The 68,304-nt window shown below is 43.4% G+C and overlaps 8 protein-coding genes across 11 annotated transcripts in view; 4 read left to right on the top strand and 4 right to left on the bottom strand.

The window, feature by feature from the left end:
* LOC311256207 (uncharacterized protein) overlaps positions 1–4,332 on the bottom strand; it is a 20,582-nt gene extending 16,250 nt beyond the window's left edge. Inside the window, exons 1-6 of the mRNA XM_084351057.1 lie at positions 4,296–4,332; positions 3,269–4,061; positions 2,042–2,258; positions 1,256–1,553; positions 421–722; positions 1–107 (exon numbers count right to left, since the gene is read on the bottom strand). The exon at positions 1–107 is cut by the window's left edge and continues 68 nt beyond it. Of these exons, the coding sequence (XP_084207183.1) occupies positions 1–107; positions 421–722; positions 1,256–1,553; positions 2,042–2,258; positions 3,269–3,915 (1,571 nt within the window). The 5' untranslated portion in view covers positions 3,916–4,061; positions 4,296–4,332. The remainder of the gene's footprint in view (positions 108–420; positions 723–1,255; positions 1,554–2,041; positions 2,259–3,268; positions 4,062–4,295) is intronic.
* Positions 4,333–20,643: 16,311 nt separating this feature from the next.
* LOC311255978 (TRPM8 channel-associated factor homolog) lies at positions 20,644–28,034 on the bottom strand. 3 transcript variants are annotated; one of them, XM_084350696.1, is made up of 12 exons: positions 27,945–28,034; positions 26,005–26,758; positions 25,666–25,882; positions 25,166–25,457; positions 24,137–24,438; positions 23,843–24,017; positions 23,590–23,684; positions 23,203–23,413; positions 22,766–23,002; positions 21,878–22,101; positions 21,583–21,696; positions 20,644–21,472 (listed from the first exon to the last, which is right to left on the bottom strand). In XM_084350696.1, exons 2-12 carry the CDS (start codon positions 26,649–26,651, stop codon positions 21,230–21,232), a joined length of 2,757 nt encoding a protein of 918 aa, XP_084206822.1. In that variant the 5' UTR covers positions 26,652–26,758; positions 27,945–28,034; the 3' UTR covers positions 20,644–21,229. The 3 variants fall into 3 exon arrangements, with proteins under 3 accessions (XP_084206822.1, XP_084206820.1, XP_084206821.1); XM_084350694.1 differs by lacking the exon at positions 27,945–28,034 and adding an exon at positions 27,610–27,677; XM_084350695.1 differs by lacking the exon at positions 27,945–28,034 and adding an exon at positions 27,402–27,472.
* pnkp (polynucleotide kinase 3'-phosphatase) lies at positions 27,749–37,684 on the top strand. Its single transcript, XM_084350701.1, has 17 exons — positions 27,749–28,123; positions 30,187–30,233; positions 30,514–30,792; positions 30,955–31,260; positions 32,412–32,491; positions 32,646–32,703; positions 32,848–32,955; positions 33,043–33,114; positions 33,305–33,353; positions 33,845–33,915; positions 34,203–34,295; positions 34,395–34,491; positions 34,582–34,643; positions 34,916–35,025; positions 35,838–35,925; positions 36,034–36,101; positions 37,037–37,684. The coding sequence occupies exons 1-17, from the start codon at positions 28,003–28,005 to the stop codon at positions 37,155–37,157; spliced, it is 1,830 nt and encodes a 609-aa protein (XP_084206827.1). The 5' UTR covers positions 27,749–28,002; the 3' UTR covers positions 37,158–37,684.
* A 48-nt stretch (positions 37,685–37,732) lies between these two features.
* LOC311255983 (complement C2) lies at positions 37,733–44,859 on the bottom strand. Its single transcript, XM_084350700.1, has 19 exons — positions 44,745–44,859; positions 44,479–44,591; positions 43,694–43,841; positions 42,921–43,106; positions 42,215–42,388; positions 41,956–42,054; positions 41,644–41,786; positions 41,400–41,541; positions 41,062–41,196; positions 40,799–40,903; positions 40,543–40,680; positions 40,265–40,377; positions 40,066–40,177; positions 39,534–39,681; positions 38,665–38,738; positions 38,408–38,505; positions 38,151–38,283; positions 38,015–38,064; positions 37,733–37,930 (listed from the first exon to the last, which is right to left on the bottom strand). Exons 1-19 carry the CDS (start codon positions 44,794–44,796, stop codon positions 37,748–37,750), a joined length of 2,346 nt encoding a protein of 781 aa, XP_084206826.1. The 5' UTR covers positions 44,797–44,859; the 3' UTR covers positions 37,733–37,747.
* Positions 44,860–45,912: 1,053 nt separating this feature from the next.
* Positions 45,913–52,428, top strand: mfrp (membrane frizzled-related protein). Its single transcript, XM_084350660.1, has 13 exons — positions 45,913–45,977; positions 47,161–47,269; positions 48,003–48,137; positions 48,457–48,624; positions 48,739–48,958; positions 49,605–49,735; positions 49,842–49,967; positions 50,407–50,483; positions 50,582–50,730; positions 50,848–50,978; positions 51,249–51,383; positions 51,634–51,761; positions 51,956–52,428. The coding sequence occupies exons 1-13, from the start codon at positions 45,924–45,926 to the stop codon at positions 52,178–52,180; spliced, it is 1,788 nt and encodes a 595-aa protein (XP_084206786.1). The 5' UTR covers positions 45,913–45,923; the 3' UTR covers positions 52,181–52,428.
* Positions 52,429–52,620: 192 nt separating this feature from the next.
* nudt8 (nudix hydrolase 8) lies at positions 52,621–56,434 on the bottom strand. Of its 2 annotated transcripts, none has more exons than XM_084351168.1 (5): positions 56,330–56,434; positions 54,724–55,617; positions 54,505–54,637; positions 53,874–53,951; positions 52,621–53,559 (listed from the first exon to the last, which is right to left on the bottom strand). In XM_084351168.1, exons 1-5 carry the CDS (start codon positions 56,335–56,337, stop codon positions 53,374–53,376), a joined length of 1,299 nt encoding a protein of 432 aa, XP_084207294.1. In that variant the 5' UTR covers positions 56,338–56,434; the 3' UTR covers positions 52,621–53,373. The 2 variants fall into 2 exon arrangements, with proteins under 2 accessions (XP_084207294.1, XP_084207295.1); XM_084351169.1 differs by lacking the exon at positions 56,330–56,434 and adding an exon at positions 55,736–56,284.
* Positions 56,435–56,450: 16 nt separating this feature from the next.
* ftr86 (finTRIM family, member 86) lies at positions 56,451–60,781 on the top strand. The gene is made up of 12 exons (XM_084351167.1): positions 56,451–56,514; positions 56,973–57,575; positions 57,916–58,011; positions 58,107–58,340; positions 58,446–58,608; positions 58,680–58,778; positions 58,900–58,950; positions 59,032–59,082; positions 59,195–59,233; positions 59,315–59,380; positions 59,477–59,679; positions 60,197–60,781. Exons 2-12 carry the CDS (start codon positions 57,066–57,068, stop codon positions 60,530–60,532), a joined length of 1,848 nt encoding a protein of 615 aa, XP_084207293.1. The 5' UTR covers positions 56,451–56,514; positions 56,973–57,065; the 3' UTR covers positions 60,533–60,781.
* A 1,730-nt stretch (positions 60,782–62,511) lies between these two features.
* On the top strand, positions 62,512–63,912 carry cbln20 (cerebellin 20). Its single transcript, XM_084350807.1, has 4 exons — positions 62,512–62,559; positions 62,660–62,761; positions 62,856–62,996; positions 63,127–63,912. The coding sequence occupies exons 1-4, from the start codon at positions 62,553–62,555 to the stop codon at positions 63,558–63,560; spliced, it is 684 nt and encodes a 227-aa protein (XP_084206933.1). The 5' UTR covers positions 62,512–62,552; the 3' UTR covers positions 63,561–63,912.
* Positions 63,913–68,304: the final 4,392 nt, after the last annotated feature.

Genomic DNA, 68,304 nt, shown 5'->3' with positions numbered 1-68,304 from the left:
AGGTAGGGCAGGAGGGCATCGGGATCTGGGCAGACCTTGTACACCTCTGTCCCCACATTGAGGAGCAGGTGGTCTTTGGGAGTCTTCACAGGGCAGGTGCCACACACCTTGAATAAGAACATGCATGTTTTAAAAAGAGGTTGCTAACAATATCACAGTATCTGCTGCTGAAAACAACATCAGCGCCATTGCAGACATTTATTAGTCATATTTGTGGTTGTTTATATGACACAATTATTTATGCTAATGTGGTATTAACTGCCCCTCCAGCTTATATGTAGAAGGTAACTGAATCTACAGCAACTATTATATTGGCGAGTCACGGCAGGGTCTGCCTCAAAAGCCAAAAACAAAGTGGAGCTTCCTCATTCAAAATAATAACAAGAACAATCATAGACAATTCAGTCATTCACTGCTCACCTGCGGAATGTCCGACTTCTTTATGAGGTCGGTGAGGGTGGACACCACCTGTGCGTAGGAGGAGCAATCATGAGCCTCCATGTGCAAGTACTCGGCACAGTCCGAACCCAGTTTTTTAAGGCATTCCTCCTCATGCTGCGTAAGTTCCTGGCCCTGGGCTACATGACTAGCAAAGCGGTTCAGAAGGTGGCGGAAGTGGTAGGTGTCTTTGCATGCCCGGCTGGGTACAGGGGCCTCGTAGAGACCTTCCCCAATGACGTTGCCCAGCACGCTCAAGCCCATTTTGTTCAGGATCTTGTTCCCTGAAAGAAAGGGCAAGAAATCTGACTTGATCTGTGTGTTGCATAGCTAAAGTATTAGTTTTTGGTCCTGATCTTCGACTCCTTTTGTAAGTTTGTGCAGGTCTCTTGTGTCATAAATAATAGTCGGTCTTCTTTGATATATTTGCCTACAACAGAATGTCTGTTTTTCATGACTTACTCCAGCCTGTGTTTTAACTTCCAGCCAGTACTGTGGAAGTCAATGTGACGTTGCTGTACCTGTAGTTCAGGTTTGTCCCTGGTGTGTGTCATTACCCACATGCACTAGAATGAATGTAACTTTGTACTACTTGTCCTGTTTGTCTTGTTTGTAGTGTTCTGTCACTGAGTGTGTTTTAATGGTGACTGGCTGAGAGACTGAAGGTGAAAATTAGATTCAAGGTTACTCTGTTACAATACAGCAAACAGTAATAATTATATTTAACATTTAACATGGTCCCTTGAAAATGTAATAATAATACATTATTACAGACTATAATTGAAATGAATGAAACTCTTGTGGCTCATTATCATACCTGCGAAATCTGTTAATTGGTTTTTCCCAGGGTGCGTCTGTGCCCAGTGCCAGCCATGTCCACCAATCAGCAGGCCTCCTCCTTCTGCTACAAATTCTTGGATTTTCTCCGCTTGATCATCATTATACACTGTGCACACAAACACACTCAGGTCTTCCCTGAAGTTGGTCGCCTCACACTTTAACCCTGACTTGCTAAAGTGTTCCCTGGCTTGGTCGAAGCCTGGCACTATGCCAACAACACCCTGCCGGCCTTCATCCAACCAACGAAGAGCATTGATCCAAAATGGAGCCAGTGTCTGTGATAAAGGTTTATCAAAAACAGAAAGCAGTTTGTTAATCATGTGAAAAAACATTTGGCATTACAGATAGCAACCGCTGGTGGTCACAAATGAATGAGACGATTTGTTAAGACGTAAATTCACTTAAAAAACAGACGTTCCCATTTGGTTGTTTCATGTAACAGATTTTTCCCAATTGAGCTCCCAGAAAATATTCAGATTTTCAGATTGGTTAAAATTTAAAAAAAAAAAAACAAACAAACAAACAAAAAAAAACAACAATATAAAGCATCATAGTAAAGTGTCTGCAAGTCTCCTGAACTCTAATGGAGGGATGAACACTTATTCCCTGCTTGTTTGTTTTTTGATGATGGAGGTGAAGTACACTGTAACTAAAATCTCCAAAACGTGTTAAGCATAATTTTTAGATTAACCAAACCATTCTGTGAACCCATATTACTGTTTATTTAAAAAAAAAAAACATCATTCACAGATCCAGACCATACCTCTCGATTCAAAAGTCCTTCATGTGTGATCACAATAACCCGTCCCTGCCCATAGTAGGCTCCTGCCAAGAACGCTTGTCCATCCTTGGTGGTACCAATTGGGAAGGCTAGCGAGCCATGGACCAGAACCTCAGAAGCATATACCCCATTCTGGAGGTCAAAGTTTGAGATCCCCTGGAGTAAGAACTCAAAGTCGTCCTCAAAATCCTTACCGATTCTAAACATGGAAGAAGGAAGAGGAGGGTGAAAAAGATGTGTCAAGTAAGAGCGATACAGTTTATTCTCTCATCATTCTGTCCCAGGCACTGGTGCCACATCAAGTGTGCCGTGTGTCATGTCTGCTTTTATTGAAAAAAGGCATACTTCATGATAAAGTAACTTCTAAATTCATGAAAATGAACAGTTTTCTTAGAAACCCACATATTGGACAAGCTCCAATCCTGGCACCGACCATGTTGTTTGTTTGGTTAGTCCACCACATCCAGACTGGAATATCTCAACCACTATTGGATGGACTGCTATGAAATGTTGTGCAGACATTCATGGTGATCAGAGGATGAGTCCTGCTGACTTTGCCGACAATCAACCAACAGTCATAATTTTCCTGTAACACCACTATGATGTTGATGTTGACGTAAATGTAAATGTCTTCACTACTGTTGCATGGATTGGTATGGCATTTGGTACACACACATCTCTGGGGCCCAAAAGCTGAATCGTAATGCCTTTGGTGTGGCGCTGACTTTTCACCTAATGCTATCTGCAGGTCAAAGTTATCTAGTAAAATATCTCAGTATCTACTTGATGGAATTTGGTACAGACCTTTGTGGTTCCAAAGCCCATGAGTCCTCATGAGGTTGGCAACATGACTACTCCTCTAGCTCTACCATGAGGTTCAGGTTTTGAGGAAGATATATCGATAACTATTGGATGGATCTCGATGAAATTTGGTATTGACATAAATTCATCACTCAGGATGAGCTGTGGGGATGCAGCTCGGAGATGCAAAATGTTAGCATGCTAAAATGCATCACTAAGATGGGGATCATGGTAAACATTCTACCTGCTAAACATCAGAACCACATAGAACCACTGGCATGGCTGTAGACTCTTCTTGTTGTCCTATGTTTAAGATCTTACTTGCAGTCTTATTTGACAGAGGAGCAGTCATTTTACAGTTTCAAATCTTTTCAGAAGTGCATAGAGAAAAAAAAAGAGTACACTCACACTACAGACATCCACGATGAAGGGATTTTTGGGTAGACAGGCAGGCACTCTACCTCAGCGTGATGCTCAGAAAAGTAGATCCCTGCCACACCAGAAACCTTGTTTCCATCAAACAGAAGCAGCGTGTTCTCCTTAGGATGAGTTTGAGCCCAGTTCCACGCCTGTCCCGCTATCAGCACTCCTCCTCCAGCTTTCATAAACGCCACCAGGTCCTTCACGTCCGCACCCACGCTGTAGGCATCAGTCACATACACTCCCACCTCCAGGCTGTGACTAAAGGCCCCCACAACTTCAGCTTTGAAGCTGGATCTACTGAGGTTATCAGCAACTGCCCTGACGTTGTTGTGGATGCCAACAGACAAGTTGTCAGACCCATCTCCTCGCAGCCAGGTCAGAGCGTTCTCTACCAGAGCAGGAAAGGTGGTCAGGTAGGCCTCATGACCCAGGACCACGATCCTTCCACTGCCGTACAGAGAGGCAGCCATCAGGACCTGGCCTCGGCTGTTCATTGCCAAAGGAAAGGCATGGTCTCCAATCAGAACCAGGTCACTGGGAACACTGGGGCACCGGAGGTCCAGCCTGCTCAGGCCTCTCATCAGAGACAGGTAGGCCCCTTCATGGTGGTTTTGTCTGGGCTGGTTGGACATGGTGAGAAGGATTGATGCTTTGAAGGACTGGATGGCAAGGAAGGTGGAGCAAAAGAAAGCTATGCTGAGTCCAATGTAAACTGCCTTAGCACATTTGGTTTAACAATTGCTCTCAGATGGATGTATGCTGTATCAGTCAGGCTTTCCTGTGGGAATAGAAAGAGAGTTGACAGAGATTAAAACAAAAGATGAAAGTACTACTGAGGGCTTACTCCTTATGTTACACATCTATATCAATATAGTTAGAAGAACAAGATGTCGATCTACAACTTCAACTTCAGAGACTAAAGGTAAATCCTGCAACAAAGTATGGATTACCAAACGTATGCCAATTTTTATCACAAACAAAACCAACATAAGGCAGATAGTTACATTTTTACCTGAAAGTTAAGTTGCCTTTCGAGCAGTCAACCCACCAAGAACACGTTCGGACAGGAGATAGTGTAAAGTGAAGAGAAGGAGGAACAAGGAAATGTGAGACTGAGGGGGAAGTTACACGTTCCAACAACTGTTAGACCACAGGCTATGTGTGCAGGTTATACCCTGACAGTGACTGAGAAACCTGTTTGTCAAGCCAGTAACTTAGCAGATGATGAGAAGATGATGATGATAATATACTCACTGTGAAATGTCACATTCATGTATTTATTTCTTGAGGAAAACTATTAAGGTTTTATGTCGGACTGGATAAACCTGATTCAATTTATGCAATAACGTGACACAAACTCCGTGTTTTCATTTATATGGTAGTAAAAGAACCTTAAGCGATTATCTCTGCTAGTATCGCTGTGTCATGCACATCTATCAGGTGATTTCGTTGTCTGCATTTTTCTGGTAAATTAAAAATCTGATACAACAAAAGTGAAAGACAGAAATGTTTTGGAGCACAGTGTGTATCTGCTGGTGGTCTCCTGGTAATTTAGCTAAATTATAGGGTAGGTAAAAGTAGGCCTGCATTTTAGTCAGTGAATAAAGTGAAACACTAAAACACTTTACAAACACCTTAAAACTATATATAGTCTACTGTAATATGCACACATTTACAATCTTCGATTAGTCAGTCATAGATTAATTGGATTTTCACTGACAGCAACATGTGCAGGTGAGAACAATAAAGTTTGGTTCCTTGATTTGGGAGGTTCAGTGCAACACAATACATATTATCTTGACTCTGTCGTGGAAATTTTCTGCTCTTGGTGGGGAATGAAATAGAGACTTCTTGCCGGCCGACAAAGTTTTATTTTCTTTGCAAAGAAAAGGTCAATCAACATGCGAGCGGTTCAAAATGAAGAAAGACCCTGAACATCAGGAAACTTGAACATTTATACCTGAGGAAAAGCCCACCCCTTGGGTGTGTTTTACATCCTTTGTCTGCTGTGGGGTCGGCCCCCTACTCAGGGTGTCTTATCACACTTTTGTCTTTCACAGGTATAGGCACTGACATCCTAGAGTGTGATTAAGAGGTCTAATCAACACAATTTCAAATACAAAAGGGTTTGAGTATATCATGAGAAAGTGAGAGGTTGGGTGTCTCAGAAACTTGAAATGCAATCACAAGGTCTAGACATTAAAATACACAAATGGGTAGTAAACAAAAGAGATCTGATGACTTGGGGGAAGCAGGGTGTGGAGTCGTCTCAAGTAAAAAGGAATATTCAAATTTACCACTACACTTCCCCCTTTTGATTATTCATTAATCACACCTGAAGAGAAAAAGAAAACAAACAAACAAACAAACAAACAAAAAAAGGATAAACAAGAAATGAAAAAAATAATATTTACAAAATCAAATAGATGAAATGAAATAATGATAAAGAAATAAAAACAAAATGAGAAAATGAAATAAAATAAAGATAAAATGCAACTTTAAAATCCTACTACAACTTAATTATCAGACACATTAATTCACATAGATTTTAAAATGTATCATCATGGCAGTCGCTTAATTGGCATAATATGCATGAACTTGTCCTGATTGCCAAATTTCAGGATAAACAGTGCAGGTGTATGTTGCATTTTGTCCTTTGGTCAGAGTGACAGTCTTGGCGGGTTTGTAGGTGTAAGCTTCTGTCAGCATCACTGACCATGAAAGGAACAGGATCAGGTGGTGCATGATGTAGTTAGAAGAAAAGGGTTCTGTGTGTCTAATTGGTGTTTGTTGAATTCACGGAGTTATCCCTTGTGTTGTCCTCACGTTGTTCGTTCTCGTGTCGTTCGGGTTGGCAGCTGAGTCCCTCTGTTGGTTCGGGAACCTTCCTGCAGTGGCTGGCGTGTATCCACGTTCTTTCAGCAATCTTCACAGCGGTATGTGTTGTCAGGAGTACTTGGAATGGACCTTGCCAGCGTTTGGAATGCCAATGTTTCCTTCTCAGGTCCTTTATCACCACCCAGTCACCAGGCTGGAAGTCATGGAGCGATGTGGAAGCTGGCGGTGGAAGGGCTGACTTCACCTGCTGAGAGATTTGAGAGAGACTGGAAGATAAGTTTTTGCAATATTGTAACATATCATCTTCACATAGGCCAGTGGAGGGGAGTGGCCTGAATACAGGCTCCACTCCTAAAGATGGAGGTCTGCCGAAAAGAATTTCAAGAGGACTCATGTTTGCTAATTTGGATTTCAGAGTGCCATTTTCTCGTTCAACAGCACCTCCACTGGCAAGATGATATGCACAATGTTGTCTAAGGTCAATGGCAAGAAATTCACTGATTTGGGTGACTGCAGAATTGACAAAGTGTGTACCATTATCGCTACTCAGTTTGGTTGGTATTCACCATCTAGGAATGATTTCTGTTAAAGCTTTTGCTACCACTTGACTGTTTTGGTGTTTTGCTGGAAATACTTCAACCCATTTTGACCACATGTCAACCATCACTAAGCAGTATTTCTTCCCTTCTGCTGGTGACAGTTCTATGAAATCCATCATCAAATGTTCAAATGGTCTATTTGGTGGTGGATGAGCGGCGTGTGTGATCGTTTTGGTTTTACCTGTATTATGTGTTACACAAACCATACATGATTGACAAAACTTCTGCGCATAAGCTGAAAAACCTTTGGTGAACCAATGTCGGGTTATGGTATCCAACATCCCCCCTTTTGACACATGGTCCAATCCATGTGTCAACTTTGCAAAGTGAGGAAAGAAATGTTTAGGTAGACATGGTTTGTTATCGGGCCCTTGCCACACTGCGTCTTTCTGTGTGGCACCGCATCGTTTCCACAGCGTCTTTTCTTCTGGTGTGGCAAAGGTCTGTAATGCTTCGAGGGAGCTGGGTATGGAGACTGGAGTTGAAACGAACAAAGGATTAAGGATAATGGGTTGGAGTGCTGCTCTTTTTGCAGCAGCATCAGCTCTTGCGTTTCCTAGGGAGATAGGGTCAGAGTTGTTAGTATGAGCAAGACATTTACAAACAGCAATTGAGGTTGGGAGCAAAATGGCATCTAGAAGAGCTGCAACTTTGTCATGATTGAGAATGGGTTTTCCGTCAGATTTTAAGAATTGTCTGTGTTTCCACAGAGTGCCAAAATCGTGTACAACACCAAATGCATATCTGGAGTCAGTGTAAATAGTTGCGGTTTTGTTGCTTGCCAGTTTGCATGCCTCTGTCAATGCTATCAGTTCTGCCGCTTGTGCAGAGTAGTGGGAAGGGAGTGAATCTGAGACAAGAGTTTCATGGTTAGTGACAACAGCAAATCCTACTCTGTTGCGACCGGTTTGTGGGTCACGTGAGGCAGATCCATCTACAAAAACAACCAAATCAGGGTTAATTAATGGGGTTTCTTGTAGATCTGGTCTTGGAGAGCAGACCTGTTGGAGGACAGCAACACAATTATGTTCCTGTCCGTCGTCAGGCGTAGGGAGGAGAGTGGCAGGGTTTAAAACATTGCATCTTTTAACAGTGATGTTAGACATTTCTAAAAGCACAGTGTTATATCTGAGCCATCTTGCTGTGGAGAGGTGTGAAGTTTTTTGTTCAAGTAAAATCATGGACACAGCATGTGGGACCAGGAGGGTTACATCAGAGTAACCCACAATGTCTCTGGATGCCATAACTGCTTTTTCTGCAGCAGCAACAGCTCTGAGACATCTTGGGAGGCCTGCAGCCACAGGATCCAGTTTTGAAGAAAAATAAGCTACGGGACGTAGTTTATTTCCATGATCCTGTAACAAAACAGAAGTCATGCATCCATTTTTTTCATCTACTGTTTGAGTAAACGGCCTGGTGGGATCAGGTAGTCCCAAAGTTGGAGTGGTCTGTAAGGCAAGTTTTAGTTCGGTGAAAGATTGTTCTGCTTCAGGAGTCCATGTGATCTTATCTTGTGACTGCAAACTATTGCCATGAATGAGGGAGGCGAGTGGAGCCTCAAGAATGGCATAGTTTAAAATGAACTGTCGGCAATAAGAGCACGTTCCAAGAAATGACATCATTTGTTTTTTTTTGTGATAGGTTTTGGAAGATTCTGAATTGCATCTACTCTTTTTGGTGAAAGAGTTTTTCCTTCAGAAGTAATGATATGACCTAAGAAAACAACTTGTTTCTGGACAAATTGTAATTTCGACAAGCTGGCTTTGTGACCACTTTTAGCCAGATGTTTCAAGAGTTTGACTGTGTTGGCTTCGCATTGTTCCTTGGTTGGACTGCAGATCATAAGGTCGTCAACATACTGTAGTAAAGCATTACCTGGAGAGAGAACAAGAGATTCAAGACTTTGTTTGAGAGCTTCATTGTAGATGGTGGGACTCTCACAATATCCTTGACACAAGCGAGTGAATGTGTAGCCTCGTCCATTGAAGTTGAAAGCAAACCAAAATTGACTTTCTGGATGGACAGGAACACTGAAAAAAGCATTAGAGAGATCCACCACTGAAAAGAATTTCGCAGAAGGGGGAACTTGAGACAAGATGGTATAAGGATTTGGAACATTTGGAGCTCTGGGTTGGACTGCTGCATTAACTGCTTGCAGATCTTGAACAAAACTCCATTCTGTTGGTTGATCCTTATCTCTGATTTTTTTGACAGGGAACAAAGGTGTGCACACTGGAGAGTCATCACAGGGGATAATTACTCCTGCTGCTTTAAGAGACTCAAAAACTGCCGTTATGCCATCGATGGCTTCTTGTTTTAGTGGATATTGAACCTTGCAAGGTCTAAAGTCAGATTTTGGAGTTATGACAACAGGTTCACAGTTTTTGATGAGGCCAACATCATACTTATTAACAGCCCACAATGTCTTAGGGACTTCCTGTAGGGCGGTGATAGCTGCAGCTTGTTCTTCAGACAAAAAGGAAAAAGATTTAGAAGTGCTTTCAGGTACCAGCTGGATTGTTTTCGTAGTGTGCACAACAGATGTTAAACCTTTACAATAACACTGCAGTGTTGGTGAAAAAAAAAAAAAAAATAGATCGATCACATGTCTTTTGCTAATCGGCTGCGCGCTGACATGATTTTATGAATGGGCCCAAATCTTCCCAGTTATCTGATGTGTGTTTTGCAAGTGTTATGTGTGGGACTGAATCAGTCATGGTGTACATGTTTGATTGAGCTGATGTGAGAGAGATTGATATAGCACACCTGTGTTGTGTCCAATATATGTGTGATAGTTTAAGCTTGTCAAATCTCTCTCTCATCCAGCTTTCCTCAAATGGCTCATCAGGTTCTGGTGACACATGAGAGGTACAATGCAGATCCTCTGGTGTCATGAAATCAGTTGCAGTTGTTAAAACTGTCTTTTTAGCTTCTGTGACTAATTCAGAAGAGACTGTTAGTTTCTGCAATTTCCATTGATATGCATAGAGCAAATTTGAATTTTGGTGAACAAAGGAGTGTGAAAGACTTGGTTCCAAATCGGATAGTCAGTGAACTTTCACACCTTCTGGGGTTGAGATTAGGCAAAGGCCTAATTTGCACATTAAATCTCTGCCCATGAGATTAATGGGACAGACTTCAGAGAGTAAAAATGCATGTTTGAAATTTGTATGTGGTCCATCCTCACATTTGAGTGGGACAGTAATGTTCTCTCTGATTGTTTGACCTGATGAACCAACAGAATATACATGTTTTCCACTCAGTCTTGGTTTTGTAGTGAGTTCTAGAGCTCTTATCACAGAATGTGTGGCTCCTGAATCCACTAAGTATACAACATTTTGTTCAGCAATGGTCAATGTATTGTAGCGGTTGCGGCCCAACAGTGCGGGCTAGCTAACACAATGACGAGGACACCGTGGCTGGAGTTTAACCGGAGGACCGGCTTTTATTGCCCTTATTATACAGGCTAACAACGGGGTTGGAGGAGTGCCCAAAACAACAAAAATCGATAGCCGAAAACTGGCTAGCTAACTGACCATAGGGTGTAACAGCTTATCTTCACAGGCTTTTGTCCCGAACTGCCTGCCTTTTCCCTCTCCTTTTCCTCTCCTCATTTCGCCCCTCCCATAATCCCAAACTGGCCTATCCAGCTGAACTAGGGCAACTCCTTCCCCCCATGAACTCCCTATCATCCCATCCCATTACCCCTGCAGGGTCGCTACACAGCCCCCCCCTCCAATTCCTCGTCCCCGAGGAAGAGCAAAGTCTTGAAAGCGACCCGGAAGGCGCCGTTCCCTCTGTGACCTCCTTAAGTTAAGATCCAACAGCAGCGTTCCACTCGATGTAGCTGTGTTCCTTGGTACCACAGCTCCAAGAGGTGTCACCACCTCTCCTTGAGGCACACCCGGTCGCTGTCTCAGCGGGGTTCCCCTGCGGCGAGGCGACCTGGTCTGTGCCCTGGGAGGTGTCACAGGGAAGGCTGGGTGCTGATTTCCCCGGTACGGCGCCATCCTATCCCGGTGCAGTACAACTGTGCGACCTCTGGGAGCCAGTTTGACCCTGTACACAACTTCACCAACTCTCTCAACCACATAACAGGGCCCAACCCAGGTGTTGTCCAGCTTGGGACAGCGGCCTTTTACCCTCTTAGGTCCATACACCCAGGCGAGATCCCCAGCCTGGAAGTCCTGCCCTTTTACATGCGCGTCATAACATCGCTTCTGACGGACCCCCGCCTGCTGTGCCTGGTGTGTGGCGAACCTGTGGGCCATTTCCAAGCGGTCCTGTAACTGTCTGGCATACTCTGGGCCAGCCATGGCATCTGGTGCATCGGGCGGTCGTCCATAGACCAACTCTGGCGGCGTTCTAAGCTCCCTGCCCAACATCAACAACGCAGGAGTGCAGCCAGTGGACTCCTGGACCGCACTGCGGCACGCCATGAGGATAAGAGGCAACTGCAGGTCCCAGTCACTCTGATCTGGGGCAGTGGTGATGGCTAATTGGGCGCTCAATGTCCGCATGAATCGCTCCACGAGCCCGTCACTTTGCGGGTGGAGTGGAGTGGTTCTTGTCTTCCGGATACCAAGCTGGCTACACATAGCAGCAAATACTTGTGATTCAAAGTTCCGCCCTTGGTCTGAGTGGAGCTCTGAGGGTGTTCCAAAGCGACTGAACATCCCTTGCACCAAAGCTTCCGCCACGGTTGCTGCTTCTTGGTCAGGAAGGGGGTATGCCTCTGGCCACTTTGTGAAGTAGTCAATGGCAACCAGTACATACCGGCTCCCTCTGCTGGTACGGGGAAGTGGACCCAACACATCAACTGCCACTCGGTCCATTGGTGCCCCAACACGGTGCTGCTGTAAAGGTGAGTGGGACTGACCTTGGAGCCCTTTACGGGCGGTACAGGAATCGCAGCGGCGGCAGTAGTCCTCGACATCTCTCCTGCTCTGGCCCCAATAGAATGCCTGCCTCAGCCTCTTTAAGGTCTTTGTGACCCCAAAGTGACCTACTCCAGGGGACCCATGATGCGCCTCCAGCACCTTGCCCCGGAGGTCCTTCGGCACAACCACCTGCCAGCGTGGTTCTCCAGTGGCCGGCTCACGCCAGCACCTTTTTAGGACTCCTTCCTGCAGCTCCAACCCAGGCCATTGAGACCACAGACCTCTGACTGTGGCCGACTGCGCCACCACATCTTCCCAGGGAGGCCGGCCGTCTGCTTCCAGCCACCCCATGACCATTTTCAGGTCAGAGTCTTCAGTTTGCAGCTCACCCCACCCCCTGACATCATTGGGTAATATGGCTCGACAGATCACCTCTCCTGTTTGTAGGTTAGCTGCCTCCCGTTCTTCAGCCCGGTTGCAGTGTTGACAGCCTGGGGCACATGGTCGACGGGAGAGGCTGTCTGCATTTGTGTGACTCTCACCGGCTCTGTGCTGTATAGTGAACTGAAAGGCTTGGAGCTGTTCAATCCATCTAGCAACTTGTCCTTCCGGCTCTTTGAAGGACATTAACCATTTCAAAGCAGCATGATCAGTGCGGATTGTGAATGGGAGGCCACAGAGAATGTGCTTGAAATGGTTCACTGCGTCGATCACTGCCAACAGTTCCCTGCGTGTGACACAATAGTTCTTCTCAGACTTATCCAGGGTACGACTGTGGTAAGCAACAACCCGTTCTCCATCAGGGGTCAGCTGTGAGAGCACTGCGCCAAGGCCTGAGTTGCTAGCATCAGTGTCCAGGATAAACGGCAGCTCTGTGTTTGGTGCTACTAGCACTGGGTCCCTACATAAGGCCCGTTTCAGCTCGTGGAAGGCTGTGTTTTGTTGTGGCCCCCACTTGTAGGCTGTGTCTTTGTGCAGCAAGTTGAACATGGGGGCAGCTACAGTGGAGAAGCCAGCCACAAAGCGCCTGTAATAGGATGCCAGTCCTAAGAAAGATCTCAGCTGGTGGATGTTGGTGGGAGTAGGCCAGTCCCTAACAGCTGCTACCTTGTCCGCTTCTGTCATGATGCCAGCTCCACTGATCCTGTGCCCCAAGAAGGAGACTTCCTGCTGCAGGAAGCTGCACTTCCCTGGGTGAAGCTTCAGGCCTGCGCACTTAATCCGCTCCAGCACCTCCGCCAGGCTCTCAAAGGCTGAGTCAAAACATGGCCCATGGACAAGGACATCATCCAGGTAGATGAGGCAGCGCTCTGGGGACATACCCACAAGGACCTTTTCCATCAACCTTTCGAATGTAGCCGGGGCATTGCATAGCCCAAATGGCATGGTGGTAAACTGCCACAAGCCACGTCCGGTGGTGAAGGCAGTCTTGGCTTTGTCTTCTGGGGCCATGGCCACCTGCCAGTACCCACTCTGGAGGTCTAGTGAGGAGAACCATGCTGAACCAGCCACGTAATCCAGAGACTCGTCTATCCGCGGCAGTGGGTAGGAGTCCTTCACAGTTTTGTCATTCAATGGCCGGTAGTCGACGCAGAATCTCGAGCTCCCGTCTTTCTTTGGAGCCATTACGACTGGTGACACCCATGGACTTTCTGACGGCTCAATAATGCCACTGTCCCTCATCTCCTGTATCATCTGATCAGCAGCAGCTTGGCGAGCTTTGGGCAATCGTCTCGGCCGCTGGCGGATTGGCCGCGTATTCCCTGTATTGATGGAGTGCTGAACCAAATGTGTTTGTCCCACTTCGTTGGGGCCAGTGGCAAAACTGTGTCAATACTTATAGAGGAGGTTCCATAGCCTATCCTGCTGTTCAGAGTTAAGGCCTTCGCGAGTCTTCTCCCAAATACCTCGGACAGTTGTAGTGGCTGCTGACTCTTCTGCAGAGATGGGGGCCACACATGCAGTCTGTATGACTGCAGGGGGTTGTGATTGGGTGTGTGGGTCCGGTCCTGGGGTTATGGGGTCATTGTCGGACAGTGGAAGAGGGCTGTCTGAGAAAGGGGCTTCCCATTGTGGAGGATCAGGAGAACATGGTAGGTCCCTCTCTGTCTCATTGTTCCCACCTCCCCTGTCGGTCATTTCTGAAGTATGAGGATCATGAAGAAAGGGGATGGATGTTCCGTCCCTGAACGTTACAGTGCGTGCCTCAAAGTCTAGTGTCACCCCCGCTGCACACAGAAAGTCCATTCCAAGTAAACAGCTCTCTTTTACTTCAACAATCCAGACGGATTGGCAGGCTGAGTAAGTCCCTATTTCAATCTGAACCTCCCACCTCCCCAGCATCGGAGCTTTCTCTCCAGTAACTGTGGTGAGTGGAACATCAGTGGCTTGGACTTGGGTTCCAGTGGGCAGGAGGTCTGGGTGAAGGAGTGACGCAGTCGAACCTGTATCCAGCAGGGCTTGGGTCCATTGGCCATTAACCAACACAGGTACTCTACAGCAGTCAGTGGTGAGTGCGTCAGGGGTGAGGAGAGCATGGGTGACAGGGAGGTGGAGCGCTTTTACAACAGGCTGTGGGTCATTGTCTGAGGGGAGGGAAAGGTGGCTCGGGTCGCTCCCCTCTACACCGAGCCTTGAGCGTTTCCCGGCTCTGTCGCCTGCAGGGCGGAATCAGGTGCTGTACAAAGGCGCCATGTATGGCCTCTCTGGTGACATCTCCAGCAGACTGGGTTCTGTCTTTCCTCCAGTGACATTGCTCTGTGTTCTGAGCCCGTGGAGGACAATGTAGGTCCAGGAGGCTGAAGGCCCTGGTTCCTGGGCCGTACAGAGGCCTGTCTGGGTTGGTAGTCCAAGCCTTCTGTGAGGATGTCTTCTACTGCTAATGCTTTCTCTAGTGCTGCCTCCAAGTTCAGTGGGTCAGCTAGCCGGACTTGCTGGCGTAAGGGGGGGGGCAGTAGGCCACGAATGAAGGCTTCCTTAGTTAATACCAAGCGTGTTGTATCGTCAAAATCAGGAAATCCCCTTTGTGCGAGGTAACGCAGCTCCGCCGCAAACACCCCTAACTTCTCCCCGGGTTTCCGCACCCTCTCGTTGAATCTCTGCCGCATCACGACTGCAGGGGTGGTGCTTCCAAATCGCCTCTCTAGGGCCCTGAATATAGCTTGTGGATTTTCTAGGTCGGCTGTGGTCACATCCAACAGTACCCTTCTTGCCTCCCCCTCCAACGCTGAGACTAATTGAACAGCCCTTTCGGCTGGGGGCCAGCCATTGGCGGTCCATTCCCAAGAGGTGAGGCCATCATAACGCCCCACTTTTATGTGGCTCCCCCTGGGGACAAGGTCTGGGGTTGGTTTTTGAAGGGCAACCAAGGCAGCACTCAGTGCAGTAGTCAGAGCAGGCACCAAGTCCTCTTGTTGGCTAGCAACAGCAGCCATGGAGCTATGAGGGGCTACGATGGGGGACCTACACCTGTCAAGCCTAGCATTAGCATCAGCATGGCTCTCTGTTTCTTGTGGTTTATTAACACAGCCTTGTGGTTCTTCTCCCATCGTGGACATTATGCTGCCTCTAGAGCTCTTCAGAAAATTTCCAAAAGCACGCTCCATTGCAATGCTCATTCTCTGCATAAATTCATCTTCTATTTTAGCTGTAATGTCTTTTTGCAACTCTGGGAAAGAGCTTGGTTGGCCAACAACTTTACTATGAGGATTTGTCAGGGCGGTGACGTCATCGTCGTCTGATTGGTCGAGGTGAGCTTTGGTTGTGTGTACATTGTTTACCTCTGTTTTACCGGAGCATGGCCGGGGAGTTATTGCAACTTGGAAGGGGCTTTTCTCAACAGCGTCGGGGACGTCGGTCAGCAATGTGGCCAGTGGTGAGTGAGACTTTTCTTTTCTCCTTACATCTCGGCTCGCCTCCGTTGGCTTTATCCTCGGTGTTTCAGGCGGAGTGTATGGGTTGAAGAGGTCGGACTTTCCGGTTCGTTCAGCCATCTCGTCCCGCGGTGTTAGCTAGCGGTCGTAGCCCGCGTATGTGTGGGAAATGGAGGCTTGGCGATCCCACTTCTGACACCAGTGTAGCGGTTGCGGCCCAACAGTGCGGGCTAGCTAACACAATGACGAGGACACCGTGGCTGGAGTTTAACCGGAGGACCGGCTTTTATTGCCCTTATTATACAGGCTAACAACGGGGTTGGAGGAGTGCCCAAAACAACAAAAACCGATAGCCGAAAACTGGCTAGCCATCTGACCATAGGGTGTAACAGCTTATCTTCACAGGCTTTTGTCCCGAACTGCCTGCCTTTTCCCTCTCCTTTTCCTCTCCTCATTTCGCCCCTCCCATAATCCCAAACTGGCCTATCCAGCTGAACTAGGGCAACTCCTTCCCCCCATGAACTCCCTATCATCCCATCCCATTACCCCTGCAGGGTCGCTACAGTATGTTTGGGAAACCTTTTGAAATGATCAGATGTGTATTGAACATATGTTAAAGCAATTGTGTCTGAGCTCTCAATAGATTGTGTGTTAATCTGCTCAATATGTTTGTGTGTGTGTGGTGCGGGACCTCCTTCTGGTTTCACATGTTGGTTGAGCCTGTCAGCAGGAGTCCATCTCTCGCCGACAACCCCCGACCACCGTCAGTCTGATGTCTGTGGAATTGATGATCTTGATGTGGGACATTCACGTTTCCAATGTCCAGGTTGGCCACAGTGGTAACAAACGTCATTGGGAAGTTTTCTTGCAGATCTGTTAGCATTGTTTTTCCAGTTGTTGTCTTGGCTGTGTATTCTTTGTCTGCGTTCACGGTGTGGTTGCCTCTAGTCTCGGACTGTGTTATACATGTTCATTGCTGCCATGTGAAGTTCCTTTTGAGTTGTCTCTTCTTTTTTTTTCTTTTTCTTATGGAGTAATTGGTCAGAGGCATGTATGGCATGTCTGTGAAGTTCTGACAGGCGTGCATCATTCCAACCAATGCAGGAGTTTTTAACAGGTAAGGCAATGTCTGGTTTTAGTCCGTTTAAGAAACAATTGCAGAGATGAATTTCCCACACATCTGGTGCGATTGGAGAAGGTGATTTGTTGGAAGAATTTTTTTGTTTGAACAGGCGCATCAGGATGAGCTGTTCCCGAACTTGTTTGTTGTGTCATGCTGAAGGGATCTGTTCCTCTTCTCTCGTCGGTTGTTGTAGAGTTGTATGGTGGTGGAGCTGAAGGATGGGAGGGTGGGTTGCCGTCGAGGTCTGGGTCCAGCTTCAAAGCCGCCAACTGTGGAAACAAAGAGGAAGAAACCTGCGAGTCTGATGTTCTTTGTGTGTGTAAATCTTGCTTTTCATTGGTTTCAGTTCTTTCCAGTGGAAAAGGAAGTTGTTTCTGCATTATTCTCCTATTTCTTGCATCTGCTTCCGTTTTCCAAATCTGTAAACATTCTCTTTGATCTTCTATAGTTTCCACTTTTTTTTTTTTTTTTTCTTCAGATAATTTCTTTGTCCTTCTCATGTCTAGTTCTTTTTTTCTTTAGTTTTTCCTCTAATAGTAATATAGTTTTTAAACTGAGAGATCCCCCTATTGGGAATCCAAACTCAGCTGTCCAGACATTTAAATATTTTAGAGTTTTATCCCCATATTTCTTTCTCATTATATCCACAATTGCCCCCTCTGGAGGTCCCGCCTCAACAGAGCCTTTACTCCCCATTCCAGCTGTGGAGGTCGTGCACGACAATTTCAATACAGACGTCTCCGTAAGGACCACTTCGTTACATATATCAATATAATAAAATATTAATATACCCCGCACAAGTGATAAAAGCGAAACCCAAAGTATTTAAACTTTGATCCCTGAGTCATGGACTCAGACACAATTGTGGATAAAACAAAAATTAGAAATATTATGTCAAATTAAATCCCAAATTTTAAGAGAAAAGGAGTTAGAATGTCAATATTTCAAAGCTCACCAGATAAATTTCGCTGACTTGTTCGCAGAATTCCAGCGGTGACGATCTGGGGCGTCTGCGGACAGTCCTCCCTTCTCAGAAGAGATTTTGAGGTTGGAGGCTGGAAAGCTTTTTTCTTCCAGGATGGCCTGTCACTGTCCGCGTTCCGTCCCAGACGATCACCCGAGGAATCCCACTTCTGACACCAAATTGTCGTGGAAATTTTCTGCTCTTGGTGGGGAATGAAATAGAGACTTCTTGCCGGCCGACAAAGTTTTATTTTCTTTGCAAAGAAAAGGTCAATCAACATGCGAGCGGTTCAAAATGAAGAAAGACCCTGAACATCAGGAAACTTGAACATTTATACCCAGTGGCGCAAAAAGTGGGTATGCACTATATGCGGCGCATAGGGGCGCCGCGCTAGAGGGGGCGCCAAAGCGATTGGGGGAAAAAAAATTTGAGTCGGCATTTTCTGTATTTAACAGCCGTTTGTGCATGTGTAAATCAATGATATGATCAGTAACAGAGAGGCATGTCATTAGGCGCCCCTCCGCTCCCTCACCTCCCCTCCTCACGCCCCCTCCCACACACAACACACTATAGCCGTTCCAGTGCGCGCCCCCTCGAGCACGCGCTGGAGCGCGTTTTTTTTTTTTTTTTTTTCCCCCATTTTGAATCGTGTTGTTTACATGACAGACAGGGGGCAGAGATGGAGAGGCAGAAGAGAAAGCTCTCGGGGGCACAAAACAGAAAGAGGAAGAGGGAGAAGGATAAAGATTTTGAGGGAATGAAAAAAAGTTTTTCTAAGTGGTTGAAAGACAGTGGGTAAGTTATGTCAGTGTATCAAGAGGAGGCTTGTAAATATTCAGGTTAGCTAAAGCTACTACTAGTAAAACGACAGGTTACTGTTGTCTTGTTGCAACTGTGTACTGATTACAGATCATGTCAAGAAAAATAAAGGAACATGTTTGTAGTGATGCTCCTGTCAATGCTCCTATTTAGTAAAGTGTAATAAAACCGTTGCAAGTAAAAAAGCCAAAACTTTATCAGTACACCTGTTCAACATGCATTAACGTGAACATGTAGAGCACGATCTTTTAATCTGCTCCGTCTGTCCGCAGTCACAGTCGCAGCACGGGGCAGAGCAGCTAACGTTAAACAAGCTAAAAAGAAAGCTGTCTGTGTGTCATCTAATCGTTAATCCTATAGTTTGTCACAATTCTAATACCTTGCAAACTCTCGTATACCGCTGCTGACTGAGACAAGCAGCCCCTCCCTCTAACGTGCAGGCTCACAGCAGGAGGACAGCAGCACGGAGACAGGAGAGGAGGAAGGATCTGATACTGAAACACGTTCTTTATTCTTTCAAAACGTCACTTAGTATTTAGATGCCGGGAATATGATTTCATTTAGTGACTGATAGAGATTTGTTTCTTATGAGATATTATTGAGTTAATTTAAAAACATTTGGAAATGTATGAAAGGTATGAATGATGATGGGAAGGAGGAGGAGGAGGAGGAAGAGGAGGAGGAGGAGGAGGAGGCATCTGATTGCAAAAAAAAAAATTCAGGCGAGAATAAAAACATTCTACTTCAGTGTGTTCCAACTTAGATTACTCAATGGTAGTAGCACTTACAGTGATTATTTCAGTTTGGGGAAAAACTTCAGAGTGTTACCTTTCAAAAGAGACCAAGCCCATCCATATTCTCCAAACAGTTCAAGAACAGCATTCAATTTACTTTGGGTACGCCTTGGATAGGCGAATATTACAGAATTTATAGGAGCGGTAAGATGTTTTAAACTAACTTGGGAATGATACACTTGAATTTAAATGTCTTCACTCAGATAGCCTATAACACTACAGTGCTGTTGTGATGTATCAGATGCAGCGTCCAATCAGTAACTGATTTCTCCAAAGGATTTCCAAACTGATCCAATACGGATATAATTTAATTTTTTAGGGGGGCGCCTATAATATGTCTGCATACCCCTCAGAAAGTAGGTAGTTGCGCCCCTGTTTATACCTGAGGAAAAGCCCACCCCTTGGGTGTGTTTTACATCCTTTGTCTGCTGTGGGGTCGGCCCCCTACTCAGGGTGTCTTATCACACTTTTGTCTTTCACAGGTATAGGCACTGACATCCTAGAGTGTGATTAAGAGGTCTAATCAACACAATTTCAAATACAAAAGGGTTTTGAGTATATCATGAGAAAGTGAGAGGTTGGGTGTCTCAGAAACTTGAAATGCAATCACAAGGTCTAGACATTAAAATACACAAATGGGTAGTAAACAAAAGCGATCTGATGACTTGGGGGAAGCAGGGTGTGGAGTCGTCTCAAGTAAAAAGGAATATTCAAATTTACCACTACAACTCAAATCTCAGTTTATTCAGGTTCCTCATGTTATTGTGAATTCACAACATAATTATTCTGTGATCATGAGAAACGTTGTATTCATTCAATTTTATCATCTCCACACAGCATCACAAAAACACCTTGAGATCACCAATTTTGTGATGACAAGCAAGCAAGAAAACGAGCCTGTTAATACATGCTTAGCTTGTGTTTGCACATGTTGATAAGTACAGACGATCATACCATCTATCTGGTTAATGTTTGTGGATTTGTGGATATTCTCGCTTTCTTAAATCCCTCTTCAGTATTTAACCATTTCTGCCTCCATGTAATCAACCAACAATTGGTGGACCAATTCAAACAGCGTGTCAGAATGGATAAGACGGCACTGGACAAGCGCTCTACCAGATTATTTAGATCTCCCTCTGTCTATCTGGGTGGAGAAGCTCTCTGCCATTCCTCCTCTCAATTAGCTCTGGGCCTTGAAAACTTGGTGCTATCCAGTGAATCAGCCCCCGTTTCCCACAGTTTTGACTGAAATGATCGTCATGAAGGACGTGCCAACTATGCAGAGCTGGGAACATTAAAGTTGTATAACCATGGAAAGTTATTTTTCGTAATCCTTCCATGTTGTGCTATCAATATGTTCATTTCGACATGTACACATGGAGTATTTTACCACACATTTTAGTCTAATGCTTCCTTTACTATTTTTCTTATTCAGGAACAAATGGATGAATAAAAAGAAGTAGTAGAGGGGTAAAGGTTGGTAAAATGTTTATTCTTGTATTTTCCATTGACAGTAAAGGCAAATATCATTGTAGAGAAATTAAACATGTGTTCATCTTAATTAGCTTGATTGACTTCCTGTTAGTTGTGGTATTAAGATACGGCAGTAAAGCAAATAATAAAAAAAAACATCCAACTTTTTTCTTATAAATGATTTTTACTGGCACTGTGAAATTAAGTAACCTCCTAATACAGCACAGGTTACAGTGTTAGTGATAAGTACTAGGAACTGAGACAGGTGGAGTGAAGCAGAAGGTCCAGAAGCAGATATGAGGTGGCTGCATGTGAGAGTTAAACCACAGCAGAGTTATAAATCCTTCATTTTCAAATAATACAGTTTTCCAGCTCATCTTCAAAATATCTGAATTTAAATGTAGCTGATTTAAAAGCTGTATGGATCTGATTAAACATGTAACTCTCCTCTCCTTTTTTAAAAAACAATATGGCACTAAATATGATAAAATAATACACAAACCAAAAGAAGAAACAAAAGTCAGTTAATGTTACTCATTGAACCTCATCTCTTTCTACATTTCAAAGCAGCAGCAGTGTGAAGTTCAGTCAAACTGGGTCATGGGGTGATCACTCCAGGGCGGCAGGTTGGAGAGTTTCTCCTCAGTGGCTGTTTCGATGGGCCAACTCCAGGCCTTAAAGAATCCAGCCAGGTTCGTCTTCACAGTCTGGGAGAAAGTCTCAGCGTACAGGTTCATCTTCCCTTTGTTGTCATGGGGAAAGTCGCTCATCTTGTGGTAGGCAGCAAACACCTTCTTAAAGGCATCCCAGCCAAACTTCTCCTGGAGCTACATGGAAGCAGACAGAGGGAGAGGAATATGTGAAATAAAACACCAGTGTCCTTTCTCTATTAAACATTGATGTTTGTGTGGTGTGTGATGAGCATTTAAAACCTCACCTGCATATACGTCTCCAGGGCCACCCACATGTGCCAGCCGCTGAGCTTCCTGCCCCCCTTGACGTACTCTGCTGCTCGTTCGTTTCGACTGGCTGAAGTTATGGCTGGATGAGCCTGCATTGCACAAGATGAAATGACGCAATTGTAAAACGATGTAATCCCAGTGAAAAACCAAATACTTTTCTCAACATAAGATAAAAGGAGTTGTCCTTTGTGGCATCTATTTATATAAAGAGTCACAATACACCTTAAGACTAGTTTGCTGTAGCCATTGATCTCAAGTCATTTACTCCACCTGTGCCCTGTTGATCCCCAGCACCTCTTCATGCACATACACTGACCACAGGTTGCATGTACACTCTGTAGTGTGTGATGGGAACTCCCAGCAGCCTCTCTGCTGGTTGTGTCCCAACTCATGGATGGGGCCCCACAGGCCGTCACTCTTAGCATGGTTGATGCTGACCAACTCGGCTGCTGTGGACTTGTGTGTCATGATAGGATAACCTGCATGCATCCAACCTGGATGGAGAAACAGATCTTTAGAGCGCTGTAGCTATGGAAGAGAAATATACGGTGGCAGAGACGTGTCGAAAGAACTATATAGCCATTATATCCTTTGCAAATTTGGAAAACAGATAGCATTACAGGAAAACACAACTGCGTAAGTTTAATTGAGCGTTATTGTACTTCTGTATTTCAAATTTGGAAACCGTTTCAGATATGCAGCTCGTTCGACCTTTCATGGCCACTATAAAAACACTGCATTGTAATGAAAGTGCATGCAATTAGAGAAAAGCACAAAATGTAAGCCTCATATTAGCATGTGTTGGTCGTTTTAACCAAAAAGTGACCCAAAAATGTAGTCAGGACACAGTATACACACAATTTCATCTGATGTCCCCGATAATTTATTGTCAACATACTGTATGTAATATGCACAATATTCTAAACACAACATTAAGCACTTGGCACCACTTGTTGTGTTGAGGTAACATGCACATCGAGTTTGGTGAATTGTAAACTCTATGCGTATGGTCTTATATTTGTGTAAGCTCTGTGACAGACTGGTGACCTGTCCACAGCACACCTCGTCTTTGACCCAGCATGACTTGGCTCTATGTCCCCAAGTAGAATGAGCAAATAAGAAACAGGCATATACAGTGTCAAATCTAATCACACTTACCGTAGGAAATCTGCACATCAGTTACAAAGCGCTCTTTGCGGGGAAACTTGTGTGGTACGACAGCCAGGTCAGCTATGGCCTTCATGATGTCATTCCAGTGGGCTGCCAACTCATCAGGGCGGTCCAGGTTCTGAATAGCTTCTGATGGCACAGTGAGGATGACGTTGTCAAACTCCAACTCGGCCCAGGGAGAAGGAGCTGTGCGCAGCAGCGACCACTCAGCTGCTGTTGTCACACCTGAAAAGAACAAAAGGACGGGGATGTTCAAACTTGAGCTTCAATAATTACATGTATACAATCATTTCCAAAACTTGTGTCTGAGGTATCCTTCAAACATTTTTAATGGACGCTGCCCTGTGTCCCAAAACAACATTTTTCTCAACTTTACAGAACAATAATCACTACACACCTTCTGTTTTCACCCACCATACACTCACCAGATTTATAATATGGTGCAGGTACAGCCATCTGCACTGTGACCTCTGGGCCCTCCACTTGTGTTTTGGGTGGGGCTACCAGGTAGATGAGTCCCCCCCACAGGTTCCACACCTGCATCATGTTTGAGGTCACAGGAAATCGCTCGTGAACACATGGTGCTCTCTTCAACTCCTCATGGTTGAGATGATCTGTTTGACAGCCGATCTGGATCTGAGGAAGACATATGTTTTACTGATTGCGGTTTGCGATTGCTGACATCTTTGGGGGGACCATTAGGGGCAGTGCCTAGTCAGTGCTGGGGACAAAGTCCTGGATGTCCACTGGGGCTGCAGCATTAACAGACACAAAATGAACTTGTTATAATTATGTGATTTTGTGCACTCTACCTGCCATTCCTTGTTGACAATCTCTGCTGGTAGGGATATGTAGGTCTTCATACCAGGAGAGAGGTAGAGACCTGTACTTATCCACTCTTCCCTTCCTGACACACACGCACAACCACAAACACACACACATCCCCAGCAGTGTTTTGATTATACAAGTCATATTTCCATGTGTAAAATCCACAAGATGTACTTCAAGTATCTCCTTATGCACATACTGTATTTCACATATTGATCCACAACAACCAGGTCTGACCTGCTGTGTTTGCATTAATCTTGATTTTGTGGTTGTAGACAACTGGCAACAATGGGTTGTGCTTGATGAGGTAGGGCAGGAGGGCATCGGGATCTGGGCAGACCTTGTACACCTCTGTCCCCACATTGAGGAGCAGGTGGTCTTTGGGCTTGTTTACAGGGCAGCTGTCACACACCTTGAAAGAAAGGTACAATATTATTAAGGACGTTGCTCTCAGACATCTGACTGGTCTTCAGCTTTGTGCTGCTCTATTGGGAAGCTTTATAAAGCGTTCACGTTATTTTGTCTACTCACCTGTGGCATGCCCGACTTCATTAAGATGTCAGTGAGGGTGGACACCACCTGTGCATAGGAGGAGCAGTCATGAGCCTTCATGTGCAGGTAGGTGGCGCAGTCCTGTCCCAGTTTTTTAAGGCATTCCTCCTCATGCTTGCTAAGTTTCTCATCCTGGGTAACATGACCAGCAAAGCGGTTCAGAAGGTGGCGGAAGTGGTAGTTGTCTTTGACAGCCTGGCTGGGCACAGGGGCTTTGTATAAACCTCCATCAATTGTTGCTGCCAACAGGCTCAAGCCCATTTTGTTCAGGATCTTGTTCCCTGAAAGACATTCAAGCAAACCTGATTTGATCTACTGCGTTCTATTGTTGAAGTGATATAAGAACATTGGTATCAATATTTTTTCTCTCACTGGAAAAATAATTATATTAAAAAACTAATATAAGGCATTTCTTGCTTGACCTAAGTAAAACAAATCTTCCAATAAATCAAGTTAAAATTTTGTAAAATCTTTCTGAAATGTTACTTTCTAGGTGATTGTATCCTATGAAGAAAAAAAAAATATTTTGATGCGAAATTAGACAAACATACTTGATAAGATTTTGAGTTGTTGCAGTAAAGCAGTAGCCTATAAAAAGACAAACGTGTTTGTTCTGTCTGACTTCCTCCCGCTGGAATTCATGTGACTATTCAACCTCCCTTGTGTGCCTTGTGTGAGAAGAAAACATTGCTCTTTGCGATAAACCTTTCGGCCAATCCTGTTTTAGATAATATATCACCTTTGTCAATAATTAGGATGGTGGCCCCTTCTTGGTGTTGTTCCCTGGTGCCTGATATAAAGCCTGCCCTTTATATCTCTATGCCTGCTTTCCTTATCTTGTTGTTCAGTCCACTGGTTTCTTAGAAGCATTTCCTTATTTATCTTAGATAGTCCAGCAACTCAATCTCCCTGTTAATCTTCAGTCGAATGTATCTAACTTGTGGCTGGTTTTCCTGTGTTTCATTTGTGTGTACCTCCATGTAGTCATTCTGTAAAGCATTATCCTACCTGCGAAATGTGTTAATGGGTTTTGCCCAGGGTGTGTCTGTGCCCAGTACCAGGCATGTCCACCAATCAGCAGGCCTCCTCCCTCTGCCACAAAGTCTTGGATTTCCTTTGCATGATTATCGCTGTACGCTGTGCACACAAACACGCTCAGGTCGTTCCTGAAGTTTGTCTTCTTACACTTTAACCCTGACTTGCTGAGAACTTTGAGTGCGTGATCTGGCACAATGCCCACGACCCCCTGTCTGCCTTCATCCAACCAATGAAGGGCATTGATCCAAAATGGAGCCAGTGTCTGCAATAAAGAAAGTTATTGAAAGAGAGGCAGTAGTTTGTTAATCACATAAAAAGACTGGGCAGATCAGAATAAATTGGCAAAGTAATCATATTTACATCAAAGACTGGTGTCAGAATTTATGCTTTCATGAGTGAAATTAAGCACATAGTGACAATTGTGTCATACAGTCTGGGTATGAAATGCATCATGCAAGCAAATTCTCTACCTCTCGTCCTAGAAGGCCTTCATGTGTAACCACAATAACCCGTCCCTGCCCATAGTAGGCTCCTGCCAAGAATGCCCGTCCATCGCCTGTGGTGCCGATGGGAAAGGCTAGTGAGCCATGGACCAGAACCTCAGAAGGTACTGCTCCACCCTGGAGGTCAAACTCTGAAACCCCCTGGAGTAAGAACTCTAGGTCATCCTCAAAATCCTTACCGGTTCTGTATTTTTGAAGGGGGGAAGAAGAGAGGCCAAAGAGGAGGGATACAGTTTATTATGTAATCAAATTAAGAATTTTTGGAAAGTGGAACTTTTCTAAATGTGCAGTACAGTATACACTCACACTACAGCCATCCAGGATGAAGGGATCTTTGGGTAGACAGGCAGGCACTCTACCTCAGCCTGATGCTCAGAAAAGTAGATACCTGCCACACCAGAAACCTTGTTTCCATCAAACAGAAGCAGTGTGTTCTCCTTAGGATGAGCTCCAGCCCAGTTCCACGCCTGCCCCGCTATCAGCACTCCTCCTCCAGCTTTCATAAACGCCACCAGGTCCTTCACGTGCGCACCCACGCTGTAGGCATCAGTCACATACACTCCCACCCCCAGATTTCTACTAAAGGCCCCCACAACTTCAGCTTTGAAGCTGGATCTACTGAGGTTATCAGCAACTGCCCTGACGTTGTTGTGGATGCCAACAGACAAGTTGTCAGATCCATCTCCTCGCAGCCAGGTCAGAGCGTTCTCTACCAGAGCAGGAAAGGCAGTCAGGTAGGCCTCATGACCCAGGACCACAATCCTTCCACTGCCGTACAGAGAGGCAGCCATCAGGACCTGGCCTCGGCTGTTCATTGCCAAAGGAAAGGCATGGTCTCCAATCAGAACCAGGTCACTGGGAACACTGGGGCCCTGGAGGTCCAGCTCTCTCAGGCCTCTCATCAGAGACAGGTAGGCCCCTTCATGGTGGTTTTGTCTGGGCTGGGTGGACATGGTGAGAGGGATCGATGATCCAAGGGTTTAAAGATGTATTAAGTCAGATACAAGTTGGTTTAGTAAATGACGTTTAACAGTTGCACCTGTTGTGTCAGACAATTGTCCTGTGGGGAAAAAAGATAGAGATTAAAATAGAAAATAAAAGTACTCTTGGCATTGAATGAGTTACATTTTAATGACAAACATTTACAATTCAATACAATACAATTAGTTCAGAGACCAAAACAGTTTTGATGTCATGTTTTGTTTTTTAGTTATTATCTTATCTAATCTGAATATCTTTCAGTTATGGACTGCTGGTCTGGAATACAGTAGATTAATCAAAATTGAAACTCAATCAATCTGTATTTGTATAGCGCCAATTCACAACAAAAGCAATCTCATGACACTTTCCAAATTGAGCAGGTAAACTTTGATTAATTTATTTACAGAGACCCAACATTTTCCCCATGAGCAAGCACTTGGCGACAGTTCTACTGTAGGCTATCATACATTATTGTTGTAAACACCACTATCCTATGAGCTATAGGGTCGATTAACATGCCGTAACACAATAAACAGTACACAAAAAGTTATAAACAACGTGAATGTAGCATGCAGGTTATGCTCTACTTGAATATGTTTTAACCATCTTCTATCATGCCTCTAAAATAAACAAACATATCTTCATTTCTAATCTACCGTCAATCCGTTAATCTTTTCATTAGACAGCTTAATAAAAAGAAGACAAAAAGGCTATACCAGCACCTATAGGCTTGTCCTACTTCCCCGCTTGAGTCCTGATCTATGCTTTCCTTTTTGACTGTTATCAGATTGGGTGGAGAACTTAATAGGTGACTCACTCAGTTAGGCTTATTTTCTGCGCAACATTCAAAACCGAAACTCCTTAAATGTAAGAAATAACATTGTATGCATTTACCAAAAACGAAATTGACGAAAAAAAAGTTTACTTTACCATGCGGACTTGCTATTCCGTGAAATTACAATGGTCAACAAATCAAGAAAGTATATGTAATAGAAACCCGGAAAAGTAATAATAGTCACGAGCGGAATCTTCAAGGCGAACACGTTTCTAGACGAGCGTATTTTTCTGACGGACCGTGGTGGTACGATGCAAAACAACCCCGGGTTTATATTAATAGTGCACTTCAGCAACCAACTTAGAGACAAAGAAGTTATGTTAAAAGTGTTAACTTCACATATTTAAACTATACTATCCCCCGTCGTGCAGTAAGTGTTACATTTTTGTATAGCGGCTCATACTTTTATGAAACAAGTCGTCAAACACACCCCAAGGCTCAAAGTAAAAAGTCAAAGCAGTCCGAGTTAGCTGTGGTCGCTCGCTCAGATGTCGTGTACGTTGGTTAGCGCCAATGGAGCCCGGGTCTCCCTCGAGGATGGGCGAGCTGTGATTCTGGGCCGAGGTCCGGACACCGGAGTCGCCGACAAGAAATGCTCCCGGCACCAGGGTGAGGAAGAGTGCGACACAAATACAGCGGTGATATTGATGACGTTGCACGTGTGGGTCATTTATTGACACTATACAGTGTATATTAACATTTGTAGGCCACTATAGTTGTGAATATAATTAATATATGTCTGCAGTTATTTCCATTGTTGAAGCAACATTATATAACGTATTTAAACCTTAAAATAACGGCTTCAAAATCATTTCGATGGGACAATGTTTTGTAACACAGTGAATGGTTTCTCTTACCCCTTTTCAACCAAGGCAGTTCAGGGGCTGGTTCAGAGCCAGTGGCTACTGTGGAGCCAGTTCTTTGCCTTTCGACAGCTAAAGAACTGGCTTCTGGACAGAAAAACTGGTTCCAAAGTAATGTCAGGGGCCTGGGGGTGGGGTTATCGTGACCAAGGACCAACTGATGTGGTTTTTTCACTCGCACTTTTGGCTGCACCGAGTCAAACCGAGCCACGCTTTTCTGGTTTTCCATTGCGAGTTTGACTGCTCCGAATTGAGCCGAGCCTGTGGCTGCGATGGACCTGCTCCGGAGTAGGGCCAAGCCATGGCCACCCCTCCACCAAGCGGGCCGCGGTGACTTCTCGCGACTCGGCCAACCCGTAACAAGCACCATCTCCCCCTAAATCAATACTCAACTCACGTCTGTGCAGGAAACCTGAGAGAAAGACGTTTTAAAAGTCAGTGTGTTCAGCTCTCAGGACTCTTGTAGCTTCTAATAGAATCTCTTTAGTTTCTCTCGTCCTGTTTGTACTTTCAAACATCCGCTGTGTTTTACTGTTTCATTGTGTTCGCTTTCAGCTGTTTCAGGACTGTTATTGCTGGTGAAAAAACACAACATTTCCTGTAATGCTGCTTCATAATAAAAGCTTTTAACTGACCAAACAACGGTAGGCTTTTATTGTGAGAAGTTAGAGTAAATGAAACGTGTTTGTAACTGATTTAGCGGAGCCACTTTGTTCGCAGTGATTCTTCCATAGTACTGCAGGGATTGGGACAAGCAGGTCATCGCTTTAAGACACACCTTCAAGCAGGTAGCTCTGTTGTGATGGAAAAGCAAAACTCTGGCAGCACTGGGCTAACACGCCGAGTCAAACCGAGTAGTGCCAGCCCGGAAGATGTAATGGAAAAAAACAGCATAAAACTGCTTATGATAGCCATTTTTAAAAACCAGAGCTAGTGTAGCGTGTTCTGAATTATCCATGGGAGAATAAACAAGATTTGAACTATTTTCACTAATCGATGCAACAGTGGACCAGTCTTGTTCGTATGCCAATGTAGGCATCCCAAGCCAGGAGCAACACAAGACTCAATGTAGTCATGTTTGTTCCGAGTTCCATAGTTGTTCATAGCAGTGCTGCGAAATTGGAGATGTTTACAGTGGCTGAATGATGTGACTCTATGGTGGTTCTCATGCATGTGAAAAAGCAAACTGGTTCTTAAAAAGTTCACAGGTTGAACCAACTTAGACCCAGCAATAGCACCAGCCCAGAACCAGCACTTGATTCGCTTTGGTCATAAAGTGGTATATGTCAAAGCCACTCCACCCCCCATCAATTGTTTCTGCACTATGTAACTTCAATGAGAGGGTAGGATCACAGCGTTGCATACATGTTTAATTCAAGATACACATTTCACCACGTAACATTGTTATGACGTAATTACTTTGTTTGTAGTTAGCACCTACATTACGTCTGACAAATTGTCACAGACCTGGGATTTGAATTTACGACAGTGGGGTTGCACTCAATTGTGTGTGGCGCCAAATCACACTAAAAATGTTACATAATGTTGCATTGATTAATCTGACCACTATTTATTGTTTAGTCTTCAGGTCTACAAAGTGTTAGAAAACAGTGACAAATTTAGAAAAGCCTCAGCTTCAATGAAAATTGTTTGTATTTGCATAATTTCTTAAACTATTATTTCAGTATAAAAATTGTTGCAAACTTGTCAACTACTGTTTTAGCTCCAAATGACTATACACAATGTAATGTAATGTGCATGTGCATGTGTCAGTATACATGATGGTAATAATCCTTGTGTATCTTTCAGTGAAGGTGGTGGCTTGTTATGCAGACCAGGATGCGGTCGTTACTCAGGTATGACAAATAATAAACGCACCCAGTTTATTCAGCTAATCTCCCTGTGAAAGTCTCAGGCTAGACAGTCAGCACCAACAGGCTTTACTAGGCAAACACCAGAGAGAGTTAATCTTTGACCACACACAATCATAACCTCAGTCATCATAGAAACCTCATGCCGTCACACCTTTCTCTTTGTTGCCTAGGCACATCCTGTTATCTCACATCCTATAAACTAAATACAACATTGCAAATGCTGAAGTCCAATGTCCGTACATGTCTAATTTTTTTTTCACAGCTGGGTCCAAATCCCAGTTTCCTGGACGGTGAGCAGCTTGTTCGAGGCCAGTCTGGTAAACTCACCCATGGTGGCACCCTCTACCTGGTTAACCAGAACCACCCGTTTAAACTGCAGTACTCCCTGAGCTCAAACGGAGCAGCCTCCAGCACCGTGCGGACAGGACTAAAAGCAACAGATAAGACAAAGGGAGGACCAAACGGGAAAGAAAAGGAGGCACAGTCGAGTCCGAATCCCAAGCGCAGTATCAAGGATTTCTTCTCTACCTCTCCCATGAAGGTAATTTGTTTGTTTATTGTGTTGAAGCCTGTTTGGTGTATTATTCCATGCATCATATTCACTTGTTCCTGTATGTTACAACTGAAATAATATTAATAAAAAAAAGCTGAACTCAAACAACTGAAAATGAGACATGGTGTGTTTTTGTATTTTTCTGTTTAGCGATCTAAAAGACAGCTGAGCCCAGACAAGGGGCACCCTGCGGTGAAGCGTCAAAGAAGAAATGAGGAGGCCTCAGAAAGACAGATGAAAGATGAAGAGGAGGAAGAGGAGAGATTGGCTGAGGAGAAGCTCAGGCAGCTGCAGGAGTTGGCAGAGAAGTCTACGACAGAGAGGAGTAAAAGCGCCCAGGCTTCATCATCTTCATCATCATCCTCATCTTCCTCAAAGGGCTGTCTAAAGAGCAACTGGCAGCAGATAAGCAACCTGATGCTTTACACTGCTGCTGGTGTCAAAGGGAGTGACAAGGTGTGGGACCTGGTTATACAGGTTTATTTATTTATTCGTTTATTTCTGTGTGTCTTAGGTCAGAGAATTACACAGTACTGTGGTTGGTTACTTGATTTTTCAATAACCATTTAAACGCACAGTATGTTATTTCTGCTGATAGGGGTCTCTTAATCAAAACAATGACAATAAAAGACACAGTTGGATGACATCATGTAGTAGTGTGGGATCATGGGAGTTGAAATGCACCGTTACCTTGATTAAAATGACTGATTTCTTTGGGTTTGAACATGTTGGAAACATTTGGGGTCAAGTGGGTAAACAACTCAACAAAATAGGCAACAGAGATTGAATAGATTTGAGACATTTTAATGCAGGAATGTTACATATATAAGCATATACATAACAAAAATGTAAATTATACCTTTTGTAAGCTGAATATGTTTGAGTTTTGAAATGTTGGTCGGACAACACAAGACATTTAAATCCAAGTGATGAGTGTAGTAACCAAGAAAATAATCTAAATTTATTCATATGAATAATAATTGTGGTTTCGGCCTTAATTTCTGAAGTTGAGTTTGGGGTTGCATAGTCTCCAATCACAGGGAGTGAAAAAAATCACAACCAACATTCTTCTTAACAGCCGTGAGGAGCGCTCCTTCAAGAGAAACCAGATCATTTTTCACTCTTGCAAACAAGTTTTATTTTCATATTAATACAATAGTGTTATATTGGGGTTTACTAATATCAGTTTATTGAAATCTGGGAAATTAAGCTCATGAGTTTCAAACTCTGGTCGCTCTAAAGTTGTGACCAATTTTGAGGTGGTGGTGTTACACACAAGTTATGAAGGTGGTGAAATCATGCAGCTACTGTCTAAGGTGATTATTTTCATTGTCAGTTGATCTGTTGATTATTTTATCTGTTTATTTTAAAAATGTGATTAAAATTATTGATCAGTGTTTCCCACAGCACAAGATGACATCCTCAAATGTCTTGTTTTGTCCACAACCCAAAGATATTGAGTTTACCGCTATTGAGGACTCTATGTCTAATGTCTCAAACTGATTAAATGATTATCAAAATAGTTTCACAGTTGACGGCTAATTGATTAATCATTGCAGCTCTTGTGTACATTTCTTAACATGTCTTCTTCTTTTCATCCTCTACAGATTGCTGGGTTTGACATAGATGGTTGCATCATCACCACCAAGTCTGGCAAAGTCTTTCCCACTGGACCAGATGACTGGAGGTATGCCTGCACTCCTGAGCTTTCCCTTTTAATTGTTTAAACGTTTGCTAAAGCTAAAGCTTCTGTTTTTCAGATCTGTTTTCCCAGCATCTTATAAAGCTTTGAGTTCATATCTGCATAATTTGTTGTTATTGTGTTTGTGTTTAATGACCAGGATTCTGTTCCCTGAGATTCAGCCAAGACTGGCCAACTTGCTCAGAAAAGGATACAAGGTGGGAAGGAGCGAAATACAACAGTTAAAGTTGATATCTAGTGATATTTGCAAGACTACAGGAAAATAAATAATGAAAAATGTTATCTGCTCTGGTAGTGTTCGTCACTGGATTTCTTCGTGTACACTTGCTCTCTGCCTGTAGGTGGTGTTCTTCACCAACCAGATGGGGATCGCTAGAGGCAAACTGAGACCAGAAGTGTTCAAGTCTAAAGTGGAGGACATCCTCACCACGCTGCAGCTCCCTGTGCAGGTGGGTCATGTTTGAGGCTGACTCATCGCTGTCCTAGTTATTTAACAAACCGCTGATATTTGTGCCTCTTTCGTATCTGCGTCTCAGGTGTTTGTAGCAAGCGGTCCTGGTATCTACAGGAAACCAGTGATGGGAATGTGGAATCACTTGTGTGAGAAGGTAGCTGGACACACCAGTATTGTTTAAGAGCCACACCTCATATTTAGTATTTGCACTAATTATGCTGAGTCATAGGAGACGCCCAGTTATCATTCCTCACAGCATTATTCACTGTTGTTTTCTCATGTTTGACAATGAACAGTCTATTTTAGTTCTAATTGTAAGTGTCCTGCATGTGTTTCCTGCTCAGGCAAATGATGGTGTGACTGTCGACCAGACGCAGAGTTTTTATGTAGGAGGTGAGTGATGTTGGGTATGAGGTGGTGTTGCCATAGTGATAAACATCCCATACTTATGGTGGATATGTGTTCTCAGTTATCTGATCTAGTGTCACAGAGGTGCACACATACACACACACACACACATTCATCTACATATTAAAAAACAAACTTTATGTTCAATCATTGTTAAATCCTGTTTCCATGAACCTCAAAATGAGTCCAAAAAGTCACCATAATTAGTCCCTTACTAACTGAAATCTCCTAAAATCCAAATGATTCATGCTTAATGCTAGACCTGAATCTAAATATTCCCAGATCGGAACCAAGCTCAGAAATGATCTAAAATTAACGTATTCAAAGTGCTTAAATGCAACTTAAAATACAATTGGAAAGTTTCGCTTATCCTACAAGTGTTTTAAGAACATTTGATGTCCAGAAAGGGAGAAGTAAAAGAGCACACAAACATGCAAACAAAGGCCCACAGCTTCTGACTTTACCTCTGTGCACAGATGCTGCAGGTAGGCCAGAGAACTGGGCTCCAGGGAAGAAGAAGAAGGATTTCTCCAGCAGTGACCGACTGGTGAGACCTAAGATTTTACTTTGTGTCACTCCTCCTCCTTCTGCCGTCACTTGTTATATGTGCTCATTTGTGTTGTAAGTATTGTTTTTGTGTCCCTTTAATTGTCCTTATATACGTCTTAAATGTCCAGTGTGTATGATTTAGAGAAATGTAGTGGGATTTACTGGTAGAAATGGAATGTAATATTCATAATTATGTTTTCACACACACTGAACCTTTAAGAGTGACTCAGTCTGTCTCAGTGATAGATAATCTGTCTGTCTTTTTGTCTTCCCTCTCGTCTTTAGTTTGCTCTGAACATTGGTTTGGAGTTCCACACACCAGAGGAGTACTTCCTGGGCTGGAAGAGCGCCCCCTACAACCAGCCCAGTTTTGACCCTGTGAGTTCAGTAAACGCACTGGCCGTGTATCCTACAGTGTATGAGAGTATATTTATGGGCGTTCACTCGTAATTTAAACTTCTTTATCTAAACTTCTAGAGGAAGATTGACAGCACTGCAAAGCTTTACGACCCGCCGTCCGCCTCCCTCACCTCCAGCCAGACAGAAGTGATTGTTGCTGTGGGTTTCCCTGCATGTAAGAAAAAGTAGATTGCATGTTATATTTTCTGATCTCCCCTCCCAGCGACACCCTTCTGAACTTGTTCCCACTTCTCTTTCTCCACAGCGGGGAAATCCACCTTCTTCCACACCCATGTCATACCAAAAGGCTATGTGTATGTCAACAGGGTGAGTGGATTTCAGTGTCAACAGGGCTCATCAGTTCTGGGTCATCAGTTCTGCCTCACTGCTAAACGATCCCAGAACGTTTGGTTTTATATATAACTAGATGTTGACTGTCGAATATAAAAGGAGTGTTTTTTATTTTGATGGTTGCTACACTGCATTTACAGTGTATTTGATACAGTTTGTAACTGTTTTACAGATTGAATTATCATCGTAATGATGAAGATGATTATGATTCTTGTTATTATACCCCATATTTTGTATCTTTGTATCAGGACACACTCGGCTCATGGCAGAACTGTGTGTCGGCATGTGAGCGTGCTTTGAAAGAGGGCCGCAGCGTTGCCGTAGACAACACCAACCCAGACCCAGAGTCTCGTAAACGGTAAAGCAAAGCTGTATCTGTGTGTGTGTGTGTGTGTGTGTGTGTGTGTGTGTGTGTGTGTGTGTGTGTGTGTGTGTGTGTGTGTGTGTCCTTATGTTTGTACATACTTTATATACCTAGGATCCACCTCACTGAGATAAACCTTTCTGCAAACAAGCTTCAGAAAGCTTCATGCATCATTTAAGAATCATTATAGAGGCAGTTGAGTGTATTTGCTGGCAAGATGGAGACAAAACGCCTGACAGAAAAGACTGGAGCTCACTGCAAGTACGAGCTCAGTTTAATAGATTGCTTAAAGGTCCAGAGAGTAGGATTTATGGACATCTAGTGGTGAGGTTGCAGATTCTAAACAACTGAACCCCCCTTGTCTCATCCTCCCCTTTAAAATAAAAGTGTTTTAAAGTGTTTCCATTTTTTTTGCTAAAATCTAACATGGAACATTTCTACCCTTGTATAAAAAAACGCATAGAATAATAATTTTTAATACAGCAGGTCTCTTTCAACCACAGGCTGGTGATGTGCTTGCTGTAAGTGTACAGGAAATAATATAGCCATGTTAATCCCCTCCAAGTTAACCTGGTTCAAAAGCAGCAGCACACTGCAGAGACACTGTAGGGCACTGTGTTAGCTTCATTGCCACAGTTGTAGCTGTTTTCTCAAGGAATCCTACTAAATTGGTGCATTTGATAATGTGGGTTCTGACTGTGCTTCTGTTTTTGTGGCATGAATAAAGCCCTACTGCTGCTTGCTGCTTGTCTGTTTATTTATGATTCTCTGTTTGAACAACCAATGTTCTGTGTGGTAATTTCCAGCTATGTGGACGTGGCCAAGGCCGCGGGAGTGCCCTGTCGCTGTTTCCAGTTCTCCGCCTCTCTGGAGCAAGCCAAACACAACAACAGAGTATGACTCACCTCTCCACACTGTCACTCTTTACACCTTGGTTTGTTTAATCCTGACTGGTGACAACAAGTGGTTTACATTTTTTTTATGCGTTATTGTTGTTCCCAGTTCCGTGAGATGGCTCCATCAACCAGCAAACACGCCAAGGTCAATGACATGGTTTTCCACAGCTTCAAGTAAGAAAGAGCAACCTTTCTTGTCACACTCTCATAGGTTATAAAACATATTTGTTTCTTGTGCCCAAAAGCCCACACTTATACACAGAGCTTCACAAAAAGCAGGTAAATGCATGTCACCAAGGTGTGTTTATTCTTTCCAGAAACTTTTGTGTTATCTTGGTTATTATGTTAAAGTAAGTCCTGCTTGATTTGGCGACACCTGTAGTTACTTGTGGTAACAGCAGATGCAGTTTTATACCACAGGTACCAGAATTCTGGGGGCAGTTAAACAAACTATTGTCGTTTTAATATAGAAGTCAGGCAGTGTTGGGCCTTTTTTTTTTCTTTACATAATTATGTGAGCAAACCTGTGATTTGATTTTATACTGCACATGGCAGCAGTCTGTGAAACAGCAGGGCACAGTCAGCCTCACTGAGAAATGTGTAGTCTCTCAAATGGAGCTCTTCATCTAACAGCTGACTGCAGGTGCTCCTTTCTACGTTACTTCCTTCAATATTTCAAATTGATCCAAAATCGCTGTTGTCTTGTTTTGTAGATAATTATTTTTTTGATTAAGGATAGCAGAATTTCTGTGACTGCTTCATAATAAAATCCAACACTTGTTTTACCAGTTAAATTCTGTGTGAAGCTGCAGCAGTAGGAGATGTTTGTTTTATTCTCCACAGACACCCAGTCCATAATAGTGCAAATATGTTATCATAACAATACTTTAATTGGTGGACCAAAGGCTGTGTGACTATATTTGACAATAGATAACCTAACAGACACTTTTTTCAATATATGTCAAAAAGAAAAAAAGGAGATTGTTACTTTAAAATGACTCCGGCACAGTGGGTTTTTATAACTTGTGGTGATTAAAAAAAACAAACTACTAGTATTATCTCTGGTACTGACCACACTAATCTGCCTTCATCTCTCTCTCTCTGGACAGGAAACACTTTGTGCCTCCTGCTCTGTCTGAGGGATTCTCCGAGATCCTCCAGATCCACTTTGTCCCGAATTTCAAAGACAGCGAATCAGAAACCCTGTTCCGGCAGTTTTCTGAGGGCTGATTGGACTGCTGGTTCTCTCACACCTTTGACGTTCACATTCACACAGAAATAAAAGATACAGATGATCGCAGTTGAAGCAGCTGAGGTTTGAGATCCAACAGTTATAGAAAAACACACAAAGTTAGTCAGTAGACACAAACTATTTCAACTGATGGACTAATTGGTGTATGAGCTCCCCACTGTCATCTCCGCAGTATTTATATATTCTAGCTCATATGCATACTGCATGGATAATGGCCTCTAACTGCAAAGTAAAATTGATTATGTTTACTGGACTTGCAGCACTGAACCTGTGTTTGATCAAACAGTCAGTGCATCCATATGAATGAGGAGATATGTGTGGCTCAGGATCTGATTATGCATGTGTCGAGTTTAGAAAGAATACAGTGCGAGTACTAGAAGAATTACTTTTTTATGTTGTGTATGATTTTGTTAACAAAACATCTTCCTTTACAAGTGAGTTTACTGCACCACAGCTATACAAAAAACAATAGTATTCTGTCTGACGATAAAGCTTTGGAAAACTCTGTTGTGCATTGTTATTCTCGTTTCATCCAGCCAGATCTCCAGTTGATTGGTTATGGATGTTTTCAGTTAAGGTCAGGCAGGAACTGGATCTCCTCCCCCAGATGCTCCTTCAGCCATGGCATTATCTTGAACAGGTCGATGTGAAAGTCTCGAGCATCAGGATGTGGCCTGTCACTGGTGTACCTCCCCCGAACTGAGTTCGCTGGGTTGCATACATCCATTGTGCCCCAGCTCAATACTCCCACCTTAGAGATAAACAGGAGAAACGTCCATGTGATACTGATGTCACTGTTTGCACAGAGGCTTTTTTAAGCGATAGAATTGCTGACCTGAAAGTAGCGGTTTCTTTTTTGCAGGAACAGGGATCCACCAGAGTCACCTGTAGAAAGAAAGACAGCCTGTAACTGTAATGTAAATCCCATGTTGGTCAAACTGTGGTGGCTGTGATACAGTAAGAGTCCAGACCTTTACAGGAGATGGAGTACTGGTATTCTGAAGATCCCCCAGAGCAGAGGAATCTGTCAGGTACATACTCATCCACAGTCACGTCAGTGGGCTCTTTGAGTGTTTGCATTGCCTTCTCCACACAGCTAGGCCTCTGCAGACAGCAAACTAGTTACAGCTCATCACTCCTTTACATTAAAACACATCCAATTTCTCCAAATGGTTGGGCATCAACAGGACAGCAGCCTGCAGTCTGAAAATCCAGTCCTGTCACTCACTTGACTTTGTGTGTGAATATATGTGTCTTTGCGTTCAGATTTCTTATGGTCATGGATGAAAAAGGCGGCAGTCTCCTTTGGTGGTAGTAGTTCCTCCCCTGTATACACACATCAATATCACTGAGAATCCATGAAAATGTTTTCAGTTCTATTTTTTAATATTAACACTATGTTAACAGGAAAATCTTGAGGTAATCCTTAAGTAGTCTTAACAATGTGAATGTTTTACAGAGTGTAAAGCCCAGAAGGTCACATACTGTGCTGCTGACAGGTAGAGTTGACTCTCTTCATTGCTCGGCTGGCTGGCACGGTACATGGCAAGCAGATTGGTCTGTTGTTTGACATACAGTATACACACACTCAACACATATTTTTATTTTAGGTGTCTGCTAGAATAGGTTTACATGCTTTATTGTTCAAAAAATGCATCATTTTTCTCATACTGTCTATTGCTGTACTGTATTCACTCTGTCTGACATGTTACGCTAAAGACCTCCCTCACGAAGAGCCCAGTTTGCTCTGATTGGTCAGCTCACACAGGCCTGAGCCAGCACCACTCAACGAGTTGCCAGTCAGCTCTATTTGTGTTTGTAGCTTCCAGTAAGCTGCACTTCAACTGTGAATAGCACCACGAGAACAGCTTCTCAACCGAATACTTGGAGAATGTATTCTCTTGGAAAAGGAATATGATCTGTAATGGCCCGCGTGTGGCAAAATTTACAGCTTCTAAGTCTAAAGTTGGTTCACAGACAGCCGTTATCGATCCATTCTTAAGCTTGTACCTTAACCGGCTGTCACTGAAACTGCAGTTGTGGTAAAATTCACACATCCTTGAGCTTGTTAAGTTGTTGTCCATAATGACATAGACAAGTTACAGAAGTAAAGTACAAAAGAGTTGTTCAGGCAGTTTAGGAACAGTGTCTTCTGTAGGACAGAATGACCTCCTTCGACTTCAGGCTTGTAACTTTGCAGACGTTTTACAGGCGCGAAAAAGCTCAGCTTCATATCACACTTAAGGAAAGGGAATAACCCAAAAATCATAATATGTCCCCTTTAAGTTTAGCTCTCATGTACGGTGTATCCCTGGTAGCTAACAGTTAAGCATCTTTATTTCGGGCTGTCTTACCTGGCTTTCCAGGAGAGCGGGATACTCTTGTTCACCTGCACCAGAGCCACATCGTAGTCATAGAACTCGGATACATTTCTGTCTTGGAGTGCCCTGGTGTTGAACTTTGGGTGCATGATCACATTCTTGGATAACACTATGCCCTCACCTGGGAACCAAAGAAGCTGCTTGTCATTTCAACATAACACAGTGTGACCTCAACAAGATGGTAGATGGATAAAAGCAATCTTGTTTGCTACAATATGGTACTATAGCTAAGTAGTACTAACAGTTTCAGACATTTTCAGAGCTTATTGTGTTTGATAAGGATAACTTATGATAGAAATGTTCTCTTGTGGTACTGTAATGTGACTGGAATTAAAACATCCAACACATTTTTCAGCACACCGCTTCAAACATTAAAATGCAGGTATATTGGGGTCCAAGCACCCAAAATTTTTACCAAGCTTTTGATCCCGATGCTGAAATTACTCGCTTTTTTTGTCTGACATGAATCTCGGTCTACAAAATATGTTCCCTAACTGACACTGACCATGTTGTATTGACACCTCCTGAGGGACATTGTCTGTGCTCGCTTTGGCAAAGCAGTGAGCAGCTGTCAGCACCCAGTTCGGGCTCACAATCGATCCAAAGCAGAGCGGAGCCTGTAAGGGAGGAAAATGTTCATGTGTGAAAATCCACTCTAAAATATGAAGAGATGGGTGGAGTGACAGACTATGCAAAGCTCTCACCTTTGTCACTATCACACTGACATGCCAGGGTTTGATGTAGACTCCTGCATTCTCCTCTGGATTCTTGGATATGTCTTCCTGAGCTATCCCACACATCGTCACACTCTTGTCACCTGTGTGACGATTCATAACCGTTTTATACTACAGTTTCTAAAATGCTGGTAATGACTTGTAAAAACCAACATCGCAGTCTTAAATTTAAAATCTAGTGTGAAAACTGAACTGTTTTACAAGAGTTGTTGCTGTTTTTGTTGGGAAAATAGCGATCTCCTACTCACTAATGATGCTGTTGAACACCACTCCCAGGGTATCGTAGTCTTTCAGAACGAAGACGTGATTCTCACCACGTTTCTTTGAGGCTAAGGCGTTTAACTGATCCTTCTTGACTTGATCACCCAAACCAAACACATAGACATCTGAAAACACACACATATATGTACTTATACTGTATACATACACACAGTAGGTATGTAAAAACTGAATGTACTGTACATATATGTATAACAACATTTAATCCTTTTATTGTCATGTTACCCAGCATTGTCTCATCTGTGTGATCGGGTGATATGGTGTGGTAGCCCAGAAGATCACGGATACGGGCCAGAGCAATCTGAGGCTTCGTCCCTGTGTTAGAGAAACCTGCAGGCAAAAAGACATGAAGAAGTAATGAAGGCCCGTATATGAAGACAGTTCCCTTTTTCAATATTAAAAGAGCTCTAATGAGCTGTAGAAGACTTTTTTTTGAGGTGGAAATGCCTTTTCAGCTCGAGTTTGTGAGACATTTCTTGTGTCTTTACCGTCTGTTTCTATGATGATGATGTTCTGAGTCTCATTAAAGTGGTTCGTGGCGCTGTTTTGCTTAAAGTAGCTGATCAACTCATTGACACGTTGCAGGGCAGCGTAGAGGTTGGTGCCCGTCTTTTTCCCATGCCCTGCAGACGAACAAAGGCAAAAAGGTGAAACGGTTGAAAAGTAAATTGACAAATGATTTAATGAACTATTGAACACATTGGTGCATCATAGCTGTAGCGTACTGTGCTGATTAAGGCCTACAGTACTTGAGGAGACCACACTGCAAGAGATAGAAAAAAATATGCTCATTAAATGAAAGAAGGAAAATCAAGCAGGGTCCTACTATGGTAGTCGAAGTCCATCAGACGCCATATGACGTCCTCAATGCTACCGCTTATATCAGATTCTGTGATGTCTACAATGTCTATAGCCTCACTGGCAAATGACAACACATGGAACTTCATCTGCACCTCGTAGCTGTCCAACTAAAAGGAAAATGAGGAGGACATGTAGGTTTCACAACCAGGGACAGACAAAGTAGTATACCAATGTGAATACATCTTTTTATTGCAGTCTTTGACACAGACCTTTTTGATAAGAGCAATGGTGGCTTCCCTAGATTTTTCAAAGTCCTCCTTTGCGATGCTTCCTGAAGTATCCAGTAAAATGTAGACGTTCATACGACTGAATTCAGCCACACGGAAGGATCGGCCGAAGGACCTCGTCGCACCTTACACACATGAACACAAAGAACTATTTGTTTGATTGCAGTTGACCTCAGCTTGTTGCTCTTCTTATTTTCCTGTCTTAATAATTACATTACTTTGCAGTTACATTGTCATGTTGATATGCTGCAACCCTGTCAATAAGCTGATGACACAGGTACAAGTTATACACACTTTTCTTTTTGGAGTCTGGTGAAAGTACATCCATGATTCCAGCAAGTGACCCTGCCATGGCTGCTGCCACGGCGCTGGGGGAGTCAAAGGTATTCGGACCTGCAGTAAAACACAAAGATATCATTCATGGATGTTTTATCCTAATATGGGAGATCATTGGGTACTGTTTTGGCACTGCTTTGATGCCCTATTCTCAGTCTTAAAAATGAATCTTCTAAATGTGCAGTTATTTTACATGTATAACATTGTCACCATGCACCTTGGCATCGCGGTGTTGAGCCAGTCCACTCCCTGTTCTCCAGGCAAACCCTTTCAGCCGACCCGAGCAGATCCAGACCAGTCTGACACCGATAGATCACCTTCTCTCCAGTGTGAAACCGGCCTGCTGACCTCTGGGCCCCTGGTGGGACCCCTGGGTCATTACAGTCCTCAGCTGCATTTAAAGACAGAACATGAATATATTTTTTTTTTTTGATGATGATGATGATTTTACTGTTTGTTTATAAATGTTTATGTTTAATATATCTTCATTTATATTAACTATGTAGTACATTGAAATGATGCAAATTAAAAAACACATTGAAGACGTGTTAAAATGCTGAATAAGAAAGTTGAGTAGAGTAAATCTAAACCTTGTTCAGTGACCTACCTTTCTAACCACAGTGAACTGTATAACATTGAAATCTGTTTATACGGATCATCTATATGTATTCATCAAAAGCTGCTTTAGAATGTAAACCTCTGTAAGCATGAGCTTAGTCAGTGCATGCTCACTCTACCAGAGGATCTAATACACCTGATGAACTGTGTCCAGGGCCTCTTGGAATATTCTCAGTTATTCTCTATTGCACTGATAGAAGAGTGAAAAATATACCCATGTTTTGTACATCATAATATATACACACATTTACACACACATTTGATGCTTTATCATGAGTATGTTTTTTAATGCTGTTTGTTCTCACCATGGTTGTCACAAACAGGAGTGGTTCCCGTCCACTCCCCAGAGAGGGTGCAGTTTCTCTGGGCTGACCCGTACAGGGTGAACCCTTCCTGGCAGGAGAAGCTCTGCGTCTCCCCAACAGGGAGCCACTGGTCTCTGGGCCAGAAGTCACCATGATCCAACTGGAGCTGAGCCGGACACAACACATCTTGGAGCAGGAGAGAGGTTTGAAGCAAAGGGTTAAAATCACAGAGAGTAATGCTTTGAAGATACCTCTGATTTTAACTACAAGAGCCCTTTTGTGTACAAGTGTACGGAAGCCCTAAAGGGCCATGCACTCATACTGTACATTTTATTTCCTACTTTTTCCCGTGATAACGAGTTAATTTAATTTGTTTTCTCGAGATCTGGAGTTGTTATCTCGAAATAACAACTGCCGTTTTCCCGAGATAACGAAACGTTGTTTTCTCGAGATAACAATATAATTAATTTGAGAGCTTGAGAAAACAAAACAATAGTGTAGTATATTAAATCATTGCAGGAAACATCATTCAGTGTAGTCAGAGGAGGAGCATATCGATCCTCGCGTCACATATCTTTTCAATCAAGGCCTGACACAGGCTGAAATAGCATTACGCCTTGCTATTACAGATAATATACACATTAGTGTGCGTAATCTAAAAAGACGGTTAGCGAGGCATCAGCTATATCGGCGGCGCAATCTAAGCGGAGGAAAATAAAGGAAATAAAATGTATGAATGCATGGACCTTTTATATCATCATCCAAAACATTACCTTTGCATGTGGCCCGTGACACCTGTCTGCCATTGGCTAGTCTCATGGGTGACCACTCCCCATCAGCACTGCAGAGCCTGTAGCTGACAGGGTGAGGGTACTGCCCCAGCCTGCAGCGATAGGTCAGCACGCTGCCCTCCAGTCCTCCCTGTAGAGGAAACGTGGTCAGTTTTGGAGCCTAATTTAGTAACATGAAGTTTCCAGTAAAAGGGTTGCTTGATTTGTTTCACTTTCCAAATATTCAGTTCCCTTTTATCAGAAAACAAGCCTGCTAATTCACTGTTGCCCCCCCCCCCCTTTTTTTCTTTTGTCACTCTGTTCCTTTCTGTCCTTGTACACGTGCACTTTTTAACCTCTGTTTTACATTTCTTTATCAACTATATTTCGGATATTTGCTAGTTGAACTGGAATTGTATTGTTTTTGTATTATTTTCAATAATTCTAATATAATAATTTATATATATATATATATATGTATAGTCCTTCCTTCCACTTTTTGTCTCTGTTCCCCTGTTTGTTAAACACTTTGTAACCTCTGTAAATGTTTTACATTCCTCTTATTGGCCTGTTCAACTGAAATTGTACTATTAAACATGTATTCCAGTTTTTTGAAACCTAAGAAACAACTTCCAAAAACAGTTTGAAGAGAGAAAGGCGCCAAACTCTCACTTTGGGGAAGCTGGAACGAGAGAATGTTTGGTGCTTTTTGAAAAATGATTGCATTTTCTGTCGATTGATTAATTAACCAATCATTTCAGCTCTACTGTCCAGTGCATTGTTTTCACCTGTGAGTAGGTGACATGTCCACCTTTGATGCTCTCTGTGGTTGAGCAGTTCAGAGGCTGTTGATCGTTGTATGCTTCATCCTCATAAGTATACTCGTACTCCTGCAGGGACACTGGACCACAAACAATGAAAATGTTTGCGATAAACATGCATCTCAGCACGCACACACAGGCCAATACAGACACCACATGGTAGGGATCAATATGAAGTTCACATCATTACGCTCAAATGTAGAGTAAGTGCAACATAAAATTGAAATGCTTACCGTTCTGGGCAGAGATGAAGAGAAGGATCCATAGTATGGACTTGACATCCATGATCGTACTCTGTCTGTGTCAGTGGTGTTTACAGTCTTTGAGTGACAGAAACCACAGGGAGAGTGTCTGTATCGACCTGCAGTCAAATGTTTTATTTGATGTCTGATTACCCATTAACACAGCAGCACCAAACCGGGAAGGAGGGATTGAGCAATTTAGGACAGACGCCAGATTTGAGCTCTTACTTTCATTTCTGTTGCACTCATTTTTATCTGTTTCTGTTTTTTAGGATTCTGTGAAGTCTAGCAATTCTTTGCTGACACTTTTTCATTGCTAAATGATTTAAAGCCAAGCTGCTATAAAGCTTTTCAATAAAAATCTATTTGGGCAACTGATGCAATTTAAAATCTCACAATCTCTTTAACACCTCCTCTTTTTCACCATGGGAAACACTCTTGTTGTTTTGATTCATAATTACCCAGAATCATACTAAATCGCTCAGACCTCACTGTCCCTGTGCCAGTGTTTTGACAAACGGTGTGTAGTGCTCACATGTATTTGTTTTTGTGCACCTGCTCGCTCGGGTTTGGGCATGAAGGCGTGCGTGTGAATGAAACATTTTAGGGGCTTAAAAGATCATTACAGGGATTATAGAGATTTAACAGAGACCCCTACCTCCACCCTCACCCCTTCTCCCCTTCCCCGTCCTCCCTCCTCCTGCTGGGGGGGCTCAGTCCTCTCAGCTGACTCGGATTTGTTCAGCACTGTGAAGGAGTTTCTAAAACTCTTTTGTAACCACTCACACAACATCAAGAAACAAGAGAAATGCGGGTTGATGCTGCTAAAACAGACAGTGGTAGTAGAAGAGTAGCATGGATACTTTTGATAATTTGATCATTTTTGAGTTTGAACATTCTTTGCTTTGATTTATATTACATTATTTTGTCCCTTTCATCTGGATTACGTTGATGGATGTCCAACAAAGGGCTCTGCAGTGCTGGAGGAGTGAAGGCCGTAAGCTTCCTACACTTCAGTGGAAGTTTGCTGTTGGAGCAAAGAAGTGAACCATGTTGAGAAAACCCAGGAAACTATCTTCAACCTTCCCTCAGGTAGAAACGGCTCTCTTCGCAATGTCACTCCTGGCATTTTAAGAGGAGGCGCAGTGAAAGAGTGACAGTGGACTAAAGATGTCTGACCTCAGCCAAGTTGCAGTGTACTCAGACTCTTCGGATATTTATAAGGTGAGTGACGCTGATGAGATGGATGATGGAAGGTAATGAAAGTGTTGCACGTCACAGAGTTAATGAGACATTTGGCAGGAGATTGGTCATGGTCCATTGTGCTCATCAAAGAAACTGACTATTTTTGTCTGAATAGCTGCCTTTACACTTCATACTTGACACGGAGTGAAAGGTTCTTCCTTTTTATGGGCACTGTTTTACTTCATTTTAAGCCACATGGACCAGAAACGCTGCAATTCCAGTTTTATTTGAGTGTCGGCTAGTTCACAGTTATTGTCTTGCATTGTGCAATCCTGTCTCTTAGCTGATGTGAAGCAGGTGGTCTTTTTAGGCTGTACACGCACACTTGTCTCTCATGTGTGCATTATTAGTGTAAATGTCACTGTACTGTATAGGTCAGCAGAAATTAGGCGATAATAGCACATTGGATTTACCCACATTTCCCATGATTATCTTCAATCAGTTGCTTAAAAGTGGCTGTAATCAATATTCAATAACAATGTATCAAATAACAATGTGACAGCATGATTAAAGGTTAATTCAGCTCATTGTTTAACTGTCCAGCTCACGACTGAACTGTTTTGGTTCCCTCTTGTTGCGTAAGTTTTGGCCACAGGATTTAGTTGTGTTAGCTCTAAAAACCCTCTGTACACTACGTGCTCAGCACCAAGCAGCAGACAGACGCCGTTACGAACAGCTCGCAAACACAGTGGAGCATTTGGCTGTTAATGAGCCTGATATTTCCCTCCTGCAGTTGGTAAAGGATAAAAACAAAGTGAAACATTGTGAATATTGAGCCTGTACACGTCAGGTGGGCAAACTCAGGACTCTAAAGTCGGTCCATAACTGCTGGATGTGTGAATCAGAAATATGATATGTCAGTGTAGTACAAGTGTAGCGTGCCGAGTTCACAGCTTGAGTGAGAGGAATTAGACAATAAACTGAAAATTAAGCTAGAAAACTATTCCAGCTGTATCTAGCTAAAGTTTGCAACCACAAGCTACCAGTCATACCAGTAGGCTGTGGATGCAGAAGCCCTGAGTGTGTTCACATGAGCCGAGGTGTGTTTCATTGTGTTCAACTTTTCATTTGAAACAGGAAGAATATATGTATCTATTTCTTTAAGTAACAAAGTTTCATTGATAGTTTGATTTCCACTTCTTTCTGTTCTGCTTTTCCCCAGAATGTGTTCTGCAACCCTGCCTTTGAGCTGGAGGGGGAGCGCGAGGAGAAGGTGGAGGGATTCAGGACGTCCTCGTCCACCCCCGAACCAATCAAACCGCCAGCAGCTAGTGAGTCGACCAATCAGCTTGCTGCTCTCTGTGACTAACCTTGAACTGTATTATGTGTACCGGTAACATAGTTGCATCACTTAAACTCAGCTGGTTTCAGTCCAGATCTCTTGAGGAATAGTCAGGCAGTGTTTGTAAAACATGGTTAATATAGCTGACTGTAAGCATGGATTAAAGGGGAAAGCCACCAATTTTACACGTCGAAGATCAGTTCGCTTGTAATGGCTAATCCTACTACTGGAGGAGCTTTCCTAAAAACAGAAGATAACACTAATGATGTCATAGTGATCTCATCAGGGTTATCTCAGCTGGTGTAGAGGTTTAAATACACAGGTGAAATGTAGGGTTCTGTGTTTTTAGCGCTCGATTACTAGGAACTAAAAGTATCTCTGCTTCTGCTGCTTTGATTTTGATGATTCTTTTCTCTTTCACACATTTATGAGAGCAATTATACCTAAGTAAACAATCAAATTAAATAGAAAAAAGGTCCAGAAGTTTATTTTAAGCTTCCATTTTGATTTATTGTCAATTGTGAGAGGGAAGCAATTTCTAACATGGTTACAATATTTCTTAAAGCTAAAGAATTAAGATCGACAACATATGATACCATTCTAATAACCAATTAGGTGTTCAAAGAAATCAGAGCGTTAAAATCATGTCAGTAGCAATGAAGAGCTTCTTCGTCCTGTTACATACCCACATGTTTATGTTCTGTGTGCGCTTCATCATTCAGGCCTAGGCTGGGGTCTGTTTGGTGTGTGTGCGATGCGTCTGCGGGCCCCGGGTGGCTGGGGATTGGTGGTGGTCTCTGCTGCTGCCCTGCTGCTGTTGGCAGCCATTGGACTGGCACTGGCCCTAATCCTCACACGTGAGTCACTGCTGCACCCCTCATCTGTCATCGCAATGAAAAAGAAATGCCTCACACGGATTTAAAGAGCAGGTCAAGTGATTTTATAAATTCAGGTTCCATACAAACATAACATACAAACTGAAAACATAAAGAATCATGGTTTTGCTAATATCACTCTGTTTGTGCTTTTACTGGAAAGGTACTGGGGAGGTTAGAACAAAGGATATGTGCATCTTTTTGCTTTATTTATTTCTGAGCAGTACAGGTTGACTGTACTGTCTAAAACAAGCCTCTTCTCTGTGATTAGTCATTCTGTCTGTTTCCGTCCCTGATTTAGAGATTAAAGGCCAGGCAGTGGAGGATCAGCTGTTGTCCACTAACCCTCCAGACCTGCTGAGTGCAGGAGACGGGGCGTCCCACACCTTACCCACAATCCCTGCCAACAGGAGTCAACTGGACAGTACAGCTGCACCACAGCCCGCTAGGATCCCACCATCTGAAACACGTAAGAGATTCAAGCAAAATGGCTGTTTATATTGTAATTTATTACACACAATGTGCAATTTCATGTCCATCCTCATCCAATAGAATCGTCTTCTCTGTCCTTTCCATCTCTCAGGCTGTGGAGGGGTTTTGACTGACTTAGAGGGCAGTTTCAGTTCTCCAAACCACCCCGGCTCCTACCCTCCAAACTTGCTGTGTGTGTGGGTGATCCGAGTCCCACCCCCTTCCCTGGTCCAGATCCACGTTTCCTCTCTGGCTGTAGAGGGACCATCTCCCTGTCTGTTTGACTGGCTCGAGGTGCAGGAGCAGATAGAGCAGAGCTCTGTGGTCACCAGGTTGGTCAGAGCTTTTCACTCAGAAAGGGTGTTCCTTCATGTGTGTACTCACTCTCACTCTGGAGAAGAGAACAAAAATGCCTGCAGTGTTTTATAAGTTTCTATCCCCAAGTACTTACAGTGTTTACAGGACTTAAATACATAAGCGGAGGCAAAGTATGGCTGTGTACTCTGGTAAACACACATTTGGGTGCATAAAAACAAGAGAATCAACTCAAATTAAGCCGTATGCTTGTCCCAATTGGTCCATTTTGTGAAACCAGCTTGTCAAAGCAACTTTTCTGTACATGTCCTCGTTAAAGGAGCATTATCTGGGTTGGTGTCATTACCCTAAATTGCTGGTAGATGGCACCAGAGGTTTGTATACAACCAGAGAGCACTTCTAGGCACTGAAAGCCTTTTGGAAAGATTTCAATGCATGAGAATACGCTGACCTTTTTGCTTACTCGCATTCTTGGAAAGTGTCGTAACATGAATCATGAAATTCTACAAAAATGTTACACAACTTGCCCACAAATCCTTTCGAGAATTTACTGTGCAAAGTTCACACTCAAGTGGCAACTCCAAAGCTGTAATGTGGAGATACAAGCAGTTTATTCAAATGAAAGGTTAAGATTATTAAAAGTTGTTTCCTTCCCGCCTGCAGGTTCTGTGGTAACGTGGCGCCACCAACAGTGAACACAAACAGCAGCACAGTGTGGGTCACCTTCCACTCTGATGGCAGCATCTCAGGCAGCGGCTTCACTGCACAGTACAGGGCCATTCTGCCCGGACACAGTTAGTACCCTGTGTGTGTGTGTGTCTGCAAATACATGTACCCTTACGTTCATGATCATTTGCATTCATGTGCATCTGTGTGTGTATCTTCTGTGTGTTTTCTCAGAGAGCTGCTCCAGAGAAGAGTTTATGTGCGACAGTGGCCGCTGTCTGCTGCCTGTGTCTGTGTGTGACGGCCATCCGAACTGCCATGACCAAACAGACGAGGCAAACTGCAGCCATAAACACAAAGGTGAGAACTAGAGCTGCAACAATTGGTCGATTCATCGAATAGTCGATTAAGACAATTAGTAGCCAACTGTTTTGCTCATCGTTCCATTCTTCATGCATAAACATCAAACATTTGGTTCCACCTTCTTAAATTGTTGTTTCAAAAATATATATATATTTTATATATCATAAATATAAGGTCCTGCTGCCTTCATTTGTTATTTATGATAATAAATGAAGAGTCTTTGGGGTTTTGACTGTTGGTTGGACAAAACAAGCAATTCGAATACATCACTTCAGGCTCTGGGTAACTGTGATGAGCATTTCTCAGACATTTAATAGACTAACGGATTAATCATGGCAATAATCGACAGATTAATGAAAATAGTCGTTTGTTGCAGCCCTAGTGCAGACAAAGTTAACACTGGCCATTGTTTCTACCTAACAAAACCCTTCCACAGAATGTGGCGGGCTGAAGAACGGGCCGTATGGTTACCTGTCAAGTCCAAACCATCCCAGGCCTTATCCTCACCAGCAGGTACATTTGTAGCCGCATTAGACTGTGTGACACACTCCAAACTGGCCATTACATGTGTGTTTTTTTCACTCATCTTATGTTCTCCTGTTTCCCATCAGTTGTGCATATGGTATTTGTCTGTTGAGGAGGGTCAGGTCATCACACTGAGCTTCAGGAACTTCAGCCTGGAGACTCAGGATGTGTGTGAGTTTGATTACGTGGAGGTGCACGACAGCGTCGATACTGGAGCTGGGAGAGTGCTGGGAAGGTGAGACCCACATTTACAGAAACTGTCGCTTCCTGTGTTTTGAGGGTAAAAAAATGTGTCAGACTTTATGTGAGTTATATAACCACAATGTTCTGAAGCAGCTTTTGTTTGTCTCAGGTTTTGTGGTACCACCTTCCCTCCGGACCTGACCTCCTCCGGCCCCCACATGACTGTGGTGTTTGTAGCTGATGAGGGAGTGGCTGACAGCGGCTTCAATGCAACATATCAGGCTGTGTCCGTACTGGATAGTGAGTTCCTGCTATAGTAAAGCGAATTCATATTTCATCAAAGAGCTACTGGTGCCTTTCTTTTTCCTCTAAACTTTCTTTTCTTTGCATGTCCTTCCTTCTTCCTTCGTTTTACTTCCTGTCTCTACTGTTCCTCTTTCCTTTATCAGAGGCCTAAATTCTTTCTTATTAGAGCACTTTCATCCTTTCCATATGCCTCCTCCTTTGCTCTTCACATTGTGATGTGTTGCTTTCTGTAACCCTCTCTTGCATGTTTTCCTTATTTAAAAGGGACATGTGGTCCGAGCCAGTTTGCCTGCAGTACAGGGGGATGCCTTCAGCAGCAGTGGTTGTGCGACGGATGGAACGACTGCCCTGATGGAGCAGACGAACAGGGCTGTGGAAACTCCACCTACCCTCCCTTCAGTAAGCCCCCGTTATCTCTGACCCCGATCAGAGTCTCGCTAGAGTGTAACAGATACTGTAGTTTTTGTTTTGGTGTTGAAATCGCTCCTAAAACAAACAAAAAGGAGAGGTCACTAGCAAACTCAAAAAATAACATAAAAAGAAATGTTGAGGCACTTATCAATCATAATTTACTTTGCATATTAGAGACTCAAAGTTGTGGAAGTTAGAAAATAAGCACAGGATTGATTCCTTTTCTCCATGCTCTCAGCTTCATCGTGTGAGTTCATCGAGGTAGAGATGTGTCAAGGTCTGAGCTACAACCTCACCTCATTCCCAAACATCTGGCTGTCCATTGCTGATCAGAGAGAAGCTGCCACACTCCTGCGACAGTACCGGGTAAAGAAGCTACCCTCAAAACTTTTATTTCCTTGCTGCTGTTGTAAAATCCTCAAAAATGAGGCCACTTGTCTTGAAAAAACACACTAACAGTCCTACATTAACTGGCAGCTATGGTTTCTTTTAACTGTCCAATTGTTTCAAGCCAAAAGTTCAACCTCACACACTCCTCTTTTCTCCATCTTGTCATCCAGGTGCTGATGGAGCTGGCGTGCTTCGAGCCCTTGCGCAGGCTGGTGTGTGGGATGTTTTTGCCCCAGTGCAGCCCACAGGGTGGCGTCCTCCAGCCCTGCCGCTCAGTCTGCTCCTCTGCCGAGAAGCAATGCAGCCAGGCCCTGGATCTCTTCTCCTTCAGCTGGCCCTTCAACTGCCACCTCCTGCCTGACTCACAAGACCCCATGGAGTGCTCTCTGCCTTGATGCTTCAAGAGTTTGAATTTTCAGTTGCGTTGTTCCTAAGAGATGAACTTCTCCACCCAAGTCTACTTTGGTGTTTGAGGACTGATGAGCCCGCATTTCACAGAACTGGATACTAATTTTCTGGACACAGCATTCAGGAGATGTGTTGTAGAACACATTTTGACTATAGTGTGACTGCAACTCTCATTACACACTACTGCCTATAAAGTCTGTGGTGCATGCAGACAAATGTGGCGCAGCAGCTGTTTTTAAAAGCCTTTAAGTATGTAAATGAAACAGGTTTTTGCGTGATTCAGATACCAAGACTAAATGAAAGTGTTGCATCTCCCTCTCCAGTAGAAATCAAACTGTTATAAATTGTCTTTTTGCACTATTTATTGCTTTGATGTCAATCATGTAAAAACTGATCTCACAGATGAAGAGTGAATGAATACAGAGAATACCTTTAAAATAACCTTTATTGCATTGTTCATCAACACACCACATGATGTGCTTATATCGTTTCAGTGTTTATAACAGTCTTGATTTGATTGAGCGTGAGATTAAATGGGCATCAGTTGAATAACACTGGAAATTACAAAGTCTCTCACAGCTGTGCTTTGCTGAGCCCACATGTTAAAATGCAAGAAACATAAGACTCATGTAAAACCTATGTGGCGAAAGTTATCTCACTGACTCATTGATTTAACTTGATAAAATCTGTTTAATTGGTAACTGGTGGTACAGAAGATTTAAAGCTGAATTAAAGAAGGATTTGTAAGAATATAAATAAAGCAGTTCATAATATATACTGATACTGTTCAGGTAAGAATCAATCAGGTGTAATAAAGCACTGACACTGCTTCTTGATGGTGCTCCATAGCTGTTCTACAAATTTATGGCCAAGACTTCCAGCCCCCGGTCTTAATCGGTGACATCAGCACAGCTGGCCATCATCTTTATACACCTGATCCATTCAACACAGATTGTTTAAAAAAACACGAGGCTCAGAAGTTGCACAAGTGGAAAAATCCTTTTCCTGAGTCTGATACTCCCTGAAAGGAAATTACCTTCATAAATGAGAACAAGTGAATGAAACCATTTTGTGTTCACATTGATTCCTGATGGGATTTTGCAGCACATAGCTTGACTGCACGTTTGACATAATCAAATGTTTGCGCCACATGGAAGATTTGCTGAAGTACTGTACATTGCTAAGGAGGAACAATAAGTTTCAGGGTATGGTCTAGGGCGACAGCTGTCAGGCCCCACACTCGATGCTTCCCGTTACGAAACACAGGGAGGGTGTATCCATACTTGTCACCGGTGCGGAAGTGCGTGTAGCCACGGTTTTGAGGGTTGCACAAGTGGGACAAGGACAGGGTGAAAATCTCCTCCACCTGAGACAGAAACAGACCAGTGAAGCCCACTTTCAACTTTGGTTCTAAGCAGAATCCAGATTTTTTCAGTTTTTAAAGTTTAGATTTAAAAAGACAGAAAAGAAAAGAAGAGAAAAAATTAACAGCTGATGAAAGCTGTAAGCTGGATTAAACTCTGGGTGCTGCAGGACATGATATGACCTTTTGTGCATGTTATAAAACATGATTCGATAAATAGGTTAAAACATCTCCACTATGTCCCAAAAACAAGACCTCCAGTCATTTAGACACGTGGAAACCATTTAAACCAAGTAAAAAAAGTGCAACGACTGTACCTCTCCAGGGTTTGGTTTGAAGGATAACTCCTCTAAGGGACCAAGGTTAGCCAGCACAGGAGCAATCAACATCCCTGACTGGTGAGAGAGACAAAAGACAGAAACAGTGTCACATTCAGACACAGACTTAGTACGAAATGTTCACATTTAGTAGAATGAAGTAGGATGAACTCAAGCCACGTTTTAACAGCGACTAGAGTCTGTCAAAGTGACACAAAACAAACTCTTCCTTTATTTATTATGAAGATATATTAGTCCCTGGCCTAACTTTATGGTAAAACCCAAGTCTGTTCGTAGTGGACATGAAGAGTGTCTCTAGCCCTAATGATGCCACATTTAAGGCTCGTGCTGGAACAATGTATCAATGGAGTTGCACTTGACAGAATAATTTGGAGTTTTGGGAAGGCTAGTAAAAAATAAACAGAAAAAAATTAAAATAAATTGAGCATTGATAAAAAAAATTTAAAAAAATGTTGTTTAAAAAGGCAGCGGAGTGTTTCTCCAACATAAAGGGTTAGGGCCATCGATGGTTCACCACCATGGGTTTTACAATTCAAAATTCAAAAATCAAATCATAAGATTTCCCCATGTGGTGCACGGCTTAAACACTTTCAGACATAACAGCACTCACCATGTCCCTGAGAGGTTTCAGGATACCCCAGACCCTCTCTGCTGCCACATTAACACCCAGCTCCTCCCTGGCTTCCCTCAACGCTGTGGCCACCACATCTCTGTCTGATGGATCACTCTTTCCTCCTGCAAAACTAGAAATGATTGGAAATGAGAACAGATGCCGTACTCTACTTAATACTTAATTTAAAGTGTAGCTTATTTCTATCCTTCGTCTCACCTGACATCTCCCTTGTGCCGTCCCTTCAGTGTGCTGGAGCGCAGAGTGAAGAGAAATGCCGGCTCGCCCTCAACAGAGCAGAGAGAGACCAGGACTGCCGCACATTTCGCCTGGTTCTTTCCCTGGCTCTGACTCGACGCTTTTCTCCCCTTTTCTGCCTCGTACAGCTTCGAGTTGGGCCCCAGCTTCTGTCGACACCTGTTTTCATTCCCTAGAGATAGACAGTCTCTCCAGGCTTCTGCCACGAGAGGGGCAGCCTGATGAACAGCTCTGGTTTGGTGAAAAGAGATGCTGGAGGGATGCGGTGTACTGTCAAAGTGCTTCAAAATCCATGGCTGATGTGTTGACAGGCTATAAGGTCTAACAAAGTGCTGTCTGTGATTTAAATGACATTGAGGGTTACACTGAGTCTTATTGGTGAAACGGAGGAAAGGTTGGCTAACGTCCCGAGGACTTCTCCGGGATTGAAGGCATGGTGTGTTGATTAAACAGTCCTGGTAAGTGCTCACAGCTTTGAGGTTTTGACCTAAACCTTCAGTGCATTGCCACGATTCAGACGCGTGTTTTGCCTTTGCAAAAGCAGACACCTGAGGGGGGTGATGATGGCTGGACAAAATGGCTTTGGACAGGAGGTTTTGAAATGAAGCCTCTCTCAGCTGCCGATTATCACAGTCCGTACTAATTAAAGGCAGCTGTGTCGAACAGGATTCAGTGTCTGTGGACAGTGATGACCCCTCCTTACGTCCATGGATGCCTTCATATCGCCTCTCCTTCACTGCTGATGCGCTCTGCCATCTGGCACCAGTGTGCTCAGAGAAAGCAGCAAGGTGGGAGTCTCTCAACAGCAACAATGGCCTTATGGGACAAGTCAGGATCTGAGGGCCCCTAAACATCCTGTAAAAACAAATAGAAAACAGACAAGGACAGTCTTAAAGGCACCGGTTAATGAGGCTCCTTGTGCTCATCAGCCATTTACACCACAATGTGATGTGAAGTTGAGTCACTCTCACACCTGACTCCACCTGCACAGGAGGAGTGATTACGTGTTGGAGAACCTGTGAGCAGAGGGGTCACAGCTGATCCGAGCTGAGAATCACTACTGTAATGCGTTAACCTTCAAGTGTTTCTCAAAGCTCTCAGACTGAATACATTCACGTTAGCTTCAATTCTCCAAACCAACCAAGTTCAGCTGTTAGTCCTTAAAAGTTTACTGTAGTTAGTCCATCACTTCCATCCCTGTCAAACTTTGGCTTACTAGCTACAACTGCTAGTTAGTTAGCAAACGTAACTACGTTGACAGTCTAAGAAAGAATAACATGCGTCAAAGTGTCAGGTTTGTGGCTTCTCAGCTACCGACTAGGACTATGAAAAGCTGTTTTTGTAGTCGTCAAGACCATCTTAGGCTCCAAAATCAGCTGTCGGAGTATACGCTAACTAGCCGGCTAACACATTAGCATAAAACAAAGCTAGGTTAATGTCGTATCCCGTTACTTAAATTTTAATTGTGTCAGTGGCAAGCGCTGGACACATTCTACACGAAGTCAAGACACACGCCGCTAGCCCATGTTCAGGATCTACATGTGATATGAAAGCGGAAAACACTGACCTTAACATTTGAATAAACCGCAGCTAGCCTGTTGCCCAGCTAGCAAGCCGGCTGCCACTAGTCAATATGGCGCAGAGCAGCTTCGTGCGCGTCAGTGTTGCCCTCACTGCGTTATGATGACGCCAAACTTCCTTTACAACTCTTCCACTTAGCTTGTAATTACAGCGAGTAAATGTAGGGTGGAGGTGAGGAAGAATATTTACATTATTTACACATTAAGTCATTGGGGGGAAACCCCTCCATTGTTTACAGTTTACATCACCAGTCTCTCAGAGGTGAAAAACCAGTCTGTCCTCAATGGACTTTGCATTAACCAAGACTAAAACACATGTCATTGTAGTTTTAGTTTCCAAGCAGCCTAACGTCACTGTCTGGCTTAAATTCTGAGCATTATACGATTTCATTGTTGGTAATAACTTTTTCTAATGTTTTCACACAAACACAAAGTTGCCATTTATTCAAGACGGCTACAATTTTCCATTTGACAAACTGGGAAGCACCGATGACATAAGCGAGAGAAACTCCTCACCTCACCTGTTCTACCAGCCCCACCCTGAGCCTGCCTCAGTTTTTAAGCATGTCATTCATGTGAACTGGCATTTCAGCCCAGCCATCCTTGGGTCTCTTTGCTTTAATTTCTTAGACTATCCAAACAGGGAACCTTGAGGTTTTCCAGACATCCAGGTCTGACCTCCAACAAAACTAGCTCATCCTTCACCGTTCCAGCCGGCACCACATGGCCTCAGCCTGGTCTGAAGAGGACACCTTTGCCTGCCCAGTATGCCTGGACACCCTGAAGGATCCGGCCACTCTACCCTGTGGACATTCATACTGCTTGGTTTGTATCCAGAGCCACTGGGACAAGGGACACGGCAAGGGTCAGTACAGCTGCCCTCAGTGTAGGCAGGTTTTCAACCCTCGTCCCTCGCTGGCCAAGAGCACTTTGCTGGTGGAGGCTATGGAGAAACTGAGAACCAACAGCATCAAGCAAAGCCCCTCCACAGCTGCCTCCTCTGCCCCGCCATCGATGCCTATCTACCTGGAGGTCCTACCAGATACAGTGCCGCGTCATGGCAGCATGTACCCTCTGCTTCCCACAGTGGAACCTAGACCCTGCCCTCAACACAACCGTCCTCTGGACCTGTTTTGCCATGAGGACAAGGAGTGCGTGTGTGAGGTGTGTTGCCAGCATGGACACAAGGGTCACCATGTGCTCAAACCACAGGAAGAGAGGACGGAGAGACAGGTATGTAATGGACAAGGCAAATATCACCAGGATAATATCATCAGTGCTCGTTAGTAGGTTTTCTCTAATGTTGGTCTTGGTGTTTAAAATGAAATACAGGTGAATCCAGAGCTGTGTTTTCCCAAGTGTAGCATTTCCTAAATGTAGCTGAACTTGAAGAACTTGTAAAACAACTGCCTTTTAATGTGTATTCAAAGCCATGTGTGTTTCCTGGCCAAAACATGTTGCAACATCAAAAATGACTCATCAAAAAGTGCCATAACTGCCCCACAGTGTGTGTGTGGCCCTCTTTTTTATACTAAGCCATGGATGATGTGTGTATGTGTCTGTGTGTGTCTAGAAAGAGCTCGTTGAGATGCAGGTAGACGTACAGAGGAGAATAAAGGAGACTGAAAAGAAGCTTATCGAGATTCCACATGCTGCTCGCCAACACAAGGTTAGTTGTTGTTCGATGTTTGGTGTAGAAATATTTGCACTAAGTCACAATTTCTTCAGTTATCATTTCCTCATCCTTGACCTGTGCACTCCCAGGCCTTGGTACAGGCTCTGCAGCAAGAGAGCACAGATTTATTCTCAGGGCTCATCAAGAACGTGACTCTAACGGGCGACGAGGTCGGGGAGCTCCTCAGCACCCATGAGACCTCCTTAGGCAGCCAGGTTGAGGGGCAAATCCACAGCCTGGAGCAGGAGGTGGCACAGCTGCGCTGGAGGAGTGAGGAGCTGAGCCGGCTGGCCGACATGCAGGACCACATCTGCTTCTTGAAGGTAATGAGTGTGAGGCAGGGTGTTGCCGGTCACTGGGTGAATAAAAAATAAGGTTCGGCATCAACAAAATTAGATTTTTATTGTTAAACTTTGTGTAATCTGAAGAATTTTCACGTCCTGGAGCCGCTGGGTCAGATGGGTGCCACGGGAGAGTCAATACTGAATCAGGAGGAAGCAGCTGTCGCCTCTGTGCGCTCAGCCATGAGAGAACTACAGGAGTCCATACAGGACCTCTGCAAAGCCAGCCTGGCCAAGATCGTCACAATAGGTCAGTACTTCTCTTCTCTTCTCTGCTCTTCTCTTCTCTTCTCTTCTCAAAACTTTCCTTTTCTTTTGTAGTGAATCAAGACCCTGAGGCTCGAGCAGTTAATGGTGCAGCAGCAGCAGCAAGCACTACAGCAGCTAACATCAGTGGGCGTGCCACAGCGCAAAACATAGGTAGGGTCACTTAAAATCAACCAGAATTTCAAGCTGAGAACAAGTAGGTTTTGGCTCTTAAACTGCAGAAAAGGACCCCCTCAGATGTGTTTCTCACAATTCATCCACTCTCCTGCTGCAGTGTATGAAATGATGACAGACCCTCCACCTCTGCCACCTCCACGACCTCAACGTAAGTTACCTTGTAAACGTCATATCTTTGTCCCCGCAGTGTTAATATTTAGCTTCATCTACTCATTCTTTTTTCCCCCAGAGCACAAAGATTCATCCAAATCTCCATCTCTACATCCTGCAGGTCTTCATGGTAAGAATAAGAAAGCCGGCTACAGTACATGAAAAAAGCGTCACTTACGTTAGATGTCATGTAGTTGATATTCTATTTGGTTTCCTCTCTCCCCTTCTCTCTGGACATGAAGCCTCAGCCCCTCCTCCACCCTCCCCTCCTCGGCCTCATGGTAAATACAAAAGCATTAGGATCCTGTAGATGGTGTAACTTTTGATCTCTATTTGATATTCATTTTGTCATTTCCTCCTAGCGACGCCTGTAACAACAGTGGATCTCGTAAATCCAGAACCAAAGACGAGAGGAGAACTGCTGAAATGTGAGTCTATCACACTCCACAATACGATTATAGAACTCGTGTTAAATCCTTTGGGCAGCCCAGAGTCTTGACTTAAAATGCATCCTCTCCCTTCAGTTCGCTTCGAACCCACCATGGATCCCAACACGGTGTATCGCCATGTGCAGCTGTCAGATGGAGGTCATAAGGCCAAGATGCGGGCTGAGAACCTGAACCCAGCAGACCATCCTGAGCGCTTCCACTTCTGGAGACAGGTTCTCTGCAGAGAGCCCCTGGCAGGCAGCCCTTACTACTGGGAGGTGGAGTGGACCGGCCAGAAGGTGGATCCTTAGACGTTAAAATGGGGAAATGGGTGGCTTCAACTAGACATGTGCTTCATATAGTAGTGAATGGAAATCATTGCTATATTTAAGAATTTAATGTAAACTTGATGATGTTACCAGTTGATTCAGGGTCCTGTTTGCTCAAATGGCAGGTATGAAACAGCTCTCCGGCCACAGAAGAGGACAGTCTTCTTAATATTTAAGAGCAAAACAGAAGTGTCACATCATCATAAGCAGTCTGTCCAAAATAAGCTGGACTCCAGTATTATATCTCTTGTCCCATTTCTACACTGTGATATAAACCACATTTCCTTTTAACTGAACCATTCACCTTCAGCATTTGCACTGCAAAGGGTACCTTTTTATAAAGTCACATTTTTAGCAGCTTTTAATTTTCCAATAACACCTGATATACATTCTTTATTTTGAGCCCATATAAGCCTTTGCAGATGTTGTAAACACCTGGATCAGCTTCCTGTCCTTATCTATTTTTTTTTCCCGTCCCACCACACAGGTCACCATCGGCGTGGCCTATAAGGAGATCGAACGTAAAAGTTCTGATGATGACAGCCGTTTGGGCCACAACGCTCTGTCCTGGAGCTTGTACTGGTCCGGGACCGGCTTCTCCTTCTGGCACGATGGCCAGGAGAAACAGCTGGGCTCACCTAAGGCCCGACGGATTGGCGTCTATCTGGACCAGCATGCAGGGATTCTGGCCTTTTACAGCATCGCCAGCAACCAGGCTGATCTCATCTACCGGCACCAGTGCCAGTTCACTGGGCCACTGTACCCAGGGTTCAGGTTCTGGGCAGGGGTAGGAGCAACAGTGACTGTTTGCCAGTTGGATTGAGTTGTATATGAGTGATTGGGCTGTTGTTTTTTTGAGACAACCTGCTTGTCCTGTTGGAAGCATGTGACATTATGAAATTTTAATAAGGAAGTGAATGTGTTCTTGCTCTTAAGATTCTTGTGATGAGGAAACAAAAATGTTCAGGAATGTTTTGTTTTCATAGTTGTCTTTTTGCACCAACCTGTACTGATGTGATGTAAGTGATCTAAAAATGTCTTTGTAAGTTAATAAAGGAGTAAACAAATATAATCTATTCATCTTTTTCTTCATACTGTGTTTTTGGAATGAAGGTTTACATCTCAAAGCATTTAAGTTTTGTCTGTTTATTGTTTCAGTGACCCTCAGTGTAACGTGTGGATATCATAAAGACTAATACAGTTGTGCAATGATGGAGTATAACTCAGTACATTCACTCAAGTACTGTACTTTAGTACAATTCTGAAGTACTTGTACTTAACTTGAGTATTTCCATGTTCTGCTACTTTACTGGCACTTTATACTACTTTATACTTCTACTCCACTACATTTTAGAGGCAAGTATTGAACGCTTTACTCCATTATTATATTATATGATAATTTAAGTTACTAGTTACTTTGTAGATTGCTATATCAAAGACAAAACAGCACATTTTAAAATTACTTTAAAATATTTAGGGAATAAAAAAACAAAACAAAAATCCACTGATTCCAATCATCCAGATAAATGCTGAATTTCTGATCTGATAATCAGTCGAACCACAGTATACATTATATACATGTGAATATATATATATATATATATATATATATATATATATATATATATATATATATACATGTATAATTGACTTTTGTGTACAGTAACTGACACAATTACTTTTTGATATTTACCAGTACCAGAGCAGCCTACTGCTGACCTCGGTGACCTGGATGCTTTTAAACTTCATCTCCATTCTTAAGTTATCTGTTACATCTTTCGTATTGTCTTGTGGATTTGGTAAGAACTATTTGACATTCATTGGTCTTTGTCCAACCACTTATTTCTCTTGACACAGCTAAGATGTTATTAATTGAGTCGATAATTGTGTTCAATCAGAGATTTATTGTAACTGAAATTCTCATATTCTCACTCCTGCACTCGATTTTTGAGAGTCGTTTTGCTGCTATTACAAGCATAGCCTCGTTTTGTGCGAAATTCAACACTATTCACAGGAGGACAATGAAACTATCGTTTTACAGGTGGTGGCGATGGTTTGTTGTGTCCTGGCCTGATTGAAAAAGTTGGACAAATAATGAAGATATAATGTCTGTTGGAAGCGGCGTTCATCCAGGCTGGCTTCTGGGTGCAAAATGTCAATTAAAAAGTCATCTGATGGTTTGGAAAACAATACTGCAGTATTCAACATATAGTGGATTGATGAAACACATGAATGTGCTCCTGTTATTCCTCTTTTGAACAGGTTTATGTGAACTGAACGCCACAGTATTTTCAGCTCTGCAAACTGACAGGTAAATCTATCTTTGATACTCAGATTCAGATCGATCACATCATCCCACATGGGGAAAATTGTTTGGTCCAGTGCTCCAGACACCACGAAATCCACAGTCAGAATAAGAGAACACAGCAAAAACATACACTGCAAACAAATACACTGTAATACTGAAAAAAGAATCAAAGACGTTATCTCTGTGTGCTGATGGGAACATTGAACTGTGTGGACAAGTCGCCTCGAAGGATAGGTGATACCTGACCTACATCTACAACACAAAGCCCTGCAGGGTGTGTGTGTGTGTGTGTGTGTGTGTGTGTGTGTGTGTGTGTGTGTGTGTGTGTGTGCGCGCGTGTGCGTGTGCATTTGTCCTACTCATAAAGAAAAGGTATACAGGTATATACATATACACGTATGGAGGCAATAAGGCCAGACTACAGGGAGGAGCTTGAAATCCAAAAGAGTCATATATATATAGGTTTAACTCTTGACCCTGCATCAGTCTTTCACACCTGTCTGAAGCCATCATCACTTGCCAGCCCAGCATCACCATGCGAGGTGAGACTAGATATAATTAGCAAAAACTTCTGATTTATTGGTAAAATCTTCTCAACAGTCAGTGTTACGATTCTTTCTGCTTTTGCTCTTCTTCCCTCAGCCATAATATTCCTGTGTCTGCTGGAAGCAGCGTTCAGCAAGGCTAATGAGTTTTCCTGGAATGGAGACAATGAAAATGATGTCAGATCCAGCACAGAAAATGGTGAGAGATTTTTCTGATTAAGTCAACTCATGGGACATCGTCTGTGTGTTTTCATCTCATCTGTAACCTGCTGTATTTGTGTGTGTGTGTTCAGCGTGTCTCACGGACCAGGCGTCGTGCGGCTGCTGTCTGATGCAGCAACAGGTACACAGGATGAAGGAGTTCTTTAACATGAGCCTCAATGAGCTGGAGAAGGAGATGACGAAGACAAAGGCCATCCTCAACAAAGTCAGAGGTGAGATTAAGTGCTTGAGTAAGACAAACCAGAAAAGAGTGAAGGTCATCAAAACACCCTAATAAATGAAATACTTCTCTCCACACTTCATACAAACTTCATGTTTTGTTCTTCCTCTGTGCATCTCCAGCCAGCCGCAGTGCCTTCTCCGTCGCTCTGACCAATGAAGACAGTTTGAAGTGCTTAGGCCCCAACCGTGACGACATGATCATACCCTACAAACACGTCTTCATCAACCTGGGCGATAACTACAATCCGGAGACCGGCATCTTCACTGTTCCCCGCTCCGGTGTCTACAGCCTCGCCCTCACCATCTTCAGTGACGCCGGCTCTCCTGGTAACACCTTGGCCGCCTGCGCCTCACTGCAGGTTAACGGCAAAGTGGTGGCCGGACCCAGAGAGATAAATATGCAAGACCAAGAGGACAGCTCCACTATTGTTGTGGCCGTCCACATGACGGCTGGTGACCACGTGGCCGTCAACCTGCCCATTGGATGTTTCCTCTGCGATGACAGCAGCCACTATAACACTTTCACTGGTTTCCTGCTGTATGCTACTGACTAAGTTAGGGAAATGGAGCTGCTCTGGGTTTTGTAACGACTTTCTCTACTGATTTGAGTCAGATATTTGAAACCTTTGTGTGGTACAGTTGTGCTTTGTAGCCCTTAAATTAATCTATATCTCCTCTATTGTTCTCTCAGTCACGATAATCTCATCTTTGTATTGCTTATTTTATTTATCAAAATGCTGTATGTCCATGTTCTGACTTTCCTCATAACTGATTCATGTCAAACACTCTGAGTATCTATGCTCTTATGAGTGTCAATCTGTCACTTGCTGATTTTACATGATTGAATCTCTAATGAAAATATGTGATACATCTAAAATGAAATATAAATAAATCAATAAATCAGGATTTTCAACAAAAAATTACGAGCTGGCTTGTTTTTATATCCACATGGTACACTGGAGAGTCAAGAGTGATTTAGCGTCACACCACAGAATAATGTCAGATTCTAGATGGACGGTTTAAAAAAGAACAGAATTGATGCAGCCTTTGTTCCATGCAATCTTCTTCCTCGTCAACACCTGGTGCCCACAATGCAATTCAACCGCAATGGTTTGTTCAGAGATTCGGGTGTGTTATGCTAGCAGCGGCTAATGTAGCCTTGAGCCTCTAGCCTCCAGCAGAGATGAGGCTACAGAGGTCTGTTTCGGACTCCACGCCCTCAGAACTGTTTCATTTTCAAACTCGTTGTCTTCAGACCCAACAGACACCGACTCAAGTTAGATCACACTAATGATGCCTATGTGATAGAAAAGATATAAAATACATTGATATAAATTGACTAAGGTGACACCACTTATCACTAGTTCACAAAGGTATTTATACAACATAAAAAGGCATTGATGGGTTTAATTACTGGAGTTCCCCTTCAACAGTGATGCCCAAATGTAGTAATTGTTGGGATAAACGCTCCCTGTGATGGCTTATACTACCGAACGGGCCAAGTACTGAAAAACATTTGAAGAAAAGAAAGAGGCAGAGAGAGCGGCCGGAGTATACATGGCCCGAATGTGAGGAGGGCCCGAAAGAAACTAGAATGAATAGCTGAGGATTTGGGGAGAGGCCCGTAGAGAATGGATACGTAGAATACCAAGAATTTTTATACTGCGCCCCTGTTAGGACTAACACTTATAGACAATGTATACCTACAAGCAAACACAACCTAACAGGCATTTCTTTGGACTGGCTGGCCATGTTGTGTTCAGATCCAGCACCTTTATGCTATAGGACAAGAGTTCTGTCACTCTCACCCTACGAAGATTCATACTGTATGTGACCGGAAGCAAGTGAATTTCCTGGCTTAGAGGCTAAACATGACTAACTCCTCCAGGTGCTACAGGAGAGTAGAGCAGCAAGGAGGAGCATACAGGGGACACAACAGACAGTGACAAGGCTCTGGACCCTGAATATGACAATGGACCGGCAGAGAAGCTGTGTCAGCAGGTGCTAGTTGAAGATTGGACAGGGGACTAAGAACTGTTTCCTGCTGACATGACCTTAACTGCTATAAGATGGGTCATATGTAATGAGTAAGAAAAAACTATTTAGCAGAACCAGAGAGGTCATCTTTTTTTGTCCAAGCTGGCGACCATTTTAGTCACTGAAAATATAACGGTGGCAAATGAGAGTCCAGCAGGATATCTTTCTTATCACTCCCTGAGACGGACTACCCACTGTCTGAGAATTAACTCACAGGGGCAGGTAATTCACATCAGCAACCCACTGGATCTGTTACTAATAGGGGTGCACAATTGCTTTGTTTTTTCCCAAGATACCAATAACCAATACAGATATGGTAACCGTTAATTTTACATTTTTGTATTTTTCCTAACCTGTGGTTACACCTGAGGGTAAGAAAGGCTGAGATGTATTGAGCAAACATAAATGATTTAATATTCAATAGCTCAGAAAGGATTTGTTGTGTTAAAACTTGTAGACTTGCCAATAAAAGTACAAGTACCAATAAAAAGCTGATCATATACATTTTCCAATATCAGACCATCGCAGGTCATTCACCTGCATTTACAAGTGTCTCTTATCTCATAGAATAAAAGTGAATGGTGGGCGAAGATTTACCACTGTTAATTACAGGCATGTGTGACCGTGCCCTCAAATTTCAGTTTTTGCCCTCTAAGGGGAAATAGTTAAGCCACCCCTGCTTTAAACCAATCACAGTCATCTTGGGTGGTGCCAGACTTAGGATACAGCAATGGTGCCCTGCAAAATAGAGTGAGGGTGGACTTGTTTTGCACGCAGGGTGGCCAGTCCTGGTATTACAATTTTGACTTTTGACCTCCATGGCAAATTTCAGGATTCTAGGACAAAAACTGTGTTGGGGACATTTTTGTGTTATGTGGTTACATTGGTTGATGTGACTCCTCTGAAGACCCACCCAAGGACGCTTTCATGTTTCATATTTGTACGTGATGCTGAAATTGTTTCATGACGGTTTGTTTTTTAATAACTTTATGATGAACATCATTCACAAGTGCTGGTGATGATGGAACGGACGAGTCATGGCATGACAGACTAACAGACTCTACATGTTAAAGGATAACTACCGTTTTTTACAACCTGGACCTTTTTTCTAGCAAAATATATGATCATTTACTCACCCAGATAACTTTGGTGTCATTTGAAGTCGTTCGGACGAAATTAGATCCGGTGTAGCGCCGATATATCCATATAATGCGAGTAACGGGGCATCGACACACAGCCTCTATATAACGCATTATCTGCCACAAAACTAGTTAATTTCACTAATATTTTGTTACGATATGCTAGTGCTATTCCCCTCTGAGTCCGGGTTCGTCTGTTGTCAACATCCGGGGTCTGTAGGCTGATCTACTACCTCTGACCTGGAAGATGTCGTCTCTGAGCTGCGCGCGCACCCGCGACAGCCCGGCTTGTTTACCTGCAGCTGCTACTGCTAGTTTGACCCCGGATGTTGACAATAGACGAGCCCGGACTCAGAGGGGAATAGCGCAAATGACACCAAAGTTATCTGGGTGAGTAAATTATCATATATTTTGCTAGAAAAAAGGTCCAGGTTGTAAAAAACGGTAGTTATCCTTTAACTATCAGGTCCATGTTTTGTTTTGTTTGTGCTACATAAAGACATGAGAAAGGTATCAATCTCCTCATCTAGCTCTCGTTAAGAAAGAGAATAAGCATATATCCCAGGGTGTACAACTATTCCGTTACAGAAACAAATCTAGGCTTGGCCACATCCAGAAAGGGTTGCAGGCTACAGTAGGTGAGAAAAATGATAATGACTTTCAACAAAATAGTGTTACTGGGCAGGTCACCAGCACATACCTAAAATACTAGCAACATTTCTATTAGCCTCACCTGTATTTTGTGTTTAGTACTAAATGCCAAATGTTAGTATGCTAACATTCTCATCTAAGATGGACCTGGTTGAAAAAACAAACAAACTGCTAAATATACTAATGTTATATATTTAGCATGGTGACATGCTCACAGCAAAGGCTTTAAAGAGACACCCAAACATAATGACATTTTTTTTTTACCTCTTTAGGTGAGACTCTCTTCAACCGTGGACAGGGTGTTTGAAGCAAACATTACGTACACTGACTACAGAAATAATTTCAGCTAAGCAGTTCTACGAACCATGATGCTTGGCTGCTGAAGATAAAAGTGCACTCCACAGTCACAACACCTCATCTCAGGCGATAGGTGATACCTGGGTGGCATCAACAACAAAGCCCAGGAGGGTGTGTGTCTGCGTGAGTGTGATTTTTAAAAAGAATGAGAGCCCCTAGTGATGAAGAAATACATCTCCGGTTATAAAGTGATAGAGGCAAATAGGGCAGACGATAAAAAAAAAAAAAAAAAATCAAAAAGGAGGAGCGATATCAAAAGAGGAGGAATAAAAATGAGTGGTCATATGGGAGGGACTCTCAGAAATATATATATCCTTGACTTTTGTCTCACGATCAGTCTGCATGCCTTGCATCCTTCTTAAGCTGTTGTCATTTACCAGCATCAACATGAGAGGTGAGATAAGCGACAACTACACTGGCATAATATTTAGCGGGGAGATGGTTGGAGCATCACAGGCAACGGGGACTCCAGACTGACTTTTCAGCCGACTCAGGATGGTCTTTTAGTGGAGCTGTCAAAATTAGGAAAAGGATAAAGAGATCATTGCCTGAGAAAAGCTTTTTTCTGGGTGTTGTGCCACATGACTTTGCTCTTTTCCCCCCCAGCGTTTGTATTGCTGTGTCTGCTGCTTCCAGCTTTTGGTCAATATGAGGACATATGGGACCAGAAGAATTATGTCTGGGACCCTCCTGGTGTCACCACCACAAAACCAAGTGACAAAGGTGAGAGGTTATTACGGAAATAAGTCTCTCGCTTCTGTCAAAGCAAAGTCAGTGTGTTTGCACATACTTTCTTCTGCAACCTGATGTATTGATGTGTGTGCCTGTGTGTGTGAACGTGCGTACACAGCGTGTCATTACGAGAAAGAGTCGTGCGGCTGCTGTCTGATGAAGAAACAGGTACACAGGATGGAGTCGTTCTTTAACCTCACCCAGAGGCACATGAAGAAGGAGCTCTCAATAACAAAGATGTACATTGACGATATGAGAGGTGAGCAACACGTCTATGAGTCACACATACAGGGAGACCATCATCAAAACTGATCCACTTCTTATACCTCTGCCCTGACTATTTCTTCTTCTCTGCATCCCCAGCCAGCCGCAGTGCCTTCTC

The sequence above is a fragment of the Pagrus pagrus genome, assembly GCF_965226575.1.
Source record: "Pagrus pagrus genome assembly, chromosome: 4".
NCBI classification, from domain to species: domain Eukaryota; kingdom Metazoa; phylum Chordata; class Actinopteri; order Spariformes; family Sparidae; genus Pagrus; species Pagrus pagrus.
The sequence above is the reverse complement of the archived record's forward strand: the minus strand, read 5'-3'. Positions and strand labels throughout refer to the sequence as shown.

Coding starts and splice junctions, on each gene's coding strand:
- LOC311255978 (XM_084350696.1), bottom strand. CDS start 26,651: ATGTCCACCCAGCCCAGACAAAACCACCATGAAGGGGCCTACCTGTCT. Junction 23,685..23,842: donor GATTAATGCAAACACAGCAG/GTCAGACCTGGT, acceptor CGTGTGTGTCAG/GAAGGGAAGAGTGGATAAGT. Junction 21,697..21,877: donor TGGGGATCAACAGGGCACAG/GTGGAGTAAATG, acceptor TGTGCAATGCAG/GCTCATCCAGCCATAACTTC.
- mfrp (XM_084350660.1), top strand. CDS start 45,924: ATGTCTGACCTCAGCCAAGTTGCAGTGTACTCAGACTCTTCGGATATT. Junction 49,968..50,406: donor CTGCAGCCATAAACACAAAG/GTGAGAACTAGA, acceptor ACCCTTCCACAG/AATGTGGCGGGCTGAAGAAC. Junction 50,731..50,847: donor GCTGGGAGAGTGCTGGGAAG/GTGAGACCCACA, acceptor TGTTTGTCTCAG/GTTTTGTGGTACCACCTTCC.
- ftr86 (XM_084351167.1), top strand. CDS start 57,066: ATGGCCTCAGCCTGGTCTGAAGAGGACACCTTTGCCTGCCCAGTATGC. Junction 58,609..58,679: donor GGCCAAGATCGTCACAATAG/GTCAGTACTTCT, acceptor TTTCTTTTGTAG/TGAATCAAGACCCTGAGGCT. Junction 58,779..58,899: donor TGCCACAGCGCAAAACATAG/GTAGGGTCACTT, acceptor CTCCTGCTGCAG/TGTATGAAATGATGACAGAC.
- cbln20 (XM_084350807.1), top strand. Junction 62,762..62,855: donor CAGATCCAGCACAGAAAATG/GTGAGAGATTTT, acceptor GTGTGTGTTCAG/CGTGTCTCACGGACCAGGCG. Junction 62,997..63,126: donor CATCCTCAACAAAGTCAGAG/GTGAGATTAAGT, acceptor GTGCATCTCCAG/CCAGCCGCAGTGCCTTCTCC.
- nudt8 (XM_084351168.1), bottom strand. Junction 53,952..54,504: donor TGAAACCTCTCAGGGACATG/GTGAGTGCTGTT, acceptor CTCTCTCACCAG/TCAGGGATGTTGATTGCTCC. Junction 53,560..53,873: donor TCAAACCAAACCCTGGAGAG/GTACAGTCGTTG, acceptor TTTCTGTCTCAG/GTGGAGGAGATTTTCACCCT.
- LOC311255983 (XM_084350700.1), bottom strand. CDS start 44,796: ATGGATGTCAAGTCCATACTATGGATCCTTCTCTTCATCTCTGCCCAG. Junction 43,107..43,693: donor GTCACGGGCCACATGCAAAG/GTAATGTTTTGG, acceptor TCCTGCTCCAAG/ATGTGTTGTGTCCGGCTCAG. Junction 41,787..41,955: donor ACCAGACTCCAAAAAGAAAA/GTGTGTATAACT, acceptor CATGTGTGTAAG/GTGCGACGAGGTCCTTCGGC.
- pnkp (XM_084350701.1), top strand. CDS start 28,003: ATGTCGTGTACGTTGGTTAGCGCCAATGGAGCCCGGGTCTCCCTCGAG. Junction 30,234..30,513: donor AGGATGCGGTCGTTACTCAG/GTATGACAAATA, acceptor TTTTTTTCACAG/CTGGGTCCAAATCCCAGTTT. Junction 31,261..32,411: donor GTGTCAAAGGGAGTGACAAG/GTGTGGGACCTG, acceptor CATCCTCTACAG/ATTGCTGGGTTTGACATAGA.